At 40.3% G+C, this 72,089-nt stretch overlaps 1 protein-coding gene across 1 annotated transcript; it reads right to left on the bottom strand.

Moving 5' to 3' along the window:
- Window positions 1-21,131: 21,131 nt before the first annotated feature.
- Window positions 21,132-65,345, bottom strand: LOC112565127 (glucagon receptor-like). Its single transcript, XM_025240430.1, has 12 exons — window positions 64,417-65,345; window positions 55,952-56,083; window positions 41,135-41,259; window positions 34,176-34,270; window positions 33,672-33,837; window positions 32,861-33,017; window positions 29,892-29,952; window positions 27,760-27,829; window positions 27,276-27,364; window positions 26,804-26,948; window positions 26,448-26,489; window positions 21,132-25,179 (listed from the first exon to the last, which is right to left on the bottom strand). The coding sequence occupies exons 1-12, from the start codon at window positions 64,511-64,513 to the stop codon at window positions 24,484-24,486; spliced, it is 1,875 nt and encodes a 624-aa protein (XP_025096215.1). The 5' UTR covers window positions 64,514-65,345; the 3' UTR covers window positions 21,132-24,483.
- Window positions 65,346-72,089: the final 6,744 nt, after the last annotated feature.

The raw sequence follows: 72,089 nt of genomic DNA, 5'->3' as shown, positions 1-72,089 counted from the left end.
CAGTAATGTAGACCTCTCTTGACTCCAGCGATTTTTTAGCGAAACACACACACACAGACACACACATATACAAAAACACACAGACACACACACACACACAAACACCCGTATCAGTATATGCTGGATATCTTAATTGCTGACAAAAATTCAGTAAAGAATATCGAATGGCTGATGATCTTTACAAAGCAATGGAATGGAGGACTAAGGATGCTTCCCAATAAAATTTATCACTTTTTGTACTTTGTGCCACTGTCCTTGTTGGCTGTGCTTTGCTGATTAATACTCTCCTTATTCTTATATAAATGTTTATATACCATATATACATATATAGTATGTATTTCACTTTAGTTGCATACTATCCAGTACTCTTTATTGTATAAATTGTACGATCATCCACTTGAAATGAAGCGATTGCTTAATGAATAAAATGTTTCGTTCATTCGTTCTCTTCGCTTTTGCTCTCTTCTCTGTCGTGCGAACATGTGAGTAAACACATACACTGGTCTGAACTGTATTTACACGAGAGATAAAGCTGGCAATAAAAAGAGGGGAGGGAGAGAGATAGAGAAGGAATAGCCACATATGTATCTGGACTAACGGACAGAGGGACAGGAAGACAAACGCACAGACAGAGAGAAAGAAACAAGACTTTAAATAAATCACACCTTCTCCACTTCTGGCTAAATCAGCTCAAATGTGCAAATGTCTGGACCCTAGTGTTGGCTACAACCAGAGTCGACTCCCTTCTGTGCCTGACTGCTGTGCAAGACATTATGTGATGATAACAATGTTTTCTTTCCCTGCAGACCTCACTACAGCTGGAATAATGAACACGAAGGCAGCAGACCTCACTGCAGCTGGAATAATGACATGGAGGCAGCGTGTCTCCTCGACAAACACACTGCTCAACACATCGCCATCAGTCTCCAGCGCCGTCTGGTCCACAGCCTGAGCTGCCTTCAGACTTTAAATATTTAAATAAAAGATTATTTCGGAATGAAGTCGGAGAGGTTTTAATAGTCGAAATTTGCAAAAGTAGTTAGTCCTTCCTGATTTGATGATTTCTACCTCTCTTTCTCCGCTCACTTCTCTCTCTTTCTCAAACCCTAACTCCAGACATTTTCTTGACGTAGTTTTTTTCGATCTGTGTGTTCTTGGGATTTTTTTTGGGGGGGATTTATTTTATTTCCTATCTGCTTTGCTATTTTTACTTTATAAATTGAGATATTTAAAAGCGCGTCAGAAGGTTTTTTTAAATGCCTCCTCCTCCTCCTTCTCCTCCTCCTCCTCCTCCTCATCATCATCATCTTATTATTATTATTTAGGACTCACAACACTGACATAAGCTAATGAAGGTGTCGGCTGCTGTCTTTGTTTCAGACCAACTCTAGAAATGGTGAAATTCATGTCGAAGCAAGTCTCTCTTTATCTCTGTAGCAGCTTCATTTCATTTCGGTTATCGTCTCCTTGAACAATTTGTCGTTTGTACTAAGAACTTGGAATATTTTACTACAGACTATGTTCTTGTTGCCTCTAGTTCTAAAACTGGTTGTTTTGCCAATAATGGCAATGACTATTATCTGTTGCCTGTCTAGTGTTAAGGTGTAGTCTGTGTTGTTTGAGCCCACGATGGTGATGTGTGTTCACTGTACCAGCTCATCCAAAGTTGTTTCCACTTTCAGGACTGGTATTCACACGGGACAGTGCCACCTACCACAGAATAAAGGGTTTGTAATCCCAGGTCTTCTTTACAGAGGCTGGTAAGGTTTAGGGACCAGTTGCACAATACATTCCTTTTAAAAAATAAGATTTTATTTATAGGATCAGTTCAGTGCTCAAATTCTTGTTAGAACTAGAGTTGTTTTTAACAAATTAAAACTGTTTCTACCAAACGTTCGTTCCAGAGAAGATTTACATGGCTAAGGAGTGGCTTTTTAAAAATGTTTCTAAATTTTACTTCTTTAGAAAATGTTTGAGTTGTAAAACGTGCCATGCAGCTAGTCCCTGGCCTTTGACCTCAAAGTGCTGCTGCTGGTAAGAGGATTCCTGTTATACAAAACTTGGAGAGAAGAAGAGAATCAACAACAGAAGAGAACACATGAAAGGATGACAGTCATATGGAACGGATGTGTAACAAAAGAGGATTATGGGCAGAATATCATTTGGCATCATGTGAGCATAGCATTTCTAGGGTCATTGTTTTTATAGGATAGAGGTCAGGTGTCGACTTTGGGTCACAGTCTTCAACAATCACCAACTGAGGAGGCAAAGTCCAGGCTGGAGGAAATCACTACTGCAACTAAGAATCTTGTCATGCGCAGTCTTGGAAACAAATAAATCTTTCTCTCCTTCTAATTTGTTCTTGTGGATGGGAAGGAGATTTTCTGGCAGAGGACCACGATATGAGCAACTGACAAATTGGAAACTTTTGTTGTCATGGTTACGTACAAAGGTCACCGTCTTCTCCGTTTTCTATTTATCTGATATATCATGTAAAACGTTAGACACTAAAAGCCTAACGAGGAGAATACTAGAAAGACAAATATTATTTGGAAACTGTCAAGTTTTTTCTAAATGTTTGACTAGCTTCTTTTGTAGCTTTACAACAAGTGGTTTCATTATTTTAAAAAAATCCAAATCTTTTATCTACAGAGGAACCAAAAACTTTCAGTGAGTCATTATTTTGCATTGCTTGAGCAAGTGTGAAGTGTTGCTTTTGCTTGCTTATATTGTGTGACTCCTTTATGTATTCACATAAATACATAGGAAGACACTTGTCACAGGAAGGGACAAGTAGAGAGACAGACAAGCAGACATTTATTCGTTAAGAGATTAGGGGAAAGACATCGAGTTAAAGAGAAAAAGCAGATTAACCAAGCAGGGACAGGGAAAAACAGATTCTGGACCTGGACATTGGTAAAGTCTTAGAAGGGCAACCACGCAGTATAAAGCTGACATTAGCGACATCAACAAACAGAGAAAACATGGAGTCGCCTTATTTATGTCTCACGGTTTTTCTTAACTTTTGTGGACAACATGGGAATCGATGGCATGCTTCATTTGACCCCGATAGACAGGAAAACAAGCAGAGACAAATGTAGACATTTGGGACAAATAGGACACACAGATAGACATAAAGTAGAAAAGAAAAGGTTTTCGGTAAACAAAAACTTGTTTACCAGATTGTGTGACTGAGTCCATCCATCCAAATTACCCGCAAGCTCACCCAACTGTTCACAGTGATATAATCTTACTTGAGCTTCGTACTAAGAGCTAACCCTGGAGGTAATGTGTACAGACCCTGAGTGTCCAGTCTGACCCTGGGAGGTCATCTATACAGACTCTGAGTGTCCAGTCTGACCCTGGGAGGTCATTGTACAGACCCTGAGTGTCCAGTCAATACTCCAGTGCCACAGTTGTATCTCACTCCACTCCAACTCTGGCAGAAGGAAGGGAGTGGCTCATTGTGCAAGCTTTTAGACTATTAGGCCGACCTGCCAGTCGCTCAGTCGTTAGAAGACGAATTTCACATCCCACTTGAGGCTGGAGTTGATTTCCCTAATGGCTTTCCTAATTATCTGATGCTAGCTGTGCCCAGGCTCGTGTCAACTGCTCCCTCGTGGTGTAGATGCTCTAATGATACAATGGAGAGGGAGGAGGAGAGCTTTTGCTGGTAGACAATGGTACGAACACAAACTGTTCTAACAGCTCCTGACTGCAGGTTTGTACAAATTAATTATAATGTAGCTCGGATGTAAGTGTGGTATAAAATCCAAGTTTCCGAGATTATTGTGCATGGTAGCAAAAGTTTGTGATAAAAATTCACACTAGAGAAATTCACGTGAGATACACTTTTTGATGTTGAGCTTGTGCCGTGGATTTACGAATCTGGAAAACAAACCTTTTAGGGGAGTAGTTTCTAGCTTTCCCAGGCCAGCTCTACAACTTGTGTACAGACAGAAGGAGAAGTGTCTAGAAACTCCAGGCCTTGTCAACGTGCATTTTGATCAGGTCTTTGAAACATTTTATAGAAAGTTGCTATTTACTCAACAACTTTTCTATCCTTTCTGTCTCGTTTTCACTGCCTTGGGTCAATATCTGTTGTCTGGAAAATAAAAATTCTGAATACACTGTGGAGTGGTGTGTACACACGGAAAGCAAAGCTCCACACTTATCTGAACTTTCTTGACCTTTATGATTATTCTTCCTTCTCCCAACTTGCACAATCTGCGAGCAATAGTTAATTCAGGCTGAGTTAACAGTAATGCAGTTTATGTTTAAATGTTTAAACAACATGGAAATAAAATCTGTTGAATGTTTACATTTCTTGTGCTTCTACTTGTGTCTCACAAGATTCGCTACATAACTAAGTAGGACGGGAAAGACAGAAAGAATGACTAGAGATGGATAAACAGGCGATTTATCCAGGGATTGAGAGAGATATTGAATAAAAAAACTTTACAACTATAAATTAATTCATTTAATTCCAATGTCTTCTATATCCTGTGAGAAATAGTAGAATTGTTATTCCATCATCGCTGTCGAGTATGATGAGCTCCAAGATTTGTCCCGCAGACCAGCATCCCAACACTTCATCACCATAAAAGCAGGAAACAATGAAGAATTTGTGAGAAGTCCAATGTACACACACACACACATTATTGTATTCAGCATGCAGACTACAGGATGTGCAACACTGAGCCTGTTGTTTGTGGATGAAATATGGGATTATATGACAGAAACTCAGACCCTGAGTGTGACAAGGCAGCCTCTGTATCTCCACTTTATCTTGTAGTCTGCGTGTAGGCTTCTGGATTTCCCAGCTTCCACATTCAAGCTTTCTGCGACGAATGTTCATGTGTTCTTTGTTCTTCCATAATTCTTTGAAGGCACATTGTATTCGTGAGTTTTCACGATGAAAAGCCAAACAGTCGTGTTTTGTTTCGTTGGGAATAAGTTGCCAAGACAACTTAACCTGATTAGGACCCTGAAGAAAAGGTAATTCTCCCGGAATGCATTCTAATCGGACATGGCAGTAAACTGCGAAAACATGACTAGTACAAAGCAGACCTGTTTCCCCGCCTCCCTGGACCCCTAGGGGGGAAGCAGGAGCACAGACGAGACCAGAACCTGCATCAGATGTTGTTAGATAAGAGTTTTGTGTACTTGCTGACCCTTGAGAAGAACTCGGTGTAGTAAGCTGTCCTCCGTTCAAAATAATAACAAACATTAATAGCAAAGGATTGTGGGAAACATGAAACTTCCAGCCGCTGATCATCTGAAGAATAAACCGTCCTCCTGCCTGTCGATCTAATTAGAGATACAAAGACCCAGGGAGATATACTTTGAGATGAAGAATCTTACATTCATTCCTCTGATGGGATGGAGAACCCAGTAGAATACACAGTGTGCATGTTGCTATAACAAACAAAACAAACCAGCTATAACAACAATATATATCGAGTAATTATGCAAATTATCTATTGATTTATAAAGCTGGTATCATCGATTGAGAATTTTTCCTTTTTTTCCTTTTTTTTTCTGTTGTATTCATCCTTTTCTTCTTTCAGTATTTTTTTTTTTGTTCTTTCTTTTATCACGCATTTTTCTTTTTTGTATATGACAATAATCTTGTGTTTAGCTTGAGATACACGTGTGTGTCAGTGTGTTATAAAGACTTGAGACATGCATGCACAGCTGTATGTAATAACAGCTTGAAATTTGTGTGAACTATTCCTGAAAGAAACATTGATCATAAAGACAATTTACATCAAAAGAATAATTTCACCACCATTAACTTCTATCTCTGTCTTCTAGACACCAGATCTTTAAAAAATTTAACAAAGTCTTCAATCATGTAGACGACAGAAATTACTTTTTCTACACGGAGTTTCGAATGACAGCAAAATTCAACCTTTTACCCTTGCATAATCACATTTTGAAGGACTGGCTACATCATTATTTATTGAAGCCACTGCAAATCACATTGAAATATTCAATTACAACATCCATGGTGGAAATGTCTTCGCCACAGACTTTTATTTCGCCCTGTCATCCCCTACCTTCTAGAAGAATATGGAATTTCTAGACACTTCCTACTTCAGGTACACTTTTCTCACCTTCCCTCCAGCTTTCCATCTTTTCATGTTTTCATATGTTATCATTTAAGACAGTTTAGCTGGGTTTTTTTAATCACGGAGTACATTTTGTCTTCAAACTGTCTAAACGCTTCTGTTTGTTGGGAACCACGCAAAATATTTCCATGGGATCCTTGGTCGAGTGCCAGAAGCTAACTACTTTCTCTTCTTGGTACCTGGCCAAGGTGTGATACCCCCAGAGACAAACACAATTGTAAATGCGCAGTGTTTGTTTTAAGTTTCTGTTTTATAGATGACTTCCCTCGTGAGTCAAAAATGGCCATTGACAAACGATTAATTCAAAATATCATCAAACATTATAATTCTCTGTTGTCTAACCTGTGTACCTGCCTGATGAGCTGCTTTCAACCTGAATTCAGTGAGTGTAACTGGAGAGAGTGTGACGAGTGTGTGCCGAGTGGTTCACTTGAATAAGTGAGTGGAGTGAGTGATTTGAGGAGGTAGATAAGTGAAGGAGAGATGGAATCAAAAAGGAAAGGAATAAAAAGAATAAATGTGGATTATTTGTTAATTGGAGGGTTAAGGGGGAGGATGAGCGTACATCACTGTGTTCATTTCTTAATGCAAAATATAGTTGGCATGGTGAGCGAAGTTTTTGAAAGTTTAGAAAGTACATTGGAGAGAGAATTCGCACATTGCCGCACTCTCCTCCATTCACAGAACTAGGAAGATAGAGCATAGAAAGAGAGAGAAAAAAACAGGTGATGAAGAGGTTTGGGAGAAAAAGAGGAAGATAAAGAAATTTTTTTCTTCGTCAGCCACACAGACACGTGGGTACACCAATTTTTTTTATTTTTTTCCCCATGCCAGAAAAGCCAACAGCAGTAACAACTCATTGTGGAGAGAGCGGCAGACCTAATCAGGTCTTTCCAAAATGTCAGTTTGCAGCGAATTACTGTAACTCCCCAGATTCCTGTCAGATAAGACCAGATACCAGGTTATACATCAGTTCACAGACTGGCGCGGGCAACAGAAGCACCTCACCTGTTCCTCCCTGTGCGAGACCAGCATTGGCTTGACCTTTCCAACGGCAGGTGGGACATTTGGAGGAATCGTCTCCCATCTGACTTCTCAGCCACCGATTTCTTACCTGTGCTACCTAGTTTCCATACAAATAAAATATTCGTTGGCCTTGCCAAGTGTATAGTCATTTTGAGACGGTCGACGTTCTAGAAAGTTCTTCTAGTGCATTTTTTTCTAAAGATTGGGAAAACCTTAGTGCAAGATATATTTTTGTAGAATCAGACTGAATTTCACTCTCACCACATCGGAATATACATTTACAAATAGAGAAAAAAGTCAAAATTATGACATTGAGATTGTCTAATTAACATAGGTTTTCCTCTCACCCATTGGCTTTGACTTTCTAATTGTATCTTCGACGGAGGCGTGGCGAGTATTCATCATGATGTGGGGGACAGACTTTTACAAGGAACTTCACTCAATAATTAGAAAAAAGACCTGTGACTAGTTGTTGAGAATAATGAAACAATGATTCGTCACAGTTCAGTAAGTGTTTGCTGTCTTTAATTAATCTCTGTTCTCTTTTCTGCAAGTCAAGTTATTTCATCCTTCTTTCTCCAAAAAGCAAGACATCAGCCACCTTCACTAAGTACCCAGAGTCAAGGGTCTAGACACCCGAACCGTATGCGGCATCGAAGTGTATTACAAACTGTTTGAGGCACTCAAAAAGCTGACATAGTCCTGGCAAGGGTGAAATTTTGGTTTTTTCTTCTTGTCATCAACCAGAAATCAATGTTTAGACCAAGCTGTCTTTTCGATTTTTGTGAAGGGAAGGGCGCTGGCACTGTTGGTGCTCGCAGACTATGGACACAAAGTCTTTAAACTCATATTGGCAGATTGACCAGACACCACGTGATCTCTCAGCACGCCACAGGGCCTCAGTGAGGGTGTCAAGCACGTGAGAAATGGCTTTCTACAAATATTTATAATGTAAAAAGATATTTAAAAAGTTTACTGAAAGGCCGAAGAAGTCTGAACAGGTTTTTTTTCTAAGTTTAAAATTGTGTCACCCACATTTGTTGAAAATAGTTATTTGGGACTCTAAAACAAACTAATGTCTTAATCTTAGGTATTTTGTCTAGTCAACACTCTCCTGATTTATACCAATTACTGTTTGTAAAATTTATTTAAGTGAAGGTCAGACGTTAACACTTAACGATGTCAACGATGTCATGTACAACCTTCTTTTCAACAACACCACAACCCGACATTTCAGAACCATAGCCATAACATCTCGACAATTTCCGACATGGCTAACATTTCATTGAACCTAATGTAATCCAGTACCTCCGAGGTAATTAAAGCTGTCTGCTTTAACTCCCTTGCCGCATGCGAGGGCAGGATGAATCGCAGCACGCGAAGAGGTCACATGGCCGAGCCGACAGTGAGCAGACCGGAAGTACGTCAGAGATCAGCCGACACGTAAGTCGAAATCAGCGTCCCTACCACCTGTCTGGTAAACAGGTTTGCTACATTAACCTTTCGGAGTGGAGAAAGGTTGGGGGGAAGAGGAAGCTAAAGAAGTTGCAGATTGGAGCTGAGACGGCAGATTACAGCTGGTCCCTTGCTGTCAGTCGCCATTTTACATTTTTGTCTGAAACGATTAGGTATGAAGATAGACACGTGATGTTTCACTGGCAAGTGAACATAGATTGTAACAGAGTTTCTGTTATTGTGATTAAAGGGGAAAAAACTATACCCAATGTGCAATGGTTGAATTTATTAAAGGGGGTAAGTCGGTTCTAACTGGCAAAATAAAGAAATTTAAGACACAATTCTTGTCTCCGTAATTACGACGAATTCTTCAGATATTATTTTACCCCAGGGAATCTTTTCACTGCTTTACAAACTATTTCTCCAGGGGCCGAAGTTATGAAGCGAGAGTAAGTTGTTTCCCCAGGGCAAATTGAGAAACTGGAGGACAAGGGTCTTTATGTCAACCCCTCGTCCTGTTGCTTTACTCTAGGATAACCACGGATAAACAACAGATACACAGAGTCTAGACACTGCTTTAAAACTTCGGAAACAAAAAGTTTGTCTTCGAGTTCCCCATGTTGCTACAGGGCAAAGATGTACCCTCGCTTCATGACCACGACCCTAGGGGTGAAGTAAGTCTGGACAGTATTATATATGTACAGAAACACGACGATTGTTCTCGAAGTTAACCCGGTCACCGACTTCTCTTCACTCAGTGAATGTATTTTGCAGATCGGCGGCCACTGTGGTCACATCAGAACGAATGCGAACAAATACTACTTACTCCTGTGATAATATAACATCAAGGGAAAGTGAAACTCATTGCTGGCTGAATGAACAGTGTTCACTGCACTAATCTAAGGGGTGGCGGCCTCTATGTGCGATATACAGGAACTGACTGGCCGGGTGGAAGACAGAGTGCTGAAGACAAAACCCAACACTTTCATTCCGTTTCCTTAAACTTTTCCTAATAAATCATCTACCTTGCTCAAGAATTCTGGGTGGACAGAGGCAACTGTCCTCTCGTTGGTCTGATCAAAATAAAATCAAAATAAAAAACCTTTCGGCTTTCATTTCACACAACAAGACCGCTTTGCCAGACTCGTAACTTCCAATCATCATAACGGGTATCACATTTCCACACCTACCTCTACCTTTTAGTGTTATTTCTCCCGTCCCCGGCTTTTCAAATAAAATGTTTAGTAGTTTAGATGATTGAGAACAAATAAGATACATTTAACATTTCCACGCAGGTGTCTTCAGAACACAATCCAGATATTTGACACTGTGCCTATTCTCATTGACCTTTAACCTTTAGGCACAAGAAAGATGCCGAGTTGAGATACGATGTCAAAACAGTGCGAAAAGTGAATTCGATTCCCTGTGTGAATGTGTCATGAAGCACAACCTCTGGTCTCAGTGGAAACTTCCAGAAAATGCTGACTAAAGACATTTTGTTGTTACTTTTGTTTTATTGTCTGTATCGGTCGTTATCACACCTCTTCTTTTTTTGCCATGGGTAACATATGTCTGTGTGTCTGTGTGTGCATTTACGTATGTAAGCATGCAGGTGAATAAAATAGTTCACTTTTTCAAAGCAAGCCTATGGTCGTAAAAGCATTTAAACAGTTAAAAGTATATATAAATAGAAAGAACATAATTACAAGCATAATATAATTACAAGTCAAAGAGAGAAATCAGACTCTCTTCTGTAAAAGTCTTATTTACATCTTATTGGTGACCTCCTTGCACCTACCCAAGGATCAACAAGTGTTGTCTGCAGATAAAAAACATTTGACTTCAGTGGTTGGCTTATTTCCCGGTAGCAAGCACTTGCAAGTAATACAGACACTTGCACTAGCCCTACGACCAAACACTAATATCTAACACAGACAAATCGCTTCATTGCCGACAATCAGTAAGCAATAAAAAGCGGAGAATATAAAACAATAAACATCTTGGAGAAAAAGCATCCACGGGACTGTCAGTGTGAATGTGATAATCACCAGGATGACAGCGATCAGCAATGACATGAGTTGGTATCAAAACAATTAAGGAAGAATGGGTTAAATAGCTAAGAACATAATCTTACCTTGGACATGGTGAGAATGGTTGATTACTCCCTGCCAGAGAAACAAACATCAACAACAAATGTTTCCGGTAGTTTGCGTTGAGCCGACGTATTGAGCAGAGAACATAGACAGCCCTCGGACACCTCTCCACAGAGTAAACATGTAAACACTGGCAACGGTTAGTGGGAGGGGGAGGATAGGATCCCACAGACTCTTGTCCTGCTTTATAGCATTGCTCAGTCCGGGTGGCGGAACAGCGACGGGTCGACCACACCCGACAACGATGTGTGGCTGTGACTCACTTGTCTCTAAGCTGATGTCGGGATATTTTCGAATTATATATGGCTTGAGCGATCCCCCAATCACCCTCTCCCCTGTAAAAAAAAAAAAAAAGGAGTGCAATAAATTTCCCAGATGCAGAACCGACGCAGACAGCGATAATGCTTCACGATGCGGAGATGCAAGGAGGGACAACTAGTACAAGATGTGATGGAGTTCAAGGGAAGCGAACAGATACTGCGTGTGGAGGGCTGGTGGAGGGTAGGAGGGAGGGTAGAAGTAGTGCATCCTTTGCTTGTGATTGGCTCACAAAGGACCAGTCACTAAACGTAGTACATGGAAGTGAAGGGGCGACTGATTGATGTGGTAGGAATGGACTACTTGTTTGTTTATACAATAATTGTATAATGTCATACTTACTTCGGATCAATAAACACACACACACACACACGCATGAACAGAATATAAGAAATACACAAATACAGCAGCAACACGATAATCGTCATCCTCATCATTAGAGAACTTATATTGCGCTGTTATCCAGTATCAGTCGTTGAAGTAATTAATAAAAAAATAATGAAGGAATGAATGCACATTGTCACAGACACTCAGATGTCAACATGCGCACAATAAAACATTGAAGTTTATGATTTGAAACATGTCCCATTTACTATTATTAGCACAAAATATCAAGAAAGAAGAATTCTCTAATTAATTGAAATGGAAAATAACGAATTCTTTATTTACTTTTATTCTTCCAAGTTTGCAGAAAAATCTCGAGTATTAACCTCAGAGGCAGAACACAGGGAACTAAATACCAGGCATTCAAGAAATTAATATCAATCCTAATGAATTGGAGAAAGTGTAATTATCACAAAACTAAAATCATCGGAAATAGTATTATATTTACTACTCAAAGGGAATGTTTTGTAAAATGACTTGTCACTTCATGTTTTATTTATTTCAAGCCATAGTAGAGCATGTTTATTATTGTAGAACTGAACACTTCTCACAAGTTATTACTGCTCTTTGTGAGTCATGAAGCTCATCATTTGTTCTTTGTCATTTCCTGTGGCAGTTGCCATTCGTAGGCAACAAATCCAGGCAGGAGAGTTGTTTCAAACAAACCCTGAAAGTCAGAAATGTTTGTTTTCATGATGAGCTCACAAACTGCACCTGTCGGACAGACACAGGGTAGAGAAAGACAAGACAGACGAGTTACACACACAGACATCTTTCTGGAGAGTTCCAGCAACCATTGGCAGGAGAATTGCCAGCACCAGACCCTCCATGTCTGGATGCGACTTGCCTGTCATCTTCAGTCTCTATTTAACTCATTTTCACCTTTTATCTCCGGGATTTCAACGATATTTCAGCGTTCTGTTGCTGATGCTTCAGACAACAACAGCACCAGCACCACTCGCGGATGTCGGTTTTCAATATTGTTCAAAAGCCGGTGAGTGGCTCTTTGGGTCAAAAGACAGCAGGCAGGGGCAGCAACAAATGCCACCTTCAACATTCTGATGAACAAATTTTCAAACCGACGATCAAAACCCAGCAGGTAGAAGCAGCCTTTCATGTCTGACTTGAGTTCTTTGAAGTGTGGATGCTAACCAGGTAGGTCATCAGCCCTGGAGTTGTCTTCATACTTTTAGCACATGTTTAGCTCCCTTTACCTGCGTTTTACTTTGTTTTCACGACCATAATATGCTGACTGTGATCAAAAGACACTTATTAATTGTATAGTAACTACCGCCAGTCTATTTCCAGCAGTTTGAGTTTCAAAACAAGATGATTTGAAATAAAGAACCTAGGACCCAGTGTTAATGAACAGGTAATTATCTTTCTTCCTCGGAACACAGGTGCCAAACACTTAATCGTCGTACACCAACTTTCATTTTATTAAAATAAGTAATCATCTCGGAAATGTCTTTGAAAGCGATCGGGTGTTGCTCCTCAGACATCATTAAGGTGTGAAAACTGCAACATGGGGAATTTAATTTCTATTTGCGATTTTTTTCTGTTCCTTGATATAGTGCTTGGCTATTTGAGATAACGAGGCAGCTGGGTTTCTTTCACCTGGGAAAAAATAGTTAACAGTTATTTTTAAAAGGTGTTACTGGTTTTCACGAAATGTAATCGTGATAGGGATTACAACAGGTATCTCAACCGTCGACGAAGACAGATTGTTTGATCCCTCACCAAGTCAGTAATGTTCGTGTTCTCACGGTGTCGTTTGTTTTCTCTTGTTTACATTTTTTATTTTATTTTAATTTTTTTTATTTTAACTAAACTTTCAAGAAACTGTGTGTCTATTTTATTTCTTGTACCCAGATGTCGTGTGTTATACTCATCATTATTGTATCATGGGTGATGTGATAACTTGGAACAGATTTAGCTTCGCAATCAAAGAAGCTTCACTCTCTGTTTGTTATTTATTTCTCAAACATTTTTCACTTGTCTGGTGTGAGCACGAAGGACACGATGGTGTGGCACACATCAACACACCTGTTGGCGTGGGAAGGGGGAGAGGACTGTAGACCCTCAGGCCTCGGTTATCTCCCGCCTCACCTGCAGGTTTATGTGGGCTCCCCAGTAAGACCATCATTTGGCGACAGGTTTATCTGCCCTGCGATATCATTAAGCTGTTAGCAAACTCTTTTAGAAAATGTATAAACAGTTGATTAAAATGTGTTTGTGAAGCCACATTCCTGAGGCAGTCGGACGGCATGCACACTCATTAATAATGTGTCCAGCGCACATGAACGAACATCCTAACACACACACAAAGAAAGACAACCTTAGTATCAAAATAAATGCAAAACTTGTGAAATTTACAAAACTTCTCTTGGTCATGTTCTTACAATAATTTCTTTAAGAAAATCTTAAACTCTCGAGACAAGATGTATAATACAATGATTTGGGTGTGTAGCCCTACGAGACAGACACTGTCCTCTATGGCATCATCAAATTGTCTGAGTTTGCTGCTGCCCTCGGGCAACAACATGTCCGTGTGAGGGCAGGTACAATACCCACAGCTACCCCAAGCATTCCTGAAGTAAAACAAATTTGTCTCTTGAACAGAGATATCCTATCCTAATCCTGCAAATGGAAATGTGGATTGAATTTGTAACGCTGACAATTTGATGACCAAAAGGAATAAAGTTTTCTGTGGACTCTTAATTATTTTAATTAAAAGTTTGAAATTGTGGTCTGTAACAAACATCCGGAAATGTTCTCAAAGTTTAAAACTGAGCAGCCCCCAACAACCTCTCGTAAGCAAAGCAGGTCTTTAATTGTATTGTATGAACAATGGTGAAAGTTTGGTCTTTGCAAAACCAGTGACAGGAGCCTTTCTTCGTGTTCCTAATCATTCCCAGTCACATTTCCGTTGTGGATCATCTGGCATGTCGAGTCCTCATACAAATGCCATCATCCAACATTTGTATGAAGACTCGACATGCCAGATGATGGCAATAAACTTTGGTGGAAATCCTTAGTGTTGCTTCAACTTCTAAATGGTTTCCCTGTCTGCAGAGTTAAAAGCCTTCTCAAAATCCACAAATATTATGTAGAGTGACGACTGCCATTCGATGAACTGTTCAATAATATTTCGTAGTGTAGCGATACTGTCTGTACCAGTTCTTGCCTCAGTCTCTTGTCTAGGGCATTCTTCAGCCTCTCCAGGATGATTCTGGTCAGCACCTTCCTGGGAATGGACAGTAGGGCAATCCCGCGCCAGTTGCTGCACCGGATCAGGTCGCGTTTTCTGGGGATAGCTTTACGAGATAGCCAAGCTTCCAAGCGACAGGCGCCTTAGACTCCTAAATGTGTTCAGAACCATTGACAGACCTTTATTCTCACAACAAATCGAGGACGACAAATTGGATCTTGCCACATCGTTTGACATGGAACCAAATGGATTTAATCTTGCCGCCTCGAAGCTTCAAATTCTTGAGCATGGACAACACGAGGATATGTCCAGGAACTCTCATAGCTAGCGATTGTGGCAAGGTTTTAACAAGTCTAAAGTGGAAGGTTAGAAAAGATTTCCACTCAAACATCCTCCGCATTGGCTTTCAAGCTGCAAGAGCTGAACATTTCAAGAGTGTTTAAGGTCAGGGTTGGAGGCAAATTCCTGGCACTAGATGTGGTAGACTGATAAGGACACCCTCACTAAAAACATCAGAAAGGTGTACTGTAAATATCCAAGAGAGAGTTAAAAAGGAAGATGAAACAAATGACATCCGAAAGATCTGTGACGAAAAACAATGAAAAGAATGTCCTTACTATCTTGTAAATATCTAGGTTTTTTTAAATTTCAAACTACAAAAACTCCATTAAATATCACCATTCTTTTTATAAAGCATAAGTAGGACTGAAACAAGGATTTAAGTAAAATTACACATGGATATAGCAAAGATATTTTTGCTTTCCAATGTTTTTAAAGGTATCTTGACATCAGCAACTTCATCTTCTCTTCCAGCTCATCCTGTATCCTACGAGTCACGCTACCATTACTCCTCCCCCCGCTAATACTGATGCGACTACTGCTTCACTACCAAAATCATGATATTAGAAGTATATACAAATATTATGTGAAGAAACATGGCAAGACAACATCCCGCGTGGTGTGTGTGTTGGGGGACTGACTACAACCACCATGTCTGTCCGCAGGTAGACGCCACATCCACCCCACATCCACCCCAGGACAGTTGCCCGCGTTTTGTCGCATTAGCAAAGCCATCAATACGGGGGAGCAGGCGACTTGTTTTACGAAATTACCTCATCTGCCGACCGGCATGCATGTCAGTCTGCACGTACACACGCTCAGGAGCTTTCGTGAGGGAGGTAATTTGCGACTTGGAGTAATGCCCCTTGATAAAATGGCAGGAGGAGGCCCGATTAGGATTCTCCAGTTACGCGACATAAAAATAAATCGCGAGGGCTCAGATTTGGGCTTTTTGTCTTCGGGGAGAGTTCTAATTCACTGTGTCGTACCATGAAACTGTTTGCAATAGGGTGTATAGACACTCACCACGATAAGGTCCAGAGACAGGCAACGGGTGTGCCGCTAAACCGATCCCATGGATCATATATTCTTCCTGCTTCTGAGACTCCACGTCGACATAGGTACCAATCCTACTTTCTACAAGTCTGGAGAAATCCATGTGGTGCATTAGAAATTTTTTCCTTTTTTTATTTCTTTCCAATGGTTACATTTAGGAAAAACTCTTAATCCTGAGTTAAACACTAAGCTTAAAGCTACTAGAAAATTTGAAAAACACACAACACTGATTATTACATTTTAATTGATTATAAATGTATACGAGAACTGACCTGAATTCTAAGGTGTGTAGAGTTTTAGTCATATGTTAATGAGGCGCTGTAGTATCCAATCACTGAGCCTACTGCTTGTGAAATACAGTAAAAATGAGATTTTGAGCACTTTGCTAAACCCAGGAAGGTCAGTTATATTGAAAATATCTTTCTCGAGAAAAAGTTTATATTGGGTTTAGTAATCATTATTATTTAATGAACTATTTCCGTTGAAAATTACATTTTACTCGGATAAGTTTTTAAAAAAAAACTTCGCACACAACCACAAAGATATAAAACAAACTGAAAAACGAACATTATTACACCTAACTCCCAAAGAAGACGGACACACTACAAACACAGGTACACAAACACGTAAATCACAAAGGGAGAGAAGCTTTACTTACTATTTTTATTTAAACAGATTGGTCTTCTATTTTGTGTAGATGTCTGTATTTGTAAGGTCTTTGTTGTCTTTGAAAATTGTAATATACATATTACACTAGATTTCTTTACACACAAGCGAACACATACACACACTCTCGAGCAATGAGGAAACATGGAATACCTCCTGACACATATTCACAAATACCTAGTAAATATCTGGAGGGCAAGATTGGCGAGGCGCTCACTGACATCGTCTGGGATGCTCATCAAACACACACGTGATAAAAACGAGCAATCATCACTGCGCGCGCATGCGCACTGCCGTGCTGCCCTCCATCCTGCTTTCTTCCCATCGATGATGGCGGCTTCACAATGAAAAAACACCGGATGTGCGCAAGTTGAAAGAATCTTTCTGAGCTCTGGTTGTAACAGCTCGTCCTGTTTGTGACTTATCGTGTAGAGTGTCTGTAGCATGGTATCTACCCTCGTGAACCGTAGCTCCGCTGGTTTTTCTGTTATTTGTCTGCGCGGGAGGCGGGGAAGAGGAGAATTTGCTGAAACTGTACATTTTTTCTTTTCATTCCCATTTTTTTCTACATCCTACTTCACCAATGTTCCCTTTTCACTTTATCTCAAGTTTTAATCTTGTCTGTCCGTCCGCCCAACTGACTCTCTGTGTCTGTGTCCACGGAGTGTGTATGTCTATATGCATAGCTGACACAAACAGAATGTTATTTTCTAAATTTCAAACGTGTAGCCCACGTCTAGATCTTTGTCAGGTACTTCCTCCATATCCCACCCCTCACTATCCATTACATTGGTTAAAGGAATTTTAAAAACAAAATAAAACTGCTTAGAATGGCGTAAAGAGTAGGATACATTTGAATCTCGTCTATTTACATGTGTGTTCATGTGGAAAACGTTGAAGGTTTTTAGTAGAATGTTGTGTTTAATAAGAGAAATTACACGGGACTCTTTTTTTTTTGTTTCCACGAAGTCTCGTTCTCCGTCACGTGAGCCTATGACGTGTGGTTTCCATAGTGACAACCATGCCTCGAGAATGTGCTGCACCTGATTGCCACGAAAAGATGGAAAAGATTCAAAATTGTCTTTTCATCAGTTTCCGACAGACAGAGTCTTACAAGCCTTACACACAGAGTGCGTCATACGATAAAATGACGTCAAATCTTCGCAATGACCTCAGACACTTCATTGCGTGTGACGTCATAAAGAGCCTGACGTCATAAGAAGACTCTGACGTCACAACTAGACTCGGCTGCTTGACCATTCCCGATGGTGATAACAAAGGAGAAAGACTTCGATAACGATAATACCTCTAATAATAGCGATGGTGACAAGATGAAGGACAATAAAGAACATGTCCGTGGAAACTCCAGGCTGAGCTGAAGACTCTGGAAACCTGTTCGCCTGCTCGTCACCAGACATTTCCTTGATGCCTGGAAGACTTCCAGCAGTTCATAGGCTGACTCTTACCTGGAGAACCCCTTCAGTCGTGTGTTGCTGAGCTCTACAGCTGAAGAATGGAAGTTTATATATTTTTTTTTCTCCTAATTGCACACATTATTCTGCGGCTTTTACTTTACCGTTCGGAGCATGCCACTCGTGGCACATTACCTGCAATTTCTGCTAAAAATTAGCATGCTCACCGCTCGTGGTTACAAGAAACACATTTGGGCTAAGCTTTTTTTGCAGCCTTTTATGTTATTAATTACAGGTTCTGGAAAACAAAGGTCTGAAAGAAAGCCTTTATTCTAGAGGGTCCAGGTATGCTCCTTGTCTTATAACCCTAAAAAAAACTACTTTACATCACCCTACCTCTACTTGCAACAAAGTTTTCCCACAGATTTTTTTCTCGGATACACTTGCATTCATAGTTGTGACATGGCTGGCACACACTCACCTGGCTGCCGCTTGCATGAAAGAATGAAATTCTTTGCACTCAGAAATTCGCGCGGTCTGTGGCGGAGAAAGAACTCAGTGTGTGAAAAGTTCTACTCTCCCTCCATTCCTTTCCTCCCTGTCAGACACCTGTTAACCTGCAGTCTTTGATTTATTTCTTTAGTGAGTGCCTCTCTTCTTCTTCCCCACAACAGGTGTTCCTACATATATGTGTTAGATAATTAAATTATTAAGTTAGATAATTAAGTTATTAACTTAACTTACTGAATTAGTTGGAAACTTTTTAGTCGGCTGTGACTTGTTTCTTGTGGGTAGAGGTTTAGTTTGGCTTCAACTAGGGTTTTTTGTAAAAAAGCAGTACAAAGTAGTATTTAACATTCAGGATCTTATTAACTGGACATATTGTTAAAAAGACAGTTTGAAAGTTTTCCATTAGGTTCATAGTTTGGAAATGCTGAGATGTTATTTGTGGCAGCAACAATGAGAGACCATAACAAACTTTTTTAACATTTCAGTTTTATTTCTTGTTAAAGAAGACTTACACTACTAAAACTTGAAGTGTTTTAGCTTCAATGTTCTATTTGGAGAAACAAAATTCAAGGAAAGGCAGTCGAAATGAGCTGAAATCTTTGGCGAAGTCAACGAGGTCGTTGTTGGTGCAGTCTGAGGTCAATAGGTTACACCAGGAACAGAAAACTTGGTGCTAGCGACTTTTACTCCACTGACCTGACCTCCAACCGAAATTCAAAGTTTGCAATGTAAATTTATTAGGTTTTTCACTTTTTCTTGCTGTTTTTTTAAAAAATCTATATCCCCCATGTTCCTGGAAAATTGGACAAATCTTTGATGCTCATTTTTATGTGGGAGAATTCAGGCCAAAGGGTTGAAGATTTATTTCTTCATTTGGACTTGTGTGGCCTCTATTCGTCCGTTTGAGTGAGTATTCTCTATATTTACATCCTTCCCTGACCTGCTGACGCATAATGCATGCATGCAGAATACTCAGAACCACTCCTCCAGGGGTTGGTAGCTCGGAGGAACAGTCGCCATTTTGTCGCGTGATGCCAGGAGTCGTTAACAAAGCACGTGACCGGTCGTCATCATGCCATCATGCCAATTCCCTATTCCAGAGAGAGATCGAAGTGCAGGATGGCCAGTCGGTAGAGTGTCTGTTGAACTAGTAACACAGTGACATTTTTCTCCTTTCTGATTTTTATCCTTTCTGGTAAAACGCTCGCCACGATGAAAAAGATAGTCTTGTGTTCGAATCTTGTCTCGTGGGGAATAGGGAGTGTCGGTCTTTCTCTACGCCTATGTTACACCTATTTATAAACTGCAGTTTTTGGCAGTTTAAATACATTTTATCCTTTATCAGCCTTCTACTAACATCGAAATACAAGTAGAAGTGTAGACAAGTGAGCCAACTAAGCTGTCATGTCTGTCCAAAGCACAGTGAAGTCCCCGGTGTACATTGACTGGATGTTGCTGCTCTTCAGGGAACAGTTTTCTGTGGATACTCCATAGTAAAGCCCGTTGCCATGACATCAAACCAGCCAGACATCGGTATCAGTGGATACAAGCTTATCCTTGAGTTGTCCATGTTGCCCCCGGGGCAAAGACTTAGCCTCGCTTCATAACTACGGCCCCTGCTGATAACATCACCTCTTCAGACAGGATTTCTTATCTTGTTCACTCAGACCTCATTCTCAAGAAGCAAACACAACAGGATTGTTTGTTTCTTTTTCCAGATAACCTTTAGCTTCTCCTCAGCTCCCAAGAAAGCAAAGAGCTCGTAGGAAAAAATCCAAGTCCTTTAGAAAAATAAAAACTTTTTGTGATGAATTACTTTGACACACCCGGAGGTAAAGACGAATTATGGAAAAAGGAAAAAAGATAAGAGAAAAAAAAAACGAACACTGACGAATTAAGTGACGAATTCTTACAAAAATGTTAATTCAGTTACTCTTTCCTTTTTTTTCAGCCTTTCCCAGTAAGTATCAAAGTAGACGGTTTTTCCTTTCACCTTCCCTCTTGCTCGATCACTTGAGAACTTGAGTTTCACATAAATTGTTTTTCTGGGGGAGGTATGAATAAGATAAATCTTTCTGTAGTCTTTCATTAATCTTTCATCTCCACCTCTCAAGTATTGCCATAATCTCCACCTCTAAAGAATTGCGGATATAAGGTAGACCCACACCGAACTTTAACCCTGACAATGTGATACAAGCTTCTCCTTGGTTTCTATCTCTCGTCTGCTCCCAGACTCACAACAAGAAACTGGTTCCAGTCCTTTCTAGGCCTTACATCAATGTCTGAAGGTTGGGTCTTGTAGATAAGGTCTACAACAGTGTAAACATGTTTTCCAATGATTAGATTGAGCTCAGTACATGAGTACTTCCTATATTATTGGCGATGACCCCCTGCTTTTCATCAGAACAGTGAGTTGAGATCCGACTGAATTAATTAGAGATGTTCACAGTCATGACCCCAGGGTTTGACCTCTGTGCCGGGTACTGAGCATCTTGACTGCTGGGTGAGACAAGAGTTCAGAAGGTTAGTCGGTCAGATACAGGGAAGCATTGAATAATCTGTTATCTCTTGTACTGAACTCAACCCCGGGAGTTCAAATATAGAAAAAGCTTTTCACTCTTCCAGACAGTAGATGTAGAAAGCTTGTATTGCAGCTGAGGAATGGTCTGATCGGATTCTGCCAGATACTTGCAGACATTCAGCATCCTACTGGCGCCTTCTGTACCACCTGTCACTTACATATCTCTTCTTGAAATGAGTTGCACTTGAGAGTAATCCTTTGACTGGCGAGTGGATTGAAGCTAACTGGTTCACACAGACACACTCACTAGCAGCAGCCTGTAAACTGATTCTCTGAACACAATGTCGCTGTAGTTTGTCAACAAGAAATAGTCATAGGCGTAATTTTTATTGTTGTTTATAAACACATAGGCCAGCACTTTAAAGTTGCAACTGTGATGCGTAAAATGTTTTAAAAAAATTGATGCGTGAATTATAAATGCAGACACGAAGACGACCAGACAGCTTAAAAGTAAAAACTGAGAGATCGAGTGAATGGACAAAGAAATAAATAGAACTTGACTTCGCAGTTGGTTGACTGACTCAATGAATGAATGCGATCAAAGAAGACAGTAAATTCTACAATAAAGTGTGATAGAATAAATTCAAGAATGGACCGTAAAACAGAAATTCATTATTCCTACATTGATGTGCACACAACAGGCGCGCGCTCCAACACACAGACATTGCATATCACTAAGGGAAATAACTTGACAGACGAGAGAGCCGCTGGGAAGTCGATGCTGTCCATTCCACAGACTTGCTTCCCCTGTTCCAGCTTGTACTTCAACAGATTGTCTACCACCAGCAAACTACTTATTTTTTTCTTTTTGTTACTTTCTTTTTCTTTTCCTTTTTGCGCTGAGAGGGAACTGCTCTAGACTGCAGACAGCAAGCAAGGTAGGTCTGTAGTGACATGTAAGAAGTTTCTTGTCGAAGCTGTCGCACACTTCCATTTATTAGACAAAGCCAATAAAAAGATTTCTTCAGTCAGAAATGTACATCAGCTGCACTTACATGCATTCCAAAAGACATTCACTCGTAGGAAGGGAACTACTAGGATGTAGTGTGTCGAGGTATGTACCAGAGAACGAGCTGTCTGATTGTGGACTTTTCAGACATTTAATTAATTTTGGAAAACAAAGATCACAGGACGACAAAGGTCTTTATAAACATTTGTACAAACGGAGTGTGGAGTGTGTAAAGTGTAATTTTTGTACACAGAACACAAACCACATGTGTATTCAGAGTCTTATGTGTTTCTTCAAAGATTGGTTCAAAGGCATGACATAGCACTCAAGCCACCAGTAGCAAGTGTTTTATGGTAGCAAATACAAGAACTCGTACAATCGGTAGTTTAAAATGTTTAAAGAGAATCAGTTATGCTGACTTGCACACACAATGGCTCAAAAGCATTTCACGCAAAATAATTTTGTAGAAGTTGCTGCAGTTACTTTTTGTAGTGTAGACTTCTCATCTCATTCAGTTTATTTCTGACAAACTTAAAACAAAAGTCAAGGACTATCACTCTTCAAGTTGAATATTTTTTGTATTAATCTGTGTGTGTGTGTGTGTGAAAGAAAGATAAGCATGGGGAAGATCCTTGTATACAAACCATTAATGTCTAAGAAGAAGTCACAGATATATAAAACTATTTAGAAGAGTATATGTAAAGCAGCATGGCAATCTGTGTAGTTTTAAAGGTTTACCACACTCATGCCAGTGACTGAGACCTCTTCCTGTGTCTGGTTACTACTTGTATTTATATCATATATATTATGTGTGTGTGGGGTTCTTGTAGTCTTCTAACAAAATGCAGTCTGGGCATTGTCAGCAGACACACAAAGCAACCTGTGCAAGAAAGGATGGAAAGGCATAATGATCTCAGAGACAAATGACAGCAGCCTCATCTACGACAGCCAAGTCTTCAGACACAGTGGTCTGCAAAATGAAGTTCGATCTCTCTCAGAGTACTTTGCCGCCCTTTACTTTCACCAGAAAAACACTGCGGGTTGCGAACCCTGACAGCAGTACTCCATCACACGCAAGCCATCCATTGGCATGTATCCGCATTTCACGCATTGCGATGACCCTGGACAAGCACCCCTCGGCCTGTTGTTCACTCGATTACTCTCTGGGAAGGAGAGCCGGCATAGTTAAGTGTTTTATGCCAGTCAGTGAAAGATGCTGATTTTTTGTCTACTCAAACCATTTTCCTCTGTTTTGTGAGAGCACATGCGTGTGTCTGTGTGTGTGTGGTGAACTACGCTGCTGTTGTGATGCTGCCTGCAAAAGAATATATCCACTTGTGTGAAAGTCCATCCGTTTTTTTTCTACTTTCACAGCTCATTCATTCTTAAGATTTGCACCACTAAGCATCTGTAACCAGTTTTTTTGGGGACATTGCAGAAGTGACACCTAAAATAAATGCAAAAAATTGCAACATTGCATTTCATAGATCCGCATGTTCTCTACCATAAGTCACATAAAACATTTTTTAAGGCGCAGTCTTACTTCCACTGTGTAGCTTCTAACAGCATCTTGCCACCTTGATTATCAGAAAGCGAAGAGCAAAATATAAAGGATTTGTTATACGTGAACACTGATTTACACTTCTTACAACAAATATTTACTGTGCACCTGATGTTGTTCAAAACTGTGGCTGTCAGAATGAGTGGTTGCTGCTGGTGATGGTGGTGGTGACGTCTGGTCAGCACGTGACGATCTCTTGCTGAGCACAACTCACAACAAGCGAGCGCCATGATGAAGGGATGTGAGTCGACAATGGACGATTGTCGAGAAAGACGTGGAATAACATAAATAGCACGAATGCATATTGGCTGCAGTCATTGGTTCTTTAAAATTACAGAAAAAAACTTTGAATCATTGTAGAATCGTTGGGAAAAATTCAGTTTTTGTTCCCTGTCTCTGACATAAAATAATAAATGCTTCAGGTTCCTACACACTTTCTCTTCTTCAGAAAAAAACATACACGAGTGGCTCACACACACATACACACATATACCTCCATACAGAAAGACAAGATTTCCATAAATTTACACATCTTTCTCTCTCTTTTCTCTGATTACATCATGATAGTTTCACAACTAAATGGCTTGGTTACCCTAATGGGAGAAACTCACGTATCCAGTTGTAGGGGTCAATGTCCTAATGATAAACAAGTATAGTCTTGAGTCTTCCTTTCATGTTGTTTCAAGTCAGGACCATAACAAACAGATTGATCACACAATGCCAGAAGCTTAGGACTGCCCTCCAACTGAAGCTTTATCGCCTGTTTGTCTGCCTGTCAAAAGCTCGAAACTGGTGCTCAACGGAATTGTCTCCTCGCTGGAATCAGAATCCAGAAAGACTATTTTAGCCGGAACACCTCCTCCTCCTCCATTCCCATTTTCAGAGACTCTTTCTCCTTTGACGACGCGTCCGTCACGCTTGACAGAACCGCAGCTTCTCCCGAGAAACAAGACTTTGCCATACTGACAGACATCTGCCCTCGAGGTCTGGTCCAGTGGGTCCCTACCCGTGTTGCCCGCACCCGCTTCTGTGAGGTCACTTCGGCATCCGGACATGCCCTTCTCACCTGGGTGACCTGTGAGAGACGACATGCCTTGTTTATTGACAGGAAGTGACACAAAACTGTGTCTATTTCCAGGAAGTGACGTCAAGCTCTGTCTGTTGCACACGAATGGTCGATGGCCGCCGAAGGGGGCAGAGTGGGTAGAAGCGCAGTTCAAAGCCGCCGGCATGCTGCCGCTGTTGACGGACGTGAAGTGTCTTCTGGTGGAGGCGCCGTTCCTGGTGTTGTCCTGATGGTCGCTGGAGCTGTGGTCACCTGACTTTGGGTGCCACGTGCTTCCGGCGATCGAGCGCTTGAGGTACGTGCTTTCCTGGCGTCGGGTCCGATGGCGGCGCCACAAGCGGCGAAGCTCGCTGTGTACCTGATGGACGAGAATGAAACAAATAAGTAAACACCTGACTTCAGTAAAGATTAGAATACAAAAAGGGAAGGGGTTGATCTCTGGCCTATCATGGTAGTCACTTGTGTTCAAATCCATACATCATCACTGATAAAGAGAAATGTGGAGAAATAAAAAAGAAAAGAAGATGATTACCTACGCAGCACTAGCGATAAATGATGAAGATTTTCTCTAGTAGCTCTACTGTGATGATATTTGGACAAACACTCCCTCACAATGACAGACCGACTTTGCGATGCTGTACAAGAACATAGCTAAGTGTCTTTCACCTTTTTATAAACTAGTATTAGCTTCTCCAAAAATTAATAATTTGTGCTAAAAGGTTGAGAAGGGAGAATTATGTGAGACCTCACCAATGTTGTCTTTAGTAGCGCAGAACCTGATCACTCTTATCTAATTCAAAACACTTGGCCTGCTCACATCTTCACCAGCTCCATCCCCGTGAACGAATTAAAAACAAAATGGCGAATCTCTGTGCCTCGAATGACATTTGCTGTTTTTCTCTGGCAACACAAGTTGCTTTTTTCTCGCCATTGCGTGAGAATCTTGACAGAGGTGAGTGAAGTTGAAAAAAGGCGTTCGCCAAACATTTCTAAAAAAATTTTCCTCTGCAGCCGAAGAAATCGGATGCCATCGAATTCCCCAAGCTCTCTTTTTTCTCGCTTCTTGACCCCTCGCTTAGCAGCGTGGAACAGCAACTTAAGAGGTCATTGGTGCTAAAGGGCTTGACACTGACCTCAAGCCATGGAAACCTGTTCGAGGTCAAAGAGCATCCTGCGAGCATGTGTTGCTGAGAGCCGCTCTCGTCTTAGTTTGAATTTTTATTTGGTTTTGATTGTCACTTGTTATTTGTTTAGTGTAAGGAATGTGGATAAGTGGGTTGGAATGTCATCTGCGCAATTTATTTTAGAATCCTTTGTAAACATTTAGTTTGGATTTTGAACTAGGATCCTCTCTTCTTTGGCTGATATGGATACGTCTATTTATTTTAAGCTTCTCGGTATCTTATCGTCTAAATAATTGGAGAAAAAGGCGACATCATCAGTTTTGGGAGGGGGAGAGGGTATGGTATGTTTGTGACCTCGAGAAACTCTGCTGCACAGGTACATTCCAATCTTAGACACACTTACTGTTGTAAGCTCAAATTCATATCTCAACATGAAGGATCTGAATTATTGTTCATTGATAAAAAATCCAACTTGAGCAAATATAAAAGCAACGGTACTCACGTCTTCGTTGAGGAAGCAAAAAAGAAGAGCTAAAATAAAGCCCTGAAATAGAAAGAACATAATTACATCCAAGAAGAAATGAAGTCTCCACCTTGTAGCAAATCATTGAATTTCTGTTATTTTATCTCAGTGCAGGCAAGTCAGAGAGAAGAAGTCTGAGACAACTTTCAATGACATTCCAATATTAACAATAAAACTAAAGACTTTCATTCAATAGGAAGATTCTGTAAAGTAGAAGAAAATCTTTCTGGATGAATACAAGACAAGCTGTCGAGCTGAGTGAAGGCTGTATCATTAGAGAAGGAGAGATGGAGGGAGAGAGAGAGATAACTGTCAGTGAATAAGAGGACTGTCACCTGAAACGAGTTGTAGCCCATCTCGATGTACAGGTAGACTACGTTGAACTCGTTGTCTGTGTGTCCGTCAGGAAAGGCGATGAAAATGATGATGTACATGATGCCGAAAAGGGGTATCAAGACCAAGATAAATTTTGCAAGTTTTCTGGAAAATAACCACAAAAGATGAATGCACTGGACATACATTTCAGCAAAGATAAAGACAACGAATGATGTGAAACGCTCTCATGTCCATCCATTTCCTTTCTATCCCTTCTTCCATGGTAACTTAATATCCTCTTCCATTCATCTTTCCTTTCCTCAATCTTTCCATCCTTACGTCATCATCAAACTCCGCCATTCATCAGCTTGTTTGAAAGATGTTATACATCGCAAAATTCTTTAGCACACGCAAATGTAGAGATGATGTGTGTTTGAGAGATTGTATAATCATCTTCTACAAGTGTTGTTCAGTACCTCTGATGGACATTACCTGTATTTTGAATTTCCGGCGTGACGATGGTTACTTCTAACTCTCATAAAAAGAACCCGAAATATATCAAGGAAAAAGAAAAAGTTTATCTGAAACAAAAAAGATGAGCTGACTAGCATTTGTGAAACGAACACTGTAAACAAATATTTGCTTTATTGTCAAGAATAAAGGTAATGTTTCATGATATTAGATATGAGAAAAATTAGTTGGAAAATAAATTAAATAAGGTAAAGTTAGGTCTATTTTCTTTTTTCCTTTTCGTGAACACTTTAAAATGCAATGCACACACACACACACACACTATTTCTACTTTTTAATATATAATTATTTTAATTTTTGCTGTCTGCTCAGAGTAGTTTAAAGTCATGAGTTCAAATAAGCAAATAACAGAGAAGATCAAACAATTTCACTTTTGTAAAACAAGAGAAGCACACGCACACGCACACACACACGCACACACACACACACACACACACACACATACCATAACGATCGCGATCCAGGGTCCTTTCAGAATCCAGAAGTACCCGACATTATCGTGCAAGTTCCAGCAACTGTAACAACAGTGGTCGAGAAAATAATCTGAATCCTATTTTATTAAATGAAGTCAGAATAGGAGTAGATAAGTGCGCACTTTGTCCAAATGTATAATAAAGTACAAAAAATATTTTAAAACTCTCAGTGAACATTCCGTTATCGAGATGCACATCTACAAACATCGTCATGCACAGAAAGAGAGCAACATCACAAACGTCGCGACTGTAAGATGAACTTTGACCTGGTGAAGACCTAAGCCAAGAGGAATTCTAGGAACACATGTTCAATATGGCAGGAGTATGACTTTTTCTGTGTTTGGAAATGTTTTCTGCGTGGATCTCGAGAACAGAAGACAGAGGGAAGAAGTCACGGATTGTGAGATATTGTCTCTTGCGCTCTTGAGTCCTTCTCGTTGTCAGAAACAGATATTTCACCCTTTAGTCCATTAACAAATATTTCTCTCTGAAAAAGCCCTTTGGACGAAGTTAATAAGTCTGACCGATCAGGGAACATCGTTTTATTAATCTTATGGCATGCGCACTGCAGGTTTTTAACACTAGTTAAATACTATTTTCTGTAACAATAATTACAACCTTTGTTATGTATTTTACGGGTAGGCTGCTAAGTTTTGCCTCCAGGTTAATAGAAAGTAAATAGAAAAAAGTATTTTAATGAAATAAAAGTAAAATACACCTGTATAATTGAATCAATCCACTGTTTTCAAAGCTGCATAATATTTTTTCTCTACAAGAAGGATCACCACACATTGAAACCTAAGGTTGCCCTAGTTTTTAAAATTTGTTCTAAAAAATTCAGATTTTTGTTTTTGAAATTATTTCCCCAGTTTGGCTCTGATGAAGAGCTGGCATCTCAAGTATTTTTACAGTTTGGGGAACAGGTGCACATCGTTAGGAGTCAGTCGGGGTACAGGGTGGATGAAAAATGTTCAGGCGTTAAACGGATCTCTTGTTACTGAACATGTGAAGCCTCGGCTTGTCTTGAAGAATATTTATTTCTTATTTAAATGCATTTAATTCTGCATTTTAATGCAGCAAGAGTTACACCCTAACGTTTAGAGTTAATCGGTTTTCCAGTTTCAAGAAAGTCTGCAAGAACAACAAATTTAGAATCACCCCGTCCACAAAACATCCACCCAAATTAAATTCCAAGCCTGAGTTTTAAATCAGACATCTGAACGCTTTTTCATTTCAGTGTGGATTGGGTAAGAAATGAAAACATGTGAGTTCAAGTTCAAGGATGATGGAGTGTAGATACCCTGCAACCACACAGAGTTGTTTTATCCATATATGTCTAATGTGACTAACATATTTCCATGGAAACAAAACTTATTACCTTTTCCTTGTAGTATTTTACAATATTTAAAGCTTGAAGATGATTTCCAATTATGAACAGGATCTGCTCATTTCATAACAGCCTCTTGTTTGTTACAAAAACTTTTCACTAGCGCTCATCAAAATAGATACCTGACAGACCCCACTTTCCAAACTATTTGGAACTGTCAGATTGCGAAGGATAGACAGTATAAACATCACTTTTGAAGAGCAAATTTGTGGCCACAGAACCACCGGCCAAAGAGCTCTCCCTACTAATGGTGGACATGTCCGGACCATCTCACTCCGTTGCACTCTACAGCGCAGACACGTGACCGAGGTGAGGGCGGCAGCAGGGTGAGATGGGCAGACGGACCCAATTAGTAGAAGCAAAAGATAATTATAACTCAAGGCGTGTTATGGGAATTTGATTACAAGTGTTTAGCCCACAGAACAGGACAGAAAGTTTTTGGGTGGTCTTATTGATCGTCTGTTGACGCCGCTGTCCACTTTCTGTCGGGTAATCATGCAAAGAGCATCGCCACCCGACTTGCACTTTTGTCCCCATATTGCAAATTAATCGACCTGCATGCTTATATATATATATGTGTGTGTGTGTGGGCGCATATTGGCGTTTTTGTGTTTTGTGTCCAATTAAAGTAGCATCCCTACAGTAATTTAAAACTAAAATATTATCTGCCAGTCCAGTAAACACCTGCTGTAGACAGTTAAGAGTTGTGTCACTCACAAAGTATTTTCAAAGAATCTCTTCACGATGATCCAAGGTATCATAAAGACGACAGGAAGAGCTGCAAAAGCAAGAACAGGCAATTCACAAACTGATGTTATTACAATATTTCTTTACTACTTTAACTGGAAGAAAATATTTAAAAATAACTTGTAAAGAAATTATATTTTGTAGTTTTACTATCTGTAAAGGTGGTCGCCTTTCTCCACTGCACATGTGAAGTCCTGTATGTTGTTGGCTGTGTTTGTGAGTGTTTTCTTCTGCGTGCTCGTGTGTGACCATGCAAGTGGTGTGTGTGTGTGTGTGTGTGTGTGTGTGTGTGTGTGTGTGTGTGTGTGTGACGTGTGTGTATATTATGTGTGTGTGTGTGTGACGTGTGTGTATATTATGTGTGTGTGTGTGTGGCAGGGCTAACACGTGGAATGCTGTCACCCATAAGATGCACGGTAGATAACAGTTTCACCTAAAACAATGGGTATGTCTATAACTTGCGCTACATTCTTCCGAATATATCTTACATGGCTTAAGATTACCAAAAAAAAAAAAAAATCTGAACAAAAACCATAAAATTTTCAATACGTTTTTAAATAATATATACGAGTGTTGTAGGTACAGCTTACTTTGAGCCGACACGAGAGTGAGGCGGAGCGACCTACATTGACTAACCTCGCGAACATGTCCATCTAGATTCTAGAGAGTAGACTTTGTTTACTGAGGCTGCAACAAACAACTTCCAGACTCCAGGCCATTAGTGTATATTTGTTTGGGGAGAAAGGCCAACCCTAGAGGGGATGTCATGATCCTTGTGTATTTAGAAGAAAGTTTCCAGAGAAATTCTTGTGTCATGTCCTTTCCTTTGACAACTTCAGGGTTACGGTCAATGGCCATGTGTTTACAAGAGAGTTTCTTTTGTTTGGGGCTTCTTTCTGTTTAAACTGTCAATACATTTTTTTCAGAGAGTATTTCTCATTAGTTTGTTGTGGCTATCTGGCAGTCTAAAATAAATTTAGACTAAGACTGCATAGACGGGATAGTTTTTTAATTTGTGAAGAGAAAAAAAATCACACACACACACGTCTTGAGAGACAATGTCTTCATATATATATATAAGCCACCTCATGATTATCTATCAACACAGGTGATATACATCTTCTTAAAATCGATCTTCATCCTAATTTATAAAATCACCTTTATCACTGAGATCTCTCTCTCAACATATTCATTTTTATCTTCATAAATCATCATTTTCTTTTCTTCAGCATTACATGTTCTTCTGACAAGTAGAAGACAACCACGAGTTGTTTTTGCACAAATTATTAATCCTCCCTCTCTCCACGACACAAGCTGTCACGTGACACATCTCGTCTCCCCATCTCTTCATGCGGAGATAACTTCTCGCCAGCGGTAAGCAGATGATGGGAGGAAGGTGGAGTGACCCACCGTCTGTCAGCTTCACACGGGTGTGAGCTGCTGGCCACCCTTGAGTGTCAGCATCACTGATAGTCTACCAGATCATCCCATCCCAGCTCTGCTCTCCTTGTCATACAATTTCTCATTCTCACGCCAAAGCAAAAGTTTTCACCGGCGCAGTTAACAACACCAACCCAACAGAAAGTCACATTTCTCCAGGTTGTTATATTTTATATTAGAACAAAAACTCGTGGAGAGGAGGTTGTTGATGCTATTGTTACTATATTATTGAATAAGTATCATCTACATTATGATCCGCTCTCCTTATGTTTTGCTTTTATTGTTTCTCGCTCCTTTTTTCCTCTTTCTAATAATTTCTTGTCCTTCCTACTCTTCTCCACCCTTTTATCTGCTGTACATACAAGAGTGACAGGAATGGAAGGATGAATGGATGAAAAGGGTTATATCCACATATAAATTTTTGGTCAAAATTGTATGTATATATATGTTTAAAATGTGATATCTCAGGAATAATAATTTGAAAAATTTGTGAATGTGTTACTAAATAAAAATTTGTCTTAAATTAAACTATCCACATTCTACTTGAATTCTGTATGAAGCGTGAGGTTTTTCCATGCCCTCTCAAAGTCGTTACACAGAATGTGGAGGAGGGTTGCTAGACAGACATACAGATAAACTGAGAAACAGTCACATCAGAGTGAAGGAGGGGCAGAAAGACAACACACTGACCCAGGACGGAGACAGGAAGTCACTTGTTTTTAAGTCGGCTCGTAATAACATTTCTCCCAATTCCCTCTGCGAAATCTCATTTCCCATCAAAACCTCGGCCATTGATAACTCACCAAAAAAATTCAGATCATCACCATAAATCTAGATGGTGATTATCAATGTTATTAAAATGACACCTCAACGAGAGTCAGAAACGAACAAAGCGGGGAAGTTGAGGAAGAAAAAATCTTGCTGGTCTCTTTGCAGAGCGCTGAAAGAACTGCTCGAAGCCCGGCTGTTCCAGAAACATCCTCTGAAGACTTCAAGAAAGTCCTCCTTGCTCGGCTCTTCTATTGATCCGCCGCCGGGAGGACCAGCGTGCAATGGCAATGGCGGCGTCAGAGGAGGATAACGGCAAAGCACCAGTAATTGGCCATTGCACCCTGGGTGCTGTCTTGCCATGCAATGGAAGGCTGGCCGGCACAAAGCTGGGATGTGGTCAATATTTGTCCAAGACTCAACAGCACGGTCCAAGGCGATTTAGAGCTTTCCACCGGAACACATCAAAGAAAAACTACCGATCTTCTCACAAGAGGTGGCCACCCTATTGTAAATTGACCAGACACTATTGTCACTTAATGAATGACGGTTGGAAACATATTCGTTAGGGAAGCGTATTTAATTTTTAAAGAGGATTCTGAAATTGTTTACAGCAAACGAATGTGAGACATTCTTCTACTGCGAGGTAATGTAAGTCATAATTATACATTGTAGAACAAAAGTTTTTAACAAAATAAAGATAAAAGAGAATGCTGTCAGCTTATACGTACCCCAGCCAAGTATGATATAAGGCTTCACTCCATGTCTCTCTGTCACCATGGTGCGGTGTATGAGCATGTACAAGTAAAGACCTTCCATCAGTATCCATGTTTGAGAAGCACTTATGGCGTACATGAAGAGAACAACGATAAGGCGGCATTCCCAGTGCTAAAAAAACAAACAAAAAAGATACAACCGCTACATTTTTAAAATGCATGGGTACAGTTTTATGAAAGTTGTTCAAATTCCCAGATTCTGGTGTAAAATGTCTAATAAATACAGATTGCTGTTTAAAATAGACATGTAAACAATATTATTGTGATTTATTTAATACTTGATGGTGTGCAGCTGGCTAGATAGTATGTTCATTAATTTTTTACTTTTTAAGATAGATATTTCTTCTACCTTATAGAAACAACTAATTGACTTCTGGTCTCAAAAATTGCTTAAAACATGATATTCTTCATTTATTTTCTACGTTTATAAAAATAACAGACGCTCACTCACTCACTCACTCACTCACTCACTCACTCACTCACTCACTCACTCACTCACTCACTCACTCACTCACTCACTCACTCACTCACTCACTCACTCACTCACTCACTCACTCACTCACTCACTCACTCACTCACTCACTCACTCACTCACTCACTCACTCACTCACTTCTTGTAGAAGTACGCTTAACCATTTTTATAAACCTCACTGATTGACTAAGAAGTGGTTTTAAAGTTTTGCTGTCGATTGTTCAGGTGTGTGGGTTGGTGCAAGCCTGTGTTTGTTCTGTTACTAGAGGGCTAGTCTACAGACAGATCACCCACCAGTCCATGCTCGATGAATTTCAGTGACCCATTGACGAAGATGACATCCTGGGGCAAACCCAGATGACTGACAAACAGCTTGTCCCTGATGAAGGCCAGAGAAGCCCTCAGGATAAAGGCCAGGAAGAGGTTGATGTGAATCGTATTGCTCTTGCACTGAAGCCGTCTGGGTTGAAAAGATTATAAGGCTGGTCAGTCAACAAGGACAACGGAAATCGTTTTGCTTTGGTATCACCAATAAAAATCTAGAAAAAATTCTTGTGATATGTCTATGTGAGCTCTGTGATGAGACAAATTCTACAAAATATCAAAACTTCAGCGATGAAATGCATTTATTCAGTGATAACATTTTCATTAAATATACTTTAAAAATAGAAAGTGATGTCATTATCTAATTCCCAGCGAGAAGAAAACAAAGAGAAAAAAAATGAAATAATCACATGATGATGATGATGATGATGATGATGATGATGATGATGATGATGATGATGATGATGATATTACCTGCAGTATAACATGATAAAAACAGCGATGACCAGAGCTCCAAGCGACACGCTGTATCCAACAGTATACATCAGGGTGAGCCTCTCTGCTTGTTCCTGTAAGTAAACATACATGGACTCCACCACTGATTCTTTCTCTGCCACCACAGCATGGTATAACATGACAAACTGGTAAAACATGGTATAACATAGTATACAACAGCATTGTGTCGCTATATGATAAACTCTTTGTCTGAAAGTAGTGCTTTTTTACATTGCAGTCTTCCAATAAAGTCCAAGATCATGCTCTGGAAAACTTTCAGGACAGGAATTCCTCATTCTGTCTGCAAAGCAAAATTTTAAATTTTGTGTTTAATTCTGATTACCTGAATTTTTTTCTTAATTTACTTGTAGTTGTTTTTATTTACTTCTCTGTTTTAAACCAGTTTATTTTTTTAACTTGCTTGAGCCTTTTTACTACCTTCTGTAATTTTTCTTCACATATAATTTTCAAATTTATTGTTAATTACTATTATTCCTGCTCTTGTCCTTGAGTGATTGTGGAATATCAAATGAGCAGCATCAATTACTAACAGTGATTCCCAACTCATTCACTGCTTCATCAACATGACTATCACCATGTCAAGCTTTGCGTTGATGTCGGCATCAACTGATTCTTCTGCATTTTTATTGCCTTGCAAATAAGACTACCCCCCGGATTTGTTCTGGTCAGCTCCACAGTAATCTCCCTTCGGCCCTGCTTCGGCGCACTAATCTTCTTTGATGAATATAGATTCACGAGAAAACCGAAAACAATGGGAACAAACAGGAGAAAAGTTAAAAAATAAACAACTTTGGTAAAAAAAAAAAAAAAGAAGATGGATTTCCAACTACAAAAATTGTGAAGGATGTCTCAACGGACAAATGAACCTGAAAAACGAAGTTCATGTCATTAACAAAAGATTTAAATTAACTGAACTTTTTTAAACAGCGAAACTCTTGTGAACTGTCCGAGATTAACTGTTGGGTACATCAGTTAAAAATTGCACGGATATGTCGTTAAAGGGGATTTGTTCTAAGGTAGAGAACCATAGACAAGCGAAGTTCAAAGCCAGTCAGCCAGGTCACTGTTTAAAGAAAGCTTGCATCACAGAGCATGTCCTTCTAACAAACCACGACAAATGTCTGTCTGTTATGTCTGTCTGTGAATTGAATTCATGTATGCGCTTGTTTATGATAACAAATGTGTGATTTACACAGAGTTATATGATATCGCTCATGAAGGAACATGTAAATGCTTGAGATAAGAACGACCATGGACAGCATTCGAGTGTAGTCTCTTCTTGTCTGTCTCTCATAGTTCCAATCCATACTTTATATTGAGATACGCAGACTCTGCTTTGGGATACCAGAAAAAGAGACTCAGGCATCTGAGTCCAAGAGCCAGGAAGAAACTTTAGTGAATGTCCTACATGAAACCCAAGACCAATGAATATGTGAGGAGGACGGATGCCATCCTGTTGGCATGCCGAGGACCATTCCTGGCAACAACCAAACGATGCCTGCTTTGCCATTTTATCAGCACGACACTCTGTGTGAGAAGGTGCTTCAGGGTGTTTGAAAGGTGGTTTAGACCGAGGCTAGCAGAGAAAACTTGATTGGCGAACATAAAAGAAGGGATTGGCAATACCATGCAGGACTTTATCGCCCACTCATGCCAGGACTAAGTGGGGAGGCTTGTCAGCCTCGGTGTCTAAACACTCGCCCATCTCCCTCACATGAGGACCAGGGGTATACACTCGCCCATCTCCCTCACATGAAGACCAGCAGTGTAGCTGCTTGTCACTGGATGCAAGTCAGGAGTCAATGGAGGGATGGAATGTTTGTCTTTGTTCCAAAGTCATTAAAGTTCTTCCCTTGCAGCGCATAGCATCTTTCCTTTATGGAAATGTCTTATTTGTTGACATTCTGTGCAGGTTTTCTCGTTTATTGCAGGTGTAGTGCGCATTCTTTAACGCAACGAATCTTCTTTGTACTCGTGGTGTTGAAGTAAGAGCTGCTAGAGAGAAAAAAGTGTGTATATATATATATAAACACATAAACATTTATTGTAGTATTTGTGTGGCATGGTGGCTGGAGATGACAAAAGACACTCATAGAGCTTGTGTGTACGAAATACCGACAGAGGCAGTGTGGAATGATTGAAACAATTGCCTGTACATCTAGATTGGTAGGAAAAATGTAAACACAAACACATTGCGCATGCTTCTGTTCCGAGCAAACAGTAAACACATGTATGTACAAATCTTTTATCTTATGCATTAATCTTTTTATTGACACTTTTAATTGTTTTTCAACTTTTCTTTGTTTACTGTATTTCATTTCTTTCTTTACTCTTTCATTATTCCTATTTTCTTTCCCTCTTTTTTTACACTTTGTTTCTGGATCCTTCTTTCTTCCATTCTTTTTCTTCTTTCCGTCCTTATTTTATATCCTTCTTTGTTTCATTCCCTGTTCTGGCAAGAAAAGATTGGCATTTTACTGCACAAAAACTAGCAATGCATCGGGGATCTTTCTGGAATGTCAGCTTGAAATGTCCAAGGAACTGGCAATGGCATTGTTATAGCACAGAGCACCACTAGCTTTCTCTAGGACTCAGGGATCTCACTGTTGGTGTTACAGAACTACTAAATGTCGTGTCAAGACGAGGTATGAAACAAAACTGATGTTGTCTGCATTCCAGTGGAATTTTTTTAACCAAAGATATACTTTGTGTTGTTTGTCTTTTTATTTTACTGTATCTTCTATCGTCTCCCTTTCTGCAGGCCACCAACATTAATGACTTCATTAAAACTGGGTGACACTGAGACAGTTAACCCTGTGTGAATAGGTTATTCTCACTATCGACTAAAACAGTGACTAAAAGTTAAATGAGTTTCACACACAAGATATATCAGTTTCAAAGCTTTAAGTGCAGACGACGTAAGTGGCTCACCGTGTCTATCTTTCAGCCATTTTAAGGTGCTGCTTTCCGTGACAGATCAAGTATCCGGTCATAGGTGGAGTTTTCTTGTTCATGTACAGACCCGAGTGAGAGTTGAACCTTCTTCTTAAAAGTGGAAATTCCAACCACTATGCCACTAAAGTGTTTGAAGAATTCCCCTTTACTGGCCCTTCCTCCTTCAGCAAACAGTATTTTCAAAACTCTTTTGTCACCTCACACATTGTTTTCTTCATCTATGAGTCCTGAGCACAACCAGCTGACTGGAGAGACAATCACATCAACACAACATCGTCTTCTGCTTGAAGCTGCCTCCACACATAAAGAAGTCAGGTATTGTGGCCAACGATTTTCTGTCACAAGCAACTTTATACCACATCTACAAAATCAAATCTTGTCTCTTTTCCTTTTTTTCTTTTACGAAAAGGGGACGATTTTTTTTCTTTAAACTGGCGAAAGTATTGTAAGACAGAAGAGGCAGCTCTTATTGTTTTTGTATGTTAATAAATATTAGATATTAGCCAAACAATAAATATTATTGATTGCTTTTTTTCTAAATTTTAAAATTCGGCACGTGCCATCCCTAACCCTGACTTATGCTCTAAGAATAATTTTGGTTACAATATTGCAAAACGCTATCCTACTTTCACCTGTGTGTCATCACTATGTTTTAACTTCTAAGAATAATTGTCATCACAACCTTGTAAGAATCCATCTTGTGCCTGTAAAAGCTTTAAGTCTTTATTTTATTTTCCTTCTCAGGAGCCTTTGAACAAATCCGTTTTCTATTTCCCTTGTTTGTGTTGGTTAACAAGTTGACTGTTGTCTTCCAGACCAGTTGCCAAAATAACATTTTTATTTCAAGAATTTGTTTTTAAACAAGTGTCAACCCATGTATTTCTTCTCGGTTCAAAGCCAAGTCAAAGATAGCTCGGTCCAATTTACCTTAGAAATGTAGAAAAATGAAAAGAAAAATATCAAGCGGATATTACTGTCAAGTATTTAATGGAAAGATAGTGAGTCGGTTTGATATTGTGTAGTGACTTTTCTCACATCGTTACTGAAGACATAGACCTGAACTATTTATTCAACTAAATCACTCAGGTTCAAGTCAAGGCATTTCGACACCACTAACTCTCTCTCTCTCTGTGTCACACACACACACACACACGCACACTGAACTTATTCTTTTACTGCCATCGTCTTTGCATCCTTCTGCCCTTTAATTTCACGAGGTTTATTTGAGGGCATTTAAGCAGGAGTTTGACCTCATGACACACCCTCGTTCGTTTATAGTGTAGATGGATAACAAACATATCAACTATACCCCACGTACAAAGCTCATGTTCAGAAAACAGTTTCAGATAAAGGACATGTGTGTATTTACAACTAACATCAGATCAACTTTGAAAGGTCATCTATAGTTCACGCCAATACGAAATTCGCTGGCAAGCCGAGCCAATAGCGACACGGCTGCTGGGTCACGTGACGTGACGTGAGTCACCCATCCATCCGGAAAGTACGTTTGCCGCTCCTCGCTCTTGTATCTTCTGCCCGGAATTTTTAATTCTTTTCTCTGCATGCAGCGCGTGTTGCTCGTGTCTGTCTGTCATTATACTGTCTGACTCTGCCTCCTGCCGACCTTTGCCCTCTCTTCTTGTCATCAACAGGCAGTAAATCTTCTCAGGCTCCCAATACCCAAACATTCATGTCACGAGGAAGCTGCTCTCCAGGTCTGTGTTTATGGCACAAAAATCCTCGAATCACTGTCAGCAAGTTTTGGCACTGATGTCATCGCCAGGATGTTGGGAACTTCGTGTCAGTTCGGGTGGAAGATGTTTATTTGTGTGAGGGTGTGGTTATAAAAGATAAATACATGTGTACCCCCTTGGCAGCTTTGCACCCGTTTCATTACCTACAGGCTTACACCCAGGTAGTTCCTCTCTTTACCCAGAGCTGTGTACGATACACACCAAAATTAAGTTCTTTTAAAGAATTGTAAAATATTTTGTCGAGCAAAAGTTTTATTTTTACATCTTGGAAATATTTTGTCATGGGGGTCACAATTATCCAGAAAAGAGAAAGAGCAGAAATTAAACATAAAAAGTTAATAAGCAATATTAAAGTTTTCCAAAAGCACTACCAGCTTTCTATAAAGCGAAGGTAATGAAGTACACAAAAATCGTTTCCAAAAAACTGTCTTGTAGAAAGTCTGAGTTCGTCAAATGTTTGAAACTTGCACAAAATAAAATAAAACTCTTGTGTGTAGATTAACTATTGATGAAAGCTGCTGCCCATGGAGGTGAAAAGGAAAACGTTCTCACGAGATGTACATAGATTCACGGACAACAAGGGAGATAAAGACAAAAAAGCGAGCAAAAGAAGCAGGAACTGAAGGGAAGAGACAGAGAGAGAGAAAGAGAGAGAAAAAAAAAGAAGAAAGCGACAGGAAACGGAGAGGCGGTCCGTAGATCGATAACATCTTACTTGCTTGATTTTCAAGCAGTTAATGTAAAAATTTAATTGCCATGTCTGCTTTTGCTAATGTTTCTCTTTCCTTGAAAAAAATGTCTCCAGTAAAACGAAGAACTAAATGTCATTTTGAGATGAAAGAAATACAATGCGTGCAAACATGCACGTCTGGGAGGAATAAAAGGCCTGATCACGTGGGAGATTCTGGACACTCGGCATTTTGCATCGCTAAAAGAAAACTTTATTTTAATGGTTTTTTTTCAAATTTATGCTTGGCTTTATTTGAATATTCTCTGGCGACTTAAAACATTGCTAGGATTTCTTGTAGATGGATTTGTGTGGAGTTGTTTGTATTCTCTCTGACCCAAAGCTTCTCCATCCCTTCCCTGTTTACATTTGGTTTCGAAATATTTACACTATCTTTAATCTCTTCTTGGATGCACTCCTGGGTTCTAGGGGCTGATCCTTGATATGTGGGTGAGCAGGAGATAAAGAAAAACTAAGCAGACAACCAGACTGTCGGAGCGGGACCCTACCCCAGCTTGAGCTTATCTTCACCTGTTTGTCTCGTGTATCTAATTTTCACCTGCAATTGCCTTCCACTCCCGTCTCCAATCTTTTTCTGTTGTCAGTAAAGACAGGGTGTGATATGACTTGTGTTTCCTTTATCTTAATCTCTTTATCGCCGATTAAGAAACTCGAGTTACCTGGGTGAGCATCTGTAAATCATACGAGGATTTCCATCTCAAAGCATGAGACTCTTTTTAATTTCTCAAGACCATTTTAAAACCGCAAAAATAAACAAACATTTTGCTGTTTGTGCAATTTTTTTCTTTATATTGGTCACGTGAAACCTTTGCCAGACTTGGTCAGACATTTGTCAATATATGTCCAGATAAAAATAACTTCTCGAGGACAAGATGACAGACTCAAATCCCTCGTAAAAGGATAAAAGAAAGTCGGTAAGGTAATAAGAGGAAACAAGGTAGCCATAGGTTTGGTTGGGGATTAAGGTGTTAGACTGCACGTATCTGAAGGCCAGCTTTGTTGTCAGGGGCATCCATCTTCTCTCTGGCTACCTGTTCCTCCCGAACTCCATTCAACAATATGATGCTCAGTGAAGACTTGTGAATCAAGTCCTAGTCTGTCATCCTATTGATGGTCGGTCACTGATCAAAAATGTGATCTTTAGCAAAGGTGACCTCCCGGTGCACACAATTAGTATTCGTTAATGTCAAATATTCTCTCTAGTATTGATTACTTGTTTATTGTATGAAAAAAAGCTTAGAAAACAAATTTGTAGTCTTTCTTTCTTTTTGTCCTCTTTCCTTTCTTGTCCTCCTACACTGCTTTGCTTTCTCAAACTCACTTCTACCATCTATTTTCACCCCTACCCCTCATCTATCCCATTGACCTGTTTTTTTTTTTTTTTGTTTCGGTAAAGACATATCTACCTCAAAAGTCGATGGCAAACTGAGAATGGGTCAGCAAGCAGGACCTGCACTTACCGCGTGGTAGCTGATGTCCACTTGTCGCGGTTCGTCAACACACGCCGTGAAGTTTGTCCAGGACTTGTTCTTTGACGGGTGACGACCCCAAGTTCCATCAGCCATGCAGGTGCGGACAGCAAACTCTGTCGAAACAGTAGACAGTCAGCTTGATGTACAGGAAAGTGAGAGGCTTTTCCACTGACCCCTTTCTTCAGCTCTTACTCTCCGTACACTCAGACTCATTGTTACTCAGACCTTGCAATGCAGTACACAAAGAGGTACTTAAGATTTGTATTACATAGGGTCTTTAATCTGAGCGAAAACAGACTGGTTTGACTTTTTTGTGGAAACAAAACATGTGTTTTGTACTGACATTTATCAGCAAGTTCTCAGTAAAATGCAATATATACAACGAATGCAAGCTGGGTAGTTCTTTTCTTTACTTAGGTTGGTAGGTGTAGGGGTGTGTCAGTAGGGTGAGGGGATGACTAACACGATTCCAAAATCAGTTTCGTGACTAAAACAACTCCAATGGGAGTTTGGGACTAAACATTTGAAGTTTCAGTTGATGACCAGAGTACCGCTAGGGTTAGCTGGTGACAAGGTACCACCAGTGTCCAAAGAGACAGTCGGTATTTACGGTACCTCCAACATCAGTTGTGATCAATGAGCCACCTACTTTACTTGGTGACTAAAGTATTTTCACCGTCAGTCTCGTGATGAAACCATTAACCCTCCACTAAACGGCCCCCACAGCCCCAGCAAGATGGATGAGGCCCAAGACGATCTCAGCACAGACGTGAAGAGGCCACAGGCACCGGTCGTCCCCGCCTTCACTCCATCTCTCGCTCAGTGACGGCCAGCCAGTGATGAAGTGATGGTAACCAGAGCCTGGTGTGAGCCTTGAGGGCCGGCACAGCCGGTGAGAGGGAAATGATTAGATGTAAGGAGAGACGGATATGAAATGGATCGCAGGCCAACAATCACACAGCGCTCGGTACGCAAGTGAAATTAAAGCATCAAGTTTATTGTGATAGATGTTTTGTTCTGGAAATTCGAAATCTTACTTAGGTAAATGCTGATAATTGATAATTCTGGGAGTTCTTCTAATCATTATAACAGTAAAGTATGGTCTGTCACCATATGTAAGCGAAGACACGCTCATATAAGTGCCTGTTGTACAGTAAACAATAAGTACGACTGACAGTATCAGACAGTACAAAGGACAAGCTGAAGTATCGGATTGTACAACAGAAGTATCATTCAGAGCATCAGGCACAACACAAAGGGACAAATGAAAGTATTTGACAGCAATGGTTGGGTGCAAGAGATAAGGAATGCACTGAGTGCCATGAAGACTACTGAAATCAGGCTAGTTCACCTGCCAGATGAGGGCAAACACACATGCCATGGTGTCTGCAACGGGTTCTGGAGGTCGGGTGGCGCCCTGACGAGAGCAGAACTCTCAGACGAAGGGTGCAGGGGTTGAAACACCCTGTCTGCGCATTAGATGCAAGATGCTGATACATAAACCGGCTTCAGTGCGAAGAGGTTGTGGCTGCCTGCCATTAAAATTTATCACTGGATGCTATCTCTGGCTTGCTGAGAGGAAAGGGAAGTGAATGTGTACATAAGGTTCAGAGTATTTACAGAACATACTGTATCTATGCTCGCTGTGTTTCTAAGCAATTAGCAATGGGAATTATTGCAGGGATAACTTCATGAAAAAATGAAGAGTGGATGTTTATCTGTTTTTTTGTAGACTGCACACAAAAAACTAGTCTGTAAACCTAGAAAGTGATGGCAACCATGAAGCTTCATTGGAGAGACTCACATGTTGACCATTAGGAAGTAATGCCGGATACACTCAGGACAAGCAAGGTTAGTACTTTAGGTCACATGACAACAGATTAACATGAACTAGCAGCTATCATCGTGACCAACCTCCATCAATCAAAAGTTGTTGCAGTTTGACCAAACTTTGTAAGAGTAATAAATAAATAACAAATCGTCTCACAAAGGTAGTGTACAGCTTTGTAACTCGCCTCCAATACTAAAAATAATGTTCATTAAATTCCTAGTCAAGACAGAAACAATAAATGTTTTGTTTGCCGATGTAAAAAGGTTCAAGTCCCAGCTGGAGTTGAAAGGAAGCTCCGGGGATGTACCGGATGTGAATTAAGTCTTAATTCCGCCAACTTGTCCCTTTGCTTTCAGGTGTATCACGCAGCAGTCGCTGCGCATGCGCTAATATTCTTGATGAATGTCAAGGGTCAAATGCCTCAACGGAGCGGAGAACTAATTGACGTTTAGCGTGCATGCACGCAATCATGCGCACATGTCACACAAGAAGGCGAGACAGCTTTCATTACACTGATGAAACTTCACCAAGATGCTATTCTCTTCCACCTGACAGCTCTGGTTGACATCCCATTCTTAGGAGGGGAAAAGGAGGAATACTGTGAAGGTCTAGGATTCGAGAAATAGTTCTGATGATACTGGTTATAAGTATAAAGACATCCAGTGACATCAGAAGGGGAAAGGTTAATGAACAAAACTGTGTTCATTAGAGCGTTGCAGAATGAAACCTTAAGGATTGAGATAGACAACATCCAAAACACTACACTTTAAATCGAATAAAACTGTGTTAGTGTTCTTTCACTTCCGGCATAAATGACAGGACAAAGCTTTTTTTGGAGGAATTTCTCTTCCTGCCTGGCAGTCAGGATGGCAGTGGGTTGGACCGGATCGTTTCCCCGGATCGGCCCCCTGCTGTGGGCGTCGTGTCGCCAGACCGAGTGGAAAGCTCTCAGCCCAGGTGATTGGTTCGCATCATTACACACCTGATGTGCTTGAACGCCTTTCATCTCATCATGGCGAGTGTTGTGCAACCCCCGCCACTCCTGTCTTCTCGCTATTCCTCTGCCACAGTGAATCTTTTTCACAGACATCTCACCACACTCTCCTGTCTTCTCTCTATTCCTCTGACACAGACCTTTCACCACACTCTCCTGTCTTCTGTCTATTCCTCTGACACAGACCTCTCACCACACTCTCCTGTCTTCTGTCTATTCCTCTGACACAGACCTCTCACCACACTCTCCTGTCTTCTGTCTATTCCTCTGACACAGACCTCCCACCACACTCTCCTGTCTTCTGTCTATTCCTCTGACACAGACCTCCCACCACACTCTCCTGTCTTCTGTCTATTCCTCTGACACAGACCTCCCATCACACTCTCCTGTCTTCTCTCTATTCCTCCACCACAGTGAATTTATTCACAGACCTCCCACTACAACCCCCTAGAGGAAGTGTAGCATTTAAAAGATAGTAAAATAAATTATAAGACATAAGAATACTCCAAATCAATAGAATTTATAAAGAAGTGTAGATACCTTGTCAGTTTTGGTAACATCTTTTACTGCTTGTACCCTTCATTATTTATATTTACAAAGAGTGGGTAAACAGCAGCATCCTGTCATAAGTTAGGTGCTTCTAAGAAAGAAGACTGTTAAGAGCATCAGCTGCCTGTCATTATGTACAAGATGCCAAATTCTGTCTTGGAATAGATGTATGCACGTGCAGTTCGTGTTTCTTCAAAGCCACATTTTATGTTTTGGTGGGGAGTTCCTAGTCTTTCTTTCACTCCAAGGAACACAGGGAAGGTTAAAAACAGAGTTTGTCGATGTTACCGCCAGCATCCCTGTACCTGCTCAGCAGCAAGGAGGCATTAAAGGACTAAGCTGGTCTGCAATATGTTTTTTTTTATAATTGTTCACTATAAGATATTATTTTCTAAAATCTAGGTGAATATGTCTCCTCCGGTTTACACAAAGGTTCACAGCTCCCCTTCCTGGCTGAGTAACACATCCTTGCACTTTCCTGACCTCCTTGATGTTGACCTCATGCTGTGGATGTTTGTTTACTGTCTCGATAACGGGATAAGGGAATTGCCAAGATGTGAGTAAACATCATGTTGCACCTGGCTGCAAACTTCACTCCACTAGTCTGTTGAAACCTACTTATAAAAGTAACAACACCGGGGACTATTATCGTTTGCATTGTATCCTGTGACAGATGACTGGTATCACAGAATGGTATAGTCTGTTTCCTTACACAGCTTCTGGTGAAAACTTCACACGTTCTCGTCTGTGTTCAATAAATAACAGGTAAATGTGGAATCATCCCAATCTCTCCGGAACCGAATCGTTGGGGCATGGAAAAAGTTTACTTGGATTAATGTACAGCTGAGGGCATCGACCAAAAGTCACCGAAAGGTCAAGCATTTCATTTGATTCCTTATTAAAAAAAACATTCCTTGAAACATTTTTGGATTGGAATCAATTGGAACTATATTACGGTAAAGCTTTTTTTATATTTTTGTATCTATTTGATTTTGCGAGCATTTAAAAAGTTGGTCACGTGTCAGTGCCCAGAATCCGTCATCTAGTATCTAATCAACAAACCTTTACAATATAAATATGAATATAAATATAAATATGATATTCTTCCTGCGATATTATTTCTTTTCAGCTCCGCTATAATCAGGTGATACATCATGTTTAAAGTAAAATGCATCCTAATAACCTGCTTTCAACATCGAGATATTTTTATTCCTTTTAGTTTTACATGCAACGATTAATAATATACCAGTTAAATTTTTCAAAATTTATTTTGAGACTTTGTTTTCCCTCCTCCCCCACCAATAAAATAAACAAAACAAACAATCCCGAAGCCCCATTGCATTGGGAAAACTGTCTAAACAAATGAAGAGATTGTATTCTAACTTTACATCATCTCAAATCCAGTTTCAATGAAATCATCGATGTGTTCACACTACTAAATCATTTCTGCTTAAAATCGCATCACGTGACTTATTCTGGCGGCGATGATGTCTTTGTTGTGACCTTTGTTGACCTGTTGGCGGCGTTTGAAGTGCTAAGTGACAAGTCCCTCCCCAGTCCAGACCTGAGGTGGTGTGAAGTGGAAAAATTGTTTATTGACGAATCTCGCCCTCGTGGCTGTGCCCCAGGTCACTCTGTCCTCCACACCCACAGCGCTTGGCGGCAACTGGGGTGTGAACAGGAGGACAACCAGAGGAAGACAACCGTTAAATCCCTTTTTTAAAAAAACTACAGCAACTGCTAGAGTCTTGATTGGGCGAGAAAATTACATTTAGAGAAGCTAGGAGAAGTATCCAAGACCTGCTGCACCACTCACTTGTCCAATATGTTGTGATCAGATCTTGCAGGGAGTGGGTTACATAAAGATGTCAATATTCCTCAGCCATGTTTTTTTCTGAATGGCCCCGTAGCATGAGATACAACATAGCAAACCTTCTCTGCCTGGGATATTACCTTTCACAGTGTTGACACCTAAAAACTTAGAGAGAAATTGAGACACACGCAGTTTTAAAGTTTCAGGGAGTTAGCCTGTACCTTGAACCCACGACCCAGACACTTTGAAAAATCACATAATCAGAAATAGCCTATAAATATGGATGATTAAGTTGAGCTGGATTTAATTTCTCACAAAGCAGAGGAAAGATATGGAGAAAGAAAGTAAAAAGAAGTCTTAGAATTTACTCCCTAGAGACCTTACAAGACTTGTCCAACGTATGGTGATTGCGAAAGGTTAGGGTGAGGGTGACTCTCACTCACATGTGCAGACCAGCTAACTACTTTCTCATGCAACTTTCTCCAGAGTCGGCTACAGAATCTTCTGGAAAATGATCAAAGGGTTGCCGCTACCTCTTTACAGACCACCAGCTTAATCACAGCGTGTATGTGTGTGAGATGATGATGATGACGACGATGATGATGACGACAATGACGATGACGATGACGGCGACGACCACGACGAATGTGATGATGATGTAGTTGTCCTAAAAATGGTCAAGGTCTTAGATTGCATTATTATTTTTTTTTTTTTTTACAGTTTTCTACAGTCCACCAATTGACTCATACTTGACACCTATCGTCTCTTTATTTTGATAACTTTGTAGCTAAGGACACTTCATGAGTTGTGATTGCCCACTGGCTTTAATTAATTTGTTTAATGAGGATTTGTCATTATAATGGGAAACGTTTAGCACATCAACGGTCTCCGTATACTGTATTGATAATATGCTGATGACTGTTTGGCTTGGAATTTAAAGAAAGAATGAAAAAAAAGTATAAAGGAAAGAAAAGAAAGACCGAAATGTCCCACAAATACCGACTTCGGAATCGTAATCAAAGTAAACATTGTTTTGTCGTCGATGATTTCAAATAAAGCTCAGTAACCTCCTCACAAACATTAGTACCAATCCTCCTGACACTAAAGTAGGTAAGTGGTTGCACTGGAAGATAAACACCATCAGCTTCTAAATTTAGTTCGGTAATCGTCTGCCACGTGATATCAGATTTGCAGACATCGGATTTTTTCTTCTTTCCTTCTGCAAAGCACCTTGGTCTGGAAGCTGTTATCATAGAAATGGATCATCAGGGCTCCACTGCACAGGATGAGGATGAGGGTGAGTCAAACACTCTTCTACATCGTCAGGCAGGGCACTGAACTAGATAAGAGCTAGAGATATATCGAAAACAAATTTCAGATAAGTTTACCGTTGCCTTGTCACAGTTTCATTTTTCATTTTAACTGTTTGGCTGTGATACTTTTCTGCTCTGAGTCTCTTTGTAACTTGAATAATGAAAACAAACCCTTGTATGCTTCTATTCAGCTTATAAAGCAGCAAGTTTCATTAATGAATTTCTTTTCAATCGTTAATAAAAACAACCTAAACATGTGATTAGTTAGAATACTCCGAAGGAAGGTGTGTTGAAAGCACTTTGTAGACTCTTTTCTATAGGTGAGGTACCAGGCATCAGTAGAGCTACAAAGACTAAAATTATTGCTCAAAGTACCATTCACTAGGATCTTTCAGATAATACCATTTCTTTCTTCCTCTCCTCCTACATTTATTCGCAGTCTCTGGCAATTTTTCTTTCCGGAGAAAACAAGTGGACCTAACGGTACTGCGTCATGTGAGTCAGCACCTAGAGAAGAATGTATCTCCACCCGCCGACAATCCGCCAAGTCCGGTCCATCATCTTGGCACGGAGGACTCACATTTCTCCCCACAATCTGGCCATCTCGTGCAAGCTCTCGTATTACTCCCCGAGAACCCTGCAACACTCTCGTAATTCACGAGAAGAGTAACGAGACTGTGCCTTGATTAAGTGGCCCGAGAACTCCGCACCTCACAACCGTGAGCGGCCAAAGGTTACAAATTTTCCAACATTCTACAGGGTTGTGTACAAAAACAAATTGGTGCAACGACCTCCTGACGAAAACATTGAGCGCTTTCCCAAAAAAAAAAATAAATAAATAAATGATCCAACAATCTTCTATCCTCGTTTGTGCTTCCACAAGAGTTATGTTGCTTGAAAGATGTCTCAGTAGACTTTTTCTCCTCCCCACTTTCCCTCCGAGTCGGGGGGAGACTATTGCTGCAGTACAAAGCTCTTAAGGCGCCCTCCCGAGGAGGACCGTCTGGTCCAGTGGCACGTGTCGGTCCCGTTAATTGAATGTCGGTTGACACAGAACAGCTTCCTCCCTTCTCTCCTGTAGTTGAGCTCTGGCCAAAGGGTAGTCTGTTGTTCTGCAGGTTACTTTACCTGTTATTGTGGTTACTGAGGAATTCTGTTGCTGGGAATATATTGGGTCGGGAGGTTCCATGGACTAGGGAATGTTACTAGTACTGGTCGAGTTACCCTGCTGTGGCCATGTTGACTTCTGTTTGTGTGTTTGTGTGTGTGTGCCCAATAGTCACGCCCAAAAAGAATAATCTGTTGCCATTTTTTAAAACTATTATATTGTCAATAGGATGTTTATTCAAATAATTCTATTCTGATATATTTGATTATTCTCAAATTTAATAATATTGTCTCCTTTACTTTTATCTTTAAATTGACAATAGGAATTGCCTTAGTTCCTTGGTTCCCTCCACTGTTGAGTTGTCTTTACAAATATTTTAACTAAGTATGACCACTTGCCGAGGGCGCTGAGAATTCTCAGTACATTTGTAATCCCCCTCCAGACAGACTTTGTCAATGTTTTCTTTCGAACTTACAAATCGTATTTCTCTAAAATGAATATTTCTTTTGAAGCAACTGTCATGAAGTAGCCTTTGGCAGATCATTTTATTTGTCTGCGTCTGAAATTCTCCATCCTGCATAACAAGCATGAAGTCCTGATGCGAACAAACTTCTACACCTCCGACAATTTCTCTTTTAAAAATTCTTATTTGCTTAACTCTATCCCGCTCCCTAATGCTTTATTTCAAACAAGATTTTTCTTTTTCTGAGCATGTTTGTTTTTTTGTTTGCTACTAAGGCCCTAGGCAGCGCGTATGTCGGCATCTATTACAGAGAAAGAGCCAACACACCATTGGGATGGACGGGCATAGGCTTCAGGAAAATTCATTTAAACAGCAATAAATTCTTTTTATAAATTCAACTGTCTTTGCAGAGACATTTGAGAAATAGTTAATGTCACCCGGGACTTTTCGTTATTAGTCAATGTCTCTGTTTTTTCTTCTATTTCTCTTTCTGTCTTTCTGTCCTACACATCCTCATTGATGCAAGACCGACTGGTCCCCCAAAAGATCACAGTTTATTACCGTTAAGTCAGAACAACCAACTAGTTACGACTTAAATATTTTCATATTTTGCTGAAGAGGGTAAGGTAGGTTTGGGTTTTCTGCTGGTTCAGTTTTCTTCCTTTCTTCTTGACCAGTGTCTACCATCTTCTGTATAAGATGCTCTGTGTGTCATTTTCCTTTTTTGAAAGCGAGAGAAGGCATAACTGTCTCATTCTGTGCTCGCTGGCGGCTATCAAAAAGTCCCGGGGACACATAATTACGATGTAAAGCGTTTCCATCGCAGCTCTGAGAGAAATAATTTCCGCTCTGGTTCGATTCTGGCCGAATTTTGCCTGTTGGTCTTCCTTCCACTGTGATGAGTGTGTGGCAGAACAACGATTGTTAGCTGTCACGTGGCGCCTGGCCTGTCTCCCTCCCACAACAACGGATTTTCCTTTTCTTTCCCTGTGACGCCATTTTCAGTTGTTGTGGCCGTTGAAAAAAATACAAAGACGGAAAAATGTTTTAAAGGATTTTTGTTGCATCCTCTTCCTTGATTCCTATTTATGGTCCAGCTCACGAACAGTTTTGTTAGAGAAGAAGACAGGTGGCTCAGGGAAGGAGAGAAGCAAGACCTTGGCCTCCAACATGTTGACACAGTTGTTTACAGCACTTTTATGGGACTGTTGACAAATTTGCTTACAACATGACATTGATACCATTGTTTACACCGTGCTTACATTCTACAGACAAGATAAAACTAATTTTTGTGAACCATTGGAATTGAGAAGTGTTGGTAAATTGACTTTACTGACTACCAGGGAGGCGTGCAACTCCTTAGTTGTGTCTCTCTCCGAGAGGTTTATTTAATATCTTTAAACATCCCAGATGCTTTGTCTGTCTCTCTGTCTCTCTGTCTCTCTTTCTCTGTCTGTCTGTTCTATTTCTTTCTTGAAGGGTAAAGGGCATTGGAACTTTCATCCTCTCCCAAGTTTGTTTAAATGCATGATTGATAGTATTAATGTTCATCCAGAACTGGATAGTTTGCAAGCGAGGAAGGAAGGCAAACAAAAACAAACAAACGAATAACAAAAAAGTAGACATCCCCACGGGAGTAGCTAAAGGTCATGGAGAGATAATGACAATGGCAGTATAAAATGATGGATAAGAGAACTATAGGGAAGACCGACAAATACCTGTGTGAGGGAAGGACACGCAATGGCAACATTTGTCTGGAGACAGATAGAGTTCCATAGTACAGCCGTCAGGGAGGAATGACCTAGAGATATTTCACATTCATCTTCCGCATCCTTCCGATACATCTGTCAGAGAGGAGCTCCTGGCAGTTAATCCAACAACCACACATTTGCATATTAACATGTAACAACATGCCGAGAGTGGGTAAGAGCTTAGAGCCGCAAGGTTCCACCAGAAATACCGAAAGAGAGACAGAATGAAAAATGTTAGATAACAGCATTTATTTTGCAAATTCTCTGGCGGTTGGCTGTGTCCATAGTTAGGATCAGCAGCATAAGGAGAGAGAACATTTATTTGTATTCAGTCTGACATCAGTAGCTCAACTATGCCTCGCAGGACAGACAGTGGAGGATGTTGTTTAGACAACAGTCTCATTATTTTATTCCCAGAAACTGTAATTGTTTACATTAAAGGGAGAGAAATGTAGGTCGTGTAAAAGGAGATAATTTCAGTCCAGTAGTGAAGACCAGGTTTTAGGAAAGATAATGGTAAAGGAATAATAATTAATGGAAAATGAGGTTAGCAGAGTGGGATTGAGAAACTGGGAACAGAAAGTGAGACACAAGACCAAGAAAGCTTCATAAGGATGTTGCAATACTAAAAAGCTGTCATTTCATCTGAATTATGGCTAACGAGAGAAAGAAGAAATGTTTAGCGCTTAATTTGAAACCGATGATATAGATTTCTCCCCATTTGCCTGTCCTGCCCTTTATAAAGCAAATATTTTCTTGTAGAAGAGGAAGCTGGTTGACGCGGGTTTTGTTTTTGTTTTGTTTCTGATTGTTTTTGAGGGGGGATGCGTTTGGATGGGGGTGTTTTGTCAATCTGTCAATCACATGAAGTTATCATAGTCATTATAGGTGACTGGGGAAAAAACAATTACTGATGGTTGTAACTCATTAATTTCATTATTACACAGTTATTAGCAATGTCACTTTCTGAAAGTGGAATGGCACATTTTTTTCTCCAGAAGCAGTGACTTTTTTTCCTAATTGTCGTTTGCTAGAAACTGCTTCCGAATGTCACCCATTTTCAGTATTTTATGTAGCAAATTAGTCCCATTGAAATTTATTTGATCATAACAATTGCCGAGAACCCAGGAAGCTGTCAGCTTTTTTGCAGTAAATAAAAAGAAGGCAACAAAAGCAACAGCTTGAGAATTGTTTTTTTTAAGAACTCGATCTATACTACAGAAGGAAAAGATAATATTAATATTATTAGGAACAATATTGACCTTCTCTGCAAATGTCAACCACCTTTTAACTTTGTGCATTGTCATCCCATGCCACCGTTTGCTAAGTTTTGTACGAGAAATATCGCCTGGGCGGAAAATGAAACAAAAATAACAGGTTGTTAAAATGCATGAGGACCGCCTACCTACAGTGCAGCTGCAGACGTCAGCGGACGGCAGCTGCAGGCCAGGAAACGTCAGCACGCGCGCTGCACGTGAGCTATTGACAAATCGAGATGCACTCAGCTATCTCAAGTCGCCCTAATGGCAGGAGAACACTTTTTCTTATTAATTCGCCTCTGCAACATTAATTCAACAAACACCCGGTCAATGAAAACGTTTATCGTTGACGTAAATGGAATTAACAGTTAGCACTGAGGACAGCTCAGCAACTATTTCATTGCTGAACTCAATGGCATGGACAAGTTCTTTAGTGTCAGGGGATTGCTTCCCAGCATCCCCTTCTCAAGTGATTGTCTGAGATGGACTGCCACTAGATAGTTCCTGGACTGAAGGTCGATCTTCCTGTTGACTCTTGGTCCTGCACTGAATACAAAATACCGTTGACCGTTCTCCTAAGATGGCGACAATAACTCAGTTTACAGCCCCCTACCAGCGGTGGGGATCAGATTCTAATTAGGAAATGTCTTATTTCTGGTACAGAAAGGTCTTTGCGGTTGTCTTAGAATATTTTTGTAGCCAGCTTTGTCATGGAACCTGAGCAGTGCTCAGCATTCCAGTATCCGTGAAATGTGTGGGAGGATGGCTACAGAAAAATCCTCCTCAAGCTGTAGCTCGTTGAGTCGAATAGAGTCCGCTCTCCGGAACCGTTATTTTCCATTTTTATTTCAAGGCAGATGACGCAATCGCTGGCAAGTCCCTGGTGGTTGGTTTATTTATTTGTTTGCTACTTTCATTTATTCACATCTGACGCCAGCGGCTAGAGCAGTTCTTATCGCTTCCGCTTGAAAAGAGCGAAGAGTGAGAGTTTTGTCAGGAAGACGTGACCGACGAACAGCAATTAGAGGAAGTTTGAGACGAGAGGCGAAAGTAGTCCCCGCACTTTGTTTTTGAGAGTCGTACGTGCGGCATGCATCGGTGCCATCGCCAGGCGCCTCTTAATGGCCAATCTGCGGGGTGCCAGAGCTCTCCTGGTCACTGACCGTGTCTTACGCACATCGATCCACCCGGGTGCCGAGGCTTTGGTGCCACCGAGTCCTCGCGGTATCACGGTATCTCCTTTCTCGCTGACCGGACTGATGGATGGATGGGTAAGCCAGCGTGACACAGGCAACCCAGATGAATAAGATTTGCGAAGGCAAAGCATTGCACATGAATTGAAGTTTAAGAAACATTTTCATCTAGAAAATGAAGAAATTATTATTTGTTCTAAAATATTCGGTGTTAGTTGGATATTTACTGGCTTGTGTTGTTTGTTAGTTCACTGGTACACACTACTGAGAGTCGTGTAAATAAATTCTATTGAAATTTCTCCGACATTTGCTTTTGTCAACTCAACAACAGGGACTAACGATACTGCGACTGTTAAAGGGCTACACTGGTACAAAACTTACACAGCTACGAAAATGTGAAGCCCTTGACCTCGCGAGTGTCCGTGTATATGCTAATGTAACATTTTTTTTTTCTTTCAGTAATTCTGGAATGAATTGCAGTATCGCAGTATCACATCAAGTGTTTCAGGACAATCATATTAAATGAATAATATTAACATTAATAATATTTGGTAAAACTAAACATGCCGACAAATAATCAATTACGAGAGAGAGAAAATTGTGCTAATTATACTAAATGGCCTTTCCTGCAAAATCTTTACAGTCTGGCATTTAATATCTTGTGTCTTGAGGTCTCACGAGTTTAACGAGGTGAGAAATACGAGATTGGGCTTTTTACTGCCAACATTTTGTCGGTGACTTCCCGTGATTTTCATGTTGTTTCTCTCCCTCCAACACCGCAGTCCTTCAAAGTCCTTACCGCAGTCCTTACAAATGTTCATCATGTGTGGCAATACGGGATCTTTGGAGGACAATATTGACAATATTACTGGTGGCTGACAAAAAGGGAGCCACGGACTCCAAGCACAATGCCTCCTACACTGGTACAAACAAACACAGCAGCTTAAAGTCTGTATGTTCTAACAAACAACAAACAGAAGAAAGTGTAAACACACTTGTTGGTCACTAACAGGTATTAACACAGGAAAGACCTTTGAGATATGAATTGGCATCAGATTCTCCAACACAGGCAAGCTCGATGACTACACCTTCACCAACTCAAAGAAATTGAGAAAATAATGCCTGATTTTAAATTCGTGAAGACAAAGTCATGCCGACATGGAGCAAACTACACAGAGATGTCAAGAGACGGAATGACAGTTAGTATAAAATTGCTTTTCAGTCCTCTGACCGGGGGTTGAACCTTGTAGGGTTGGCGAAGGCGGAGGAAATGAATATTAGGGCATCAAGGTGAAGGTGCAGGGGTGCAATTCCATGCATGGGCATTGCCAGTCTTGCAGGCACGTTTTCAATAAGACATAAAAATTACTGACATCCTGTCTGAGGTGCAGCCAGCACCAGAGTAGCATCCAAAACTGCACCTAGAATTTTGTTATTGGCCTGGCTCCACCACTCTAGCTTGGTTTAGTGTCTCCACAAATAAATCTCTCTCTCTCTCTCTCACACACACACAATCACACACTCTCTCTCTATCTTACATCCACGCACGCACGCGCATACACAAACAGACACGATGAATCAACATCTTACACATATCTCGTATCATAGCCTCTAATTACTAAGGACAGACTAAGACAATTAAAACTACAAAATAAATTTATTTGTTATGTATAATCTCCGGATACTGACACATTATTTTGATAGTCTTGTCCACCAGCAGAGATAAAGTTGGTGAAGAACAGGGAGCTAAAATCCAATCAAGTTTGATGTTGGGCGCGGGCAGATTTTTAGGTGGAAACCCCAAAAATGTGTGAGGGATTAACAAGGCGATGCTCTCCTTTCCCTCGATAATTTAAAAAAAAACCACACTGACACTATTCTTGTCAAGCAAGGAGATTTTGCTGTTGGCTAAAGCATTCCTAGCAGACTCAGAAAGAGAAATAAAATGTGCAGAAGAGGCTTAAAGAGTGCATCAATACGAATTCTGTGACCAAAAACATCTGATGACGAACCGGGGTTCCATATTCTTTTAAAGTTGTACCTCGAACCCGATTATAGTTGCAAACAAAATTCTAGCGAAAGTACATTAGTGACATGCTGTTTTCATGTAAACACTTAATCAATACGGTGTACACAGTATTTGAGAAAGAAAAACGGACGAATGAAAGAATTTTTGATTAAAGTACAGAAAACCAACATCATTTACTCGGTAGGGAAAGAAGGGATGACTGCAAACTGTTGACTGGCCAGATATAGAGGGTACGCGAACATAGCCGCTTCCTAGGATTCAAAATTTCACTCGATTTAGAGGATTAACTAAATCAGTCAGAACCACAGAGAAGAAACGAGATTCTCAAACAGTAATGAAGACCTTCCCAAACCTGGGTGTGGCAGCTGTTGTTGCCTGTCGTACCTACCCGTATTGATAATAGTTCTGTCGACACTGTTATCGTCTGTAGTATGTAGCATATTTTTGCCGACACCCGTATTGTACCCGTATATTGCATCACAGCCTTGTCATCACCTCTTACCTGTCGGCTTGAAGCCCGGCACGTAGTCAGGGCAACGCCGGAAGATGGTTCTGGCAGGAGCCGCGTGGTCCCAGCACATGATGTCATCGAAGATGACAGGACACCAGCCGCTATAGTTTCCTGCATGTCTGTCTGAAACAATCATCATCATCATCATCATCATCATCATCATCATCATCATCATCATCATCATCATCATCATCGTCGTCGTCGTCGTCGTCGTCGTCTCGAGTATTTTTTTTAATGGCCAGTTTTTTTCAGCGATGTGATATGGTATTTAACATGATTTCAAGGGTTTCAAATGTCATTAACACCTATCAGAATGACAGACATTTAAAGACACGGCTGAGGAAAAATGTTTTGTGTAAAATTTTACACGAAATCGCAGCATAGAAACATTCAGAAGAATACAATGCAATGGTCACATTGAATCATGGCATACTGATACTTAATACAGCCGTTTATATTGGAAACAATTTAAGATAAAGACAACAAGAAGAGAGCAAGAAGAAATGACATTCGTAGAACGCTAATAAAGTAGGAACAACATGAAGAACAGAAATTGTACAGCAATGAAGAAAATGTGAACTACAGATGATGATTATGATAAGCCAGACTAAAATTTATAGCCTAAAATTTCACTTTTCTTACAAAGTGTATCTTAGTTTATGCTAAGTCGACATCGTGTGTGGATGATGTACATAAGGAAGTTCAAACAAGTTGTTCATTGGGCAATTATGCATTCACCAAAGGATTTCGTCCTCTTTTTGGAACCAAAAGAAAGCAGACAGGGGTGCTGAGATGACTGTTGGGAGTGTGATGAGTGAAGAGGCAAAAAAAAAAAAAAAAGCCAGAAGCCAGAGAAAGCAGAGCATGAAAAGAACTTAGAAAGTGTAGCTAGACTACAATGTCTACGAGCCCAGACACGAAGCCAACAGAGAATGTGGAGAAGGGTTTGTCATGATCTCGTCTGTGGAGTAGAGGCCGTGCTGCGGGGAATTCATTTGTAGGAGTTTGGTGAGAAAATACAGAGGACAGACGGAGAATTCTTAATTAAACAAGGTAGAGACGAAGATGTGGGCAGTCCCGATGGAGATATATTGACGGACTGGGTGGATGTTGCGCAGCCCAAAACTATTCTGTAGATGTTAGAAACAAACTTGTCTTCGCACTCCGGTAAAGCCGAGGTTCCTGTTGGATGGAGACAATGAAGAGATGGAGAAACACACGCCGAACGAATCGTCTCATTGGTTTCTCATTGGTCTAACAAGATAAGTATCAACACTCTCTCCTAATTCAGTGAACAAAAAAGCATCATGCAACCTCTTTGGCTGGACTGCACGGTTTGTATGCCTCTGTCAAGAAAATTTAAAATGATAAAAATAATAAATTGAAAACTCCAAAGCACTTTCACGGGTTTTAGCTGAAATTTGTAATCAGCCTGCTGGTGCTCCAGCAACTTCCACACCTAATCGCGATGAAGCTCTTTTTTAACATCTCAATAGCCGGGTGATAACAAATTAATTTATTTGTGATTTGAGAGCATTGGGCGCAGTGATCAGTCGACTGAAATCAGAGATGTCGCTGGAGGGAACCCAGCTCCCTACAGGGCAATCAACACATCGCACTTTACCTTTATTGACGACAGCTTGCACAATACATGCCACATCTATGCTTCCACATTGGTCGACATTTACAAACAGAAACAATATTTACATTATTTACATGAGAAAACCAGTAAGAAAACAATCTTTTTTGCATATACTAATTCGTTGTTTAACCTCCAGCTTTTTATTCCACAGTCCAATGAACTGACCACCAGGCTGTGAAGTCTCTCACTTCAAACTGTTTACAAATCATCTTTGTTTACCTCCAAGACCCACAGACGCCTCATGCTCTACAGATACACACATTACTGGTTAAACAATTCAATCAACAGGGGATCACAAAGTATTAAGGGAAGAAGGTAAAACTTTCCAGTCCTACCAACTCCTCTTTGTAAAATTAAGGTCTTTTCCAATGAAGTTTATTCGCCTGAGGAAACAGGTATTCGCCATCTTTAGACGTAGACCCTATGCATTTTTTTTTTTGTTCAATTTCTCACAGAAAAGGGAGACAGTACAAATCTCCTGTGTCATTCTTACGCCTGTTAATGCAAAGAAAACAGGAATAAAATGGAGTGTGGGGATGCTGAAGGCAGGAGAATTGGGTACCACACAGACAACCCTGGAGGGACCACGAAAGACATAAAGAACGTAAAGGACATCACAGAAAATTTACCAGAAGTGCAACTAAAAAGACAGTCCGCCAGTTCCAGGGATCGATCCTGACCAAGATCGCTGTTTTGCTAGAAAGATTGAAGTGCTCTCTATTTGATGCGTGTGGTCTATAGGCTTCAAGAACATTCTAGCATGTCGACACTTTAATAGCGCCTTCTATATTTTATTTCAATTTCTTGCAGTTTAAATAAATGACTTTGTTTTCTACAGCCTAGCTCTCAAATATATATATATTTTTTTTCCAATCCTGTCTTTTTTTCAGCCAGAGTTCATATTTTTTCTCGAAAAGAAGGCATCGTTGAAGTCATCGCCGTGGTTATTCAGTTGGTTTATTGCTGTATCGGCGATGTATCTTGCTATGTGTGGGACGGTCTTCATCTCGCCCATCAGGGCATGACGCGAGATAAAATCGACCTGAACCGTGATTGGATGAGAGTTGTGTATAGTGATCATAGGGGATCATGGAAAATAGCTGAATGGTCTTTTCTCGTCCGCAGTTCCTGCTTCTTGCAGCCATTAGAGGTCGGGTGCATAGTCGCAATCCTAGCACCTAGGAAGCATGCAAATAAAATAGCTATAAAAAAAGTAATAGTTTAGCTGAATTTACTTCAGCTCCAGGTCGGACACCCAACAAACATCACACCAGGGTGTTGCATACTGTTTATAGTTAAGTAGCTAAAATATTGTGGCTGTTGTTAGTGTATTGAGATAACTAAGGTATTCCTGCTCTTGTTCATGTATAGAGGTAGCTAACGCGTGTGTTTCCGCTTTACAGTAGCTAAGATAATCTCGCTCGGTAATCTCGGAATTTGTGCTCGATAGTCACTATGAGATAGCTATGATTACTCATTATTACACCTACCCCTTAGGGATGTTGGTCTGTGTGGAAGCAGCAACTGACTTATTGTCAATCAGGCAAATGCCATGAAGAATATACAGTCCGTGCGCCAGGTGCACACAGGCACGCAAAGTACGATATTAAAAGGGTGGACGAGCAATGGCGAGGAAGGTGAGCAAGCGGCGGAGAGGGATGTAGGAATGGTGAAATTTTTTTTTATGCATTCACCACACTTACCCTGAATGGTTGACCTGACTGTTCATCATTTACCCCGCGACAAGTGGGAGGGAAGGGGAGGATCACCGGTAGCGATGTTATGGTTCAGAATAAAGGAGCTTTTGTGAGGGCGACAAAAGGTTTTCAACAACACACGGGGCCTTTTGACTGTCAGGTTTTGTTAAGGGGTCCGCGAATTGGGAAGGAATAAATAGCTACAGCTATCGTTAAACTGGTTTGTTTGTCTGTCTGTTTTTCTCTGTGTGTCGCTGCTTCAGCGGGTTTATTTCTTTCACATGATACACATGAAAGTGCTTATGTACATAAAATATTCATTTTCAGACCAATGATTTTTCAAATATACCTACATACACCAGTATACACTTTCAGGCGAGTATGCAAACAAATGCATAATCAACAAAAAATATTTTTTCTCAACTGTCTGCATGGCTTCAACAGGCTCTTGTTCTACCCTCACCCTGTTTCACCCCTCAACGCCTCAGCTGACAGTCTTCTATTCTTTGTGTCCGCAGTTCCCATCAAGACGTCGATAGGAAACCTGCAGACTGAGGTAGAATCTGTTGTCAGTTATCATCTCCGCTTGCTGTGGGAAAAAAGCTTTTCTTTATTTCAATCGGAGCTCTCATGTCGGGTGGTCTAATTGGGTGGCCGACAGCTCCGTGCCAGTCTTTGTGCAACTGCCGGACATCCTCCGTGATGGAGGTTCTCACATAGCTTCCATGACCACTCCCTCCCTAGCTGCTGTTCAGCTTTCTGTCCAACTCTCTGACAGCATCCTATTAATATTGATATCGCTACTTTAAACAAGATTCATATCGGACTTCCTGGGATTCACAAACAGCTTTTTTTCGATATTTTACTCAGATAAACGAGTGTTGGTAAAGGTAAGAAGGAGATAACGGTAAAAGCTCAGTAGTCGGTGTTAATACCTTATTTATAAGAACAACTTAATCATCTCCTATTGTCCTATCTTCTTTTATAAATCAGTTTCGTATTTTGTCGGGAGCTGGATGGGTAAAGGAGGTTCCCTGACATGTCAGTCAAGAGGCCTGTTCACTAGAATGTCACTCAGTCTACGAAACAAGAATGAATCACTGCTAATCCCTCAGAATATTTTAATGAGCTTTCACATTTTAATATCATTATTTTCGTATTTTATGAATATTCCATCGAAATATACTTGAAACGACATCCGCTTCAAGAGACAAGAGTGAGTTCAAGAAAATGCTTTATATTCTACAGACCTCTAGTTCGCCAAGTCACTCAATATCAGGAAGAGAATAAAGATAATCAGAATGATGAGTAAGAAGAGACTACAAAGAAAATAATTTCTTTGGCTCCCGATGCAGAACACCAGTAACACTCCCTCTCGGGGGAGAAGGAGTCTGAGAAAAACAAGACAACATGTGCTCACAACAAGTGAAGCCACGCATCCCGACTTCGAAAAACAAGTTTTACACTAAATAAACAGTTGTTTACACTTGATACCCGCGCGCTTACACTTGATAAACCTGAGATGTTTGCGTTAGAGTACGTTTTCTGGTCCAGTAAAAAGAAGAGTCAGAAGATGAGAGAAGATGTGGCGACTAGACAGTGATGCTAGGACAGATGCATGTAGGGAAGAGAGATGTCACTGGGTACACTAACGAGAAGACACGCCCTTCTTGAGAATGGATACAGGGTATGGAGAGACAGGGAATGGAGAGGCAAGGTATGGAGAGGCAGGGTATGGAGAGGCAGGGTGGGGAGAGAGAGGGAATGGAGAGACATGGTAAGGAGAGACAGAGAATGGAGAGACAGAGAATGGAGAGACAGAGTAATCGTGTCACGTGCTGTCAGGCGGAACAAAGGTGGCGCAACAACCTTTCTGTGACCACCACCACCATTGTGCCGACCACAAACGCAGGCGAGGCTTTAGGAGACCAAGCAAGATTTATTCATCACTGACACGATCATTTAGAATAAGATTTCATTCCTTAAAAAAACAACGATGACATGAAATGAAAGAGACAAAAAAGTCTTTTGTGAGGAAGGAAAAAGAAAAAGCGAATAGAAAACGGGATTCTGCAAGTGAAACACCAAAACAGTTTTGGATCTGTGGTTTTTTTTTCATTTAGGAATGTGTGTATATATAAATGACAGACTTCAAACTATATAATATTGCTGGTGATTGTGGTGCTGTTCGTACTCTTGTTGCTGATGGTGCCACTGTCGATATTCAATGCCTCCTCATCAAGTATCTTTTCCTCTGAGTGAATCTGTTTGTGTGCGTGTACGTGTTCACATGTCTGTACATATTCTACGTGTAGTGGGTGGGTAGTGGGGATGCTCATGCGAGCATGACGAGACAGATTAGCAGAAATATTATCAATACCTCGGTGACTATAAACTGTCCACTTCACACACTGTCACTGGATATTGCAACTGTAGAACTGTTTAAGATGATGTTTGGCAGAGCCAGGGAACAACAACAACAACACCGCATGGAGCCTCTGTTTTTGCTCACATGTCGCTAACATTGCAATCTAATCTTGATATAACATGGAATTCACAGCTTGCAATGAATATCACTTTATTAAAACAGATAAAAATGCCTGAGAAGTTTACTTTAAAAAAAAAGTTGAGTCAATATTGTTGAGGTTTTGGTTGATTTCTTCCGATTGAAATTTCTGGATTTTCAAAGCAACAATTTTTACATCTCTCAGGATATGTGACACATGTCAAGGCATGTGTGATCTACAGACAATGGCTCATTAACTGTCTTTACAAATTAATGTTGTAGCTAATTCTATCTCTAAACTCAGTGTGCCTTGAAATGAGCGGCTGAGGTTGATTTTTGCGATGATCCAAGCTATCGACTCCCTTTACATTAATCGTGAATTCTCAGTTTTAGCGATTTGTCAGCTTGCTGACAAAATGTATTTAATTTTTTTTCCTGTCAATGTTATTTTTTAAAGCATCCCATATTACCGGAATATTAGTTTTCTTTGATTTGATGTTGTCCAGCATGACATTTCTTTCCGATTAGTTTTTTTTATGGGTGTGTACATGTCAATGAGATATGACAAATCGCAATGTGATGTTTGTCTCAAGCTAAAGGGATCAAACGTGGAGGGTCAGCTAGGGTCAGCTCAATCAATCTACTCCGCCACAAATGTTCATCCAAGCGGCGCTACTTGCTAAAAAATGTCGTTAGATAAATCTTTACGAGAGACGCTATGCTCCTCCAGTCTTTACAGCTGCTTGACCCTCACCACAACACAAACACACGTGCACGATGTCAGTGACGTCACATGAGCTACAGCAACAGAATTACACTACGTGAGGTCACACAGGCTACAGCAGTAAAATAGGATGTTGTGACGTCATACAATCTACACAAACGGAATTAAACGAGTGACGTCATAAAAGTTACAGAAACGGAGACAACGTGACGTCAGACTATTTCTACGGCTTCATCTCATGATCCGTTTATTTCTGTCATAAATGTGCAGATGGTAGGTCAGTATTTGAGATTTTTTTCGAACCAATTGCCAGGTAATCAATCTGCATTAATAATAATAATAATAATAATAATAATAATAATAATAATAATAATAATAAAGAAAACCAACAAAATCAGTGTATTATCCTAGCTGTCTAAGTTTTCTAACACACCTCCAAATGCTCTTTATTTTGTCATTAACAGGAAAAAACTAAAGCCCTCGATATTTTCAAGCCTCAGTAGATTTCGTACCCTTCGAAAAATAATCTACATCCCTGAATCACAGTACAGCTTACTCCAAACCTTTTCTCCTAAGAATATAAAAGTATTTAATGTGTACCCAATGTTAAAAATAAAAATAAAATAAATTTCTTGAGAAAAATTGCTATCCTGAACAATTTTATAAAATCCAGCAACGTGATTAAGCTTAGTTCACATTCATCACGTGAAAACAGTAAATGTAATTAATTGTTGGTAAACACGCATATAAACACCGCTCCCCCCTACCTCACTCCTTAATGAAATAAGTTCATGAAGTTGTTACATTTGCCCTTTACAGCCAGACTTTGGATCCACAATGGACTAACATGGCGCTGCGGCTCTAACCTGTCCTACAGGATGCAATTTAGTCACCGTCACCGGACATTTCTCGGAGGTAACCATTGTCCCCCATTCTATCACAGACAGGCTGCAGAGGCTGACAGAAAAAAACAGAGCAAGCCTCTTATTCTCAATCTTCGTCTGTCTTACACATTCTAGCCGCCTGCTGTGAGCTTTCCCCCACAGCTTGCTCATTCACCGGCTCCACAGTATCAGTGGTCGCCCTGTCGATAAAAGGTCGCCGCCAGAGGGCCTGGCCTTGTTTATGCTCCTCTTAGACCGAGGAGTGATCCGTCCTTGCTACGGTCCAATCTCATTAGGTAGTTTTAGCTGTGATATTCACGGCTTTTTACCAGTTATGAGGCAGGAGAAGCATGTAAATAGCCTATCTACACACCCGAGTAAGACTTCATAAGGCTTCGTGATGGCGGGGCTTTGTGGGTCAGGCGCCGGCATATTATGGTGATATTATAGTTCTGTGATGTAGCTGGGAATATCTTGAGGTCTTAAGTAATAAACAGTCATAAAAACAGGGTTTTCTCTCTCTCTCTCTTTCTCTCTCTGAGTGTTTTTGTGCATGTGTATGTGTAAATGCGTATGGTTGTATAGATTATAATGGACGTATGTGTGTATATCTATTTATAGATGTGTGTATGTGTGCAAGCGGGATTGATGGACTGAGAGTAAAGTAGGTGCACATGAAAACAAATTTGTCTGCATAATTGATATTACATATTCAAGTCAGCTTGTGCGTGGCTATTTGCACACACCCCTCTCTCTCTCTCATACACACATAAACTCTTTCTCTCACCACAAAAAAACACGTGTACATGTCTCTTTCTCTCTCTATCTATATACACAGATAAAGAGAACTGTAAAAGAAGGCGAGAAAGCAAAGCAAGAGGGAGGGTCTAGAGAATTTTATCAACATCGGTGTTAATGGAGTTAGCGGGGTCAAATACAAACGATAACACGACAGACAGATGAAGAGAGGAAAGGGTGAGTTCCTTCAAACTGACATCCTTACCTTCGTCCTGTAGTTCCTTCGTGAATTCTCGACACTGTTTCTTCTTCTCATTCAATATGTTCTGCAGCTGTAATGCCATGGCGGCCGAGTTCGGCATTGTCACAGCATTCCAGGAACTTGCGATACAATCTGTGTTCTTACAATCCCGAGGCTGACAGACGAACACAATCACCGCCCGAGGCAGCGGGTTGTCCTACCCCCGGGTCTAATCTCCACCAATCCTCTCTAACTTCAAGATGCCGAACAACATTTTTTTACTTTTGTTTCTGCATTTAGTAAAGTTAGCGTGACACACTGGCTTCCCTGTCACGCGCTGGCAAGCACGGGACTCACACGTCACACGTCACACGTCACTGGCCTCTACTCACACGTCACCGTCTACCTCTCCGCAGCTGGAGTCCTGGTGGAAGACAGCGTCAGGCTGGAAGCCAGTGAAGATTCTGCTTGAAATCCCAGAACTGACGGCCGATCGTGGGTTGTGCAGACGCGCGCAGACCGTTAGTTGGCGCCTCCTCCACCTGCAGCCGCTGTGTGGGTGTCGGCACTGCTCCTGCCCCGCTAATGACACACGAGGGGTAGGTAGCCATGGAGCGAGTAGTGCTGGAGGACTTATTGTCATATACTTATAGTACGGCTTAGTATGTGTGTACGTTTTCTCACATGCTTTAAAATAGTTTGACGGAGCGGAGAGAAGAATAATAAACACAGTGTCCACAGATCGAGTGTCGATGTCGCATGTTGCTTGCGGGGGCGGCATATCCGGTCGTTTGATGTGACGGGGGAAGGGGCCGAGGCCCTGGTGGCGTGGGAAGGGCGGAAGGTTCCCTCTCCCCTTGAGTTATATTGTATTTATATTGTATTGGAAGTCCGGGATCGGACCGGCAGTCAGATAGACGAGCTTTGGTACGGGTGTAGCAACGGACTTATTGTCAATCAGGCAAATGCCATGAAGAATATACAGTTCGTGCGCCAGGTGCACACAGGCACGCAAAGTACAATATTAAAAGGGTGACGAGCAATGGCGCGGAAGGTGAGCAAGTTGTGGAGGGGAATGTAGGAATGGTGAAATTTTTTTTTCATGCATTCACCACACTTACCGTGAATACCGTAAATACCTGACTGTTCATCATTCACCCCGCGACAAGTGGGAGGGAAGGGGAGGATCACCGGTAGCGATGTTATGGTTCAGAATAAAGGAGCTTTTGTGAGGGCAACAAAAGGTTTTCAACAACACACGGGGCCTTTTGACTGTCAGGTTTTGTTAAGGGGACCAGGACTTGGGGAAGGCTTAAATAGCTACAGCTATCGTTAAATTGGTTTGTCTGTCTGTTTTTCTATGTGTGTCGCTGCTTCAGCGGGTTTATTTCTTTAACATGATACATGTGAAAGTGCTTTTGTATATAATATATTTATTTTCAGACCAATGATTTTTCAAGTATACCTATATACACAAATATACACTCGGGCGAGTATGCAAACAAATGCACAATCAACAAAAAATATTGTTCAATCAACAAAAATATGTGTGTTGTATTGTCCTCTCTTGTCTGCGTTTTGTGTCCACTGAGAAGTGATTGGCTTTGTTGCTCTCTTCGGGCGCGTGGAAGTCTGTGTGTGTGGTTGTGAGTGTGTCTGTGAGAGTGCGAGTCTTGCCGTGCCCGAATGCGATACGCGACACTTATAGTACGGCTTAGTATGTGTGTACGTTTTCTCTCATGCTTTAAAATAGTTTGAGAGAAGAATAATAAACACAGTGTCCACAGATCGAGTGTCGATAAATAACTTAAGAAAGAAATAAATGAAGAAAAGAGCTGAGAGACTATACAAAGATCTAGATATTAGGATTTCCAGAAATTCCATAAGTAAGACAGAAGATACCAAGGAGGAAGAAATAATGATGAAAAAGTATGAAAAACAAAAGAAAGAAAAAGAGAAAGAAAACGAAAAATAAAGAATAAAAAACAAAACAAAAAAACTAGAAAGGAAGAATCAAGAAAGAAAGAAAGAAAGAAAGAAAGAACGACAGAAAGAAAGAAAGAAAGAAAGAAATAAAGAAAGAAAGAAAGAAAGAAAGAAAGAAAGAAAGAAAGAAAGAAAGAAAGAAAGGATTAGCAAATTTGAGCATGTCCAGGTTTTTCCAGTCTGCGAAGTTACACAGATGCGTTATGGCTAGAGTGTATTTTCGCATCTCCCTAGCTCGAGATTGACGATTCAGCCCCATTCGTCACCAAGACAAGTGTAATATTACAGGAATTGCTCAGACGGTCGTTTGTCTACTCCTGTATATGTTGACTGTATTGTTGTTGATATGTTGCTAGGGCTTTTATTACCTTCTCTGAAAATGTCATAGTTCAAAAAGTTTCTTACGTCAGGCTCTGTTGTCAAAATTGTGACGAAATTTATGCTCTGTGACGTAATTTATGCTCTGTGACAAAATTTATGCTCTGTGACGAAATTCATGTTCTGTGACGAAATTTATGCTTTGTGACGAAATTCATGTTCCATTGAATCCAAAATAATGACGAAAATTTTTCTAAATGTATGTCAGGATGTTTCTATGAAATATAAGTATTGCCAAGTAGTTTCTGTTTATTTTTATGTCCAGTAGTATGACAGCGTTGACCTTTTGCTGGGAGAAAAATGAAGACCTTCTAAGATGAGACTCTAAGGCATTATCTAATCTTGATACATGTTTTTATCGTGATGCTTGGTCTAGAAAAGTCCATGTGCAACAAGATACAAACAAAAAAGAGAATAAGACGATAATGTTAGAAAGCATAGACACCAGATGCTCAATCATGCAATGGAAAAACACATTTTAATTGTGTAGAAATGAGCTTCTGTCACATACGATAGAGAGAATCGTACATCTTGCATTCGTAACTCGATCGTCTCCGACATCTAATTTTTCAATGTTAGCTAAATCATTTTTATGAAAAAAAGTTTATGATTCAAATGTTCAAAAAAATTTCAAACGATCTGGGGAAGAACCAACTTTTTGATCTTCACATCGATTTAAAAGATATAAAACTTATTGGTTTATTTGACTCACGAGGGTTTACTCGTAAACAGCTGCTCACCTGTTTATGCAGCGCTAATATAAACATAAAATAATCAACAATCTCTACAAATAACGGTTTGAATGTAGAAAGGAAACAGACTGCATCACAGGGCAAGATTTGCTGCACCAGAAACATGTTTGTGCGTTTTTCAGATAAAAATTTAATTCATACAAACAGGAGCAGCGAATAACTTTTTGGGGTGTTATCAAGACCTGTTCCAAATCAGTCATGTATTCTTATTTGTCAATCAGTGCATAAAGTATTCAAGCATCTAAAGTTGGCTCCCAAATAAGCCCCCGAAAACAAAAAACAAACAAATCAACGAAATATTGTGATTGTAGTCTTGAATGCATTCCGAGATTTTACCAAGAGTAGGAAACAGTATAATAACAGGATAAATAGCTTATATATATATATTGATGACTTATACAGCGTTTAACCCACCATCAAAGCAGACTCAAAGCACTTCACAAAAAATAAATAAAAACAGAGAAAAATAATACTGTTTGAAAGTCGTCCAATTGGAGTATTATTAGATTAGATAATAAACTGTTCACAGATCACAAAACGAAATTGGGGCAAAGGTTCGTCACAACTAGTGAGACTGATTATTGACACACTGTCTTTATTGCGACATGTGACATATGACAAATAAACAAATTTAATTTCCGAAGCATACATTTCACCTCTGTAGGTACAGAATTGTATAGCTAGAACGCATTCTATACCTAAAGAATGGAGTTATATATATATACATAATGATTTGATAGCAACTCCTGAGTATAATATATATGAAATACCTTGGTGTTTACCTAATTTTTTTTTCTCTCTCTCTCTAGCTGCACAATGCATTCTATAAGAAGAGAATGAAATATATAGCAATAGAATGAGTTCTATAAGTAAAATGTGTCGACTGAGTATAGTGTGTTGTGTGTGGTAATTAAAGTAATTAATCTGTGACTCACGTTGTTTGGATTAGAGATAAGGAAACATAAAGCAGTGCTTCTGCTTACGCAAAAAATTACGTACAGTAAAGTTCGGAGGACCCCTTCAATTGGCGTCAATGGGGTCCCATTCAAATTTGGGCGAAGAACAGGGACCCCTTAAAAATCTGAAGAAGGGGTCCCTGGGACCCCAAAGAATTTAGCCTTAGCAGAAGCCCTGATAAAGGGGAGCCCTAGAAGAGCAGTCATATTTTATATTTTTAAAATTATTACATTATTTGTATCTTGTTCTACAAATCTTTCGATATAATAATAATTTTTTTATTACACTAAACTGTCTTAAGTTGATGATGGAGGACGTCAGCTGGGGCTGGGAGTCAGATTGTATTATCGTTGCTAGTGACTGAGTGTAAGTGCAAGTAGGCGCGGGTGGCTGTGGCATCGAGAGTGTAATCAACCCGAGGGCAGTGGTTCGATTACAGCATCTCTGTCCATTTCGTTTACTCATTCACCGAAGTTCAGGACACACATACTGATTGAAGATTCCTCTAGAATCTTGGAAACGACCCTCGGTGGTTGTGCTTGTTATCCCACTTGGTCTGCCAGTGCCAGACATGGCAGTCAAACTTTTCTGGGGAAACTCGTTTTCCCTCCACTCGTCGCTGGGTGAAGGCAGCTCCCCTCAAGCAGATAATATATACACACTCATGTCTGGGTAAAAAAGTTTTACTCAGTACCCACCACCCACTCTCTACAAAATTACTTTTCAGTCACTTCAATTATTTCTCTGATTTTCTTATAAATTTAGTTAATGCGCATTTATATATTTCTGCGAAATGCATATAAGTTCGAATACTTTTAACTGTTGAAAATTATGTAAAAGATTATCTTGACTGACCAAGTATACACTATTTTATACACTGATTCCTGTTCACAATATCCCGACCTTTGTCATAGCAACAATGTCAGACTAACTTTCCAGTCGAGGATCGGTAGCACACCACTCTTCCTCCCCTCTCCTCCCATCGTTCCTTTTCGTCGAGAAAGCAAGTATAAACACAAACACAAACACTTACTGAAAGGAAGTTGTTTTTCTTTCTGTTCAGTGATGGTGCGACGTGTGTGCGGCGGAGATAAAAGTTCGCGCACGCGCAAACACGGGAAATGGGAGGGTGTCACGCCACCATCGCGCATCCCCTCACGACAAGATGACCTATGGCTGGAATGTGAGCTCTGGAAACCGAGGCAGCTTTGGTGTGTTTTTGTGCTCGTGAGGTCTCAAGCTGCGGGTAAATTCAATTATTTGTGAATTTCAATTATCGGCTTTTTATTGTCAGTGAAGACAAAGATTTCTTTTGGCTAAATTCAGTTCGCAGTGTCGCATCTGTCGGAAAGCTTTGTGTTCGTTTTTCGCTGTTTTGGGTCTGATGTTGCACAACAAGTCCACATTCGTCTGCCTGTCACAATAATGAGCTGTGCTACAGTTGCCTGTGTGCACTTAAGGAGGTGAGGTCTCAACAGGTGTACATATCTGTCTCATTGCTCAGAAATCGTCATACATTTTTTCCGACACGGATGCAGGATAGGTCCAGAAAACGCATCCGGGTATTTACAGTGTGTGTGAGAGAGAGAAAGAGAGGGTAAGGGAAAGTAAGAAGCTTTTTATATCAAGAGTAGCGGTGGGACACAAAAAAAACGATGTTTGAGGTAACGTTGCTATTTTTTTCGTTTTTTTCCATCACAGTTTCACCAGGTTTATTTTTTCTGTAAGTGGTAATCGTGCAAACTGAGCAGCGCCACCTGTCGGTACCCAAGTACCCTTTCTTCCAGAATGGAGGATGAATATTGAGAGACATAACATTTTAGCTTCATCTTTCAAGATGAGCAGCACCTCGCGCACCTTTTGCCTTTGTATCTCATTATTATTGTGTCTTTTCATCCATATGCATGCAGTGGGTAGATAGTAAGTAGATAATGAGTCCGTCATGTGTGACATATTGTATATTCACTTAATATGATGTTAGTGAAAAAAATGAATATCGCATTTAATTATATACAATGAACATCAATGTTTCCAAACTTTGTCAGTTTTATTAATTCTAAATCCTACACAGTGATCATTGTGTCACATAGCAGCTCTAGAGCATCCAAGAAGAAAATCGGTTTAAAACTTTCTTTCCTTGACAGCAGCAGCTCAGATCTTGCTAGGGGAGGCAACTCCCTCCTTTTCTTGCCGATAACCTGTGGAGGTGCGATGCCCTCAGTACCGGGTGCCTTCCAAACTGTTATCAAAGTAAGGACGCAATGCTTTCTTTACGATCAGAGAGTCATAGGAGCTCTTATTTTCTCTCTCTCTATCTCTCTCTGTCTATCTGTTTCTCTCTTTCGGAAACCGGATAAAGAGACACGAAATCGACCCCACGTGACGAACGGTTTTTATTTTCTATGACTTGTATGAAATGTCTTTGGAATCATTATATTTAACAGGTGATTATGACCATGTCAGTCCTGGCGCCGGCAATCAGACCTTAAATCTTCAAGGTAGATATCTGTGGAACCAAAATGGCAGCTGGCAGGTTTCTAATGCTGTGTGTCCGGGTTCTTATTTCTAGAAAATCTTAGAATCGATTTCTTGTTAGAAATGTCGTCACAGAAATTATAAGTTGTTTTGTAGGAAGTTTAAAGTGGCCTGCCCTAACGATTTCTCAGTTTGTTATTCGTCTTAAGGTGCCTTCATCACATGTTCTGGATCTCTCGCAATCGATTGGTTGATTTACCGCGCGTATTCTTTCGGTTCATTTGCATATTTCCTGAGCTTTTTGGCCAGGGATGGAGACCTTTCAATATTGGCTTTTACAGGCTGAGGAGAAGAAATACCCTTCTAAAACTTATTGAGTAGCTTTTCAAAGTCCCTAAGTTCTTTACCTCATTGCTTTGAGAGTTTGTTTCCTTTGTTTCCTATTGTAATTGCTGGTAAGATTCGATTTATTGACTGCCGTCTTTTGTTAAAAAGTTTGTCTTCAACATAGTTTTTGTGATCTGACCTGAAGTTTTGAAAAGAAAACTAAGACAGGTTATGAGAGAATGATAAAGAAACGACTGCGTGACCTCCAATACAGTTCATCATGAATGCATTTTTTTATCAACAGCTGCTTTAAACTGTTTCAGTACTCCTTTCTTTTCTGATCCTGCAAACGCACGCATGTATATATAGATGACATCAACACACAAATGTTTGTCCACCATTGTCAACCCAACGGTTCTGTGGCCCCCATGTTGGGTTGTCTGACCTCTGACTCTTTGAGATCGTCCATACGGGATTCTTCTAAGCTTTCCTAATCTCTTTAGGAATCCTTCTTAGCATCAACAAAAGAGAAACTGTATTCATTTGTCGATGACAAGACAGATGACAAGAACTGACTTGCGACTTCCTAGCAAGATGAGAAATGACAGTTAAAGTTTGAAAGGATGAAGTGAGTGGAGCTTAGCACACAGGGCAGTTGATGCTGGATTTAGAATTAAATTTGTGGATCTGATGGATAGTAAATAAAGGGATACTTCAATTAATGTTAACAAACCAGTAAAAAAGTAAGTATAAAGGATAGAAGTCGTTTGCCCACTGGAGCAGTAAACTTTATGTATTTCATGTTGTCTATTCGGCAGCCAT

This window comes from Pomacea canaliculata, linkage group LG5 (assembly GCF_003073045.1).
Source record: "Pomacea canaliculata isolate SZHN2017 linkage group LG5, ASM307304v1, whole genome shotgun sequence".
NCBI lineage: Eukaryota > Metazoa > Mollusca > Gastropoda > Architaenioglossa > Ampullariidae > Pomacea > Pomacea canaliculata.
Note: the sequence above shows the minus strand (reverse complement) of the source record. Positions and strands in the feature narration are given on the sequence as shown.

What these genes read in the sequence shown, in the direction of transcription:
- LOC112565127 (XM_025240430.1), bottom strand. Translation starts at nt 64,513, where the DNA reads ATGCCGAACTCGGCCGCCATGGCATTACAGCTGCAGAACATATTGAAT. An exon ending in GCCGGGCTTCAAGCCGACAG is followed by an intron (nt 41,260 to 55,951) that starts GTAAGAGGTGAT and finishes CTGTTTCGACAG; the next exon opens with AGTTTGCTGTCCGCACCTGC. An exon ending in TGGACATCAGCTACCACGCG is followed by an intron (nt 34,271 to 41,134) that starts GTAAGTGCAGGT and finishes GTTTACTTACAG; the next exon opens with GAACAAGCAGAGAGGCTCAC.